The sequence below is a fragment of the Falco peregrinus genome, chromosome 3, assembly GCF_023634155.1.
Source record: "Falco peregrinus isolate bFalPer1 chromosome 3, bFalPer1.pri, whole genome shotgun sequence".
Classification (NCBI taxonomy): domain Eukaryota; kingdom Metazoa; phylum Chordata; class Aves; order Falconiformes; family Falconidae; genus Falco; species Falco peregrinus.
The window spans coordinates 1,126,788-1,195,863 of NC_073723.1; the positions used below are offsets into that span (position 1 = coordinate 1,126,788).

The 69,076-nt window shown below is 52.9% G+C and overlaps 2 protein-coding genes, 1 long non-coding RNA gene and 1 other non-coding gene across 13 annotated transcripts; 1 reads left to right on the plus strand and 3 right to left on the minus strand.

Moving 5' to 3' along the window:
• Positions 1-19,171: 19,171 nt before the first annotated feature.
• LOC129784215 (casein kinase I-like) lies at positions 19,172-30,821 on the plus strand. Of its 6 annotated transcripts, none has more exons than XR_008746674.1 (5): positions 24,176-24,614; positions 24,955-25,101; positions 29,032-29,095; positions 29,753-29,828; positions 29,995-30,344. XR_008746674.1 is itself a non-coding variant. In XM_055800733.1 (5 exons), exons 1-5 carry the CDS (start codon positions 24,583-24,585, stop codon positions 30,548-30,550), a joined length of 516 nt encoding a protein of 171 aa, XP_055656708.1. In that variant the 5' UTR covers positions 24,180-24,582; the 3' UTR covers positions 30,551-30,583. The 6 variants fall into 6 exon arrangements, 2 of the variants coding, with proteins under 2 accessions (XP_055656708.1, XP_055656709.1); XR_008746675.1 differs by having other exon boundaries at positions 24,179-24,614; positions 24,982-25,101; positions 30,015-30,344; XR_008746673.1 differs by having other exon boundaries at positions 24,180-24,614; positions 24,982-25,101.
• LOC129784216 (uncharacterized) lies at positions 28,365-29,984 on the minus strand. The gene is made up of 2 exons (XR_008746677.1): positions 29,733-29,984; positions 28,365-28,485 (listed from the first exon to the last, which is right to left on the minus strand). It is a non-coding gene; the product is annotated as an uncharacterized LOC129784216 (long non-coding RNA).
• A 6,159-nt stretch (positions 30,822-36,980) lies between the features above and the next one.
• Positions 36,981-37,065, minus strand: LOC129784253 (small nucleolar RNA SNORD45). The gene has a single exon (XR_008746725.1). It is a non-coding gene; the product is annotated as a small nucleolar RNA SNORD45 (small nucleolar RNA).
• Positions 37,066-38,207: 1,142 nt separating this feature from the next.
• On the minus strand, positions 38,208-43,822 carry LOC129784211 (N-alpha-acetyltransferase 20-like). Of its 5 annotated transcripts, none has more exons than XM_055800708.1 (4): positions 41,971-42,586; positions 40,263-40,398; positions 39,108-39,253; positions 38,208-38,618 (listed from the first exon to the last, which is right to left on the minus strand). In XM_055800708.1, the coding sequence occupies exons 1-4, from the start codon at positions 41,990-41,992 to the stop codon at positions 38,533-38,535; spliced, it is 390 nt and encodes a 129-aa protein (XP_055656683.1). In that variant the 5' UTR covers positions 41,993-42,586; the 3' UTR covers positions 38,208-38,532. The 5 variants fall into 5 exon arrangements, 2 of the variants coding, with proteins under 2 accessions (XP_055656683.1, XP_055656682.1); XR_008746666.1 differs by lacking the exon at positions 38,208-38,618 and adding an exon at positions 43,489-43,822 and having other exon boundaries at positions 38,991-39,249; positions 41,845-42,261; XR_008746665.1 differs by lacking the exon at positions 39,108-39,253 and having other exon boundaries at positions 38,503-38,618; positions 41,845-42,586.
• Positions 43,823-69,076: the final 25,254 nt, after the last annotated feature.

Below are 69,076 nucleotides of genomic sequence, written 5' to 3' on the forward strand. Positions count from 1 at the left end.
GAACTGTGGAGCATCATTTCCCCTCTGTTGGTCCAAACTGGGACCTGCATGTTAACGGACCCAGGCAGCTTTGGACTCGGTATCAGAAAGGGATTCTATTTGGCATTCAAAATGCTGTGGCTAAGGCAATAACCATGTCTGAATGGTACGAGGCTAGGCACGATAGCCAAGAGCCCCCCCCCCAGATCTGCAGAACAGAATGAAGGAGGTAGCCCGCAACTCTACAAGTGCTGACCCTGAATCTTAAGAGGGATGAGATCAATCGGCCCCTCTATTGGTGAGCCAATCCTGGGATGGTATTAGAAGAAAGTTACAGAAGTTACAAGGAAGTGATTGCTCAAGGTAGGGGAAAGCTGTTGGATGTTGCTTGGATTGCAGCTCGTCATAGAGAGAGTCGAAAGGGAAGAGTAAATTGTTGCTTGTTGGCGGTATCAGAGTAAAATGGTAGGGTGAGGGCAAGGGCCTGAGGATGGGGCAGAGCCCCGAGGGGGGACTCCGGCCCAGCCCTCGGTTGGCTGATAATCAGTGTGCACAGTGCAGAAGGGATGGGCGTTCAGAAGAAGACCGTCTGCTTAAGGATTGGAGCCCCTCTGCCCCCTTGCTCCCAGTAAGCGAGGAATGAGGGGGAGCGGAGGAGTCTCTCCCCAGAGGAGCCTCTGGTGAAAGCGGAGCTGGGAAGTGAAGAAGTTGAGCTTTGGGTAGATCCCGGGGCTACTTCCTCTGTTCAGAAGACTTTAGAGGGGAACTAAGCAGTAAGGATATAAGCATTGCTGGTATGGCAGGGACCCATGAAACTTGGCCATTTTTGAAACCCTTAGCAATGAAGCTGGGAAAACAGTGGGTTCCTCATCAGTTTTTATATTAGCCAAATCTTCCAAAAGCATTGTTTGGGGAGAGATCTACTCCAAAAAATTGGAAGCAGAAATCTGATTTTAAAATGAGGAAATAGAAATCTTAATTCCAGAAACTGTTTGTGTCGAGAGGCAGCAGCTTTGTTATTACAGGCTATGCTGCCTTGAAAGGAGAAAGATACGCCCGGAGGTCAGAGATGCTGTGATTCCTATTGTACGAGCCGGAGAGGTTCCTGGAAAATCCCACAGGTCAAAACCTGTAAGGATTGACTTAAAGCCTGGATCATCCCCGCTGAGAATGAAACAGTGTCGCCTGAAGCTGGAAGCTAGGAATGGGTCGGTAGCGATAATTCAGAAATTCTTGAAGTACAACCTGTTGGTGGGGTGTGCGTTGAAATCCAACACCCCTGTTTTGCCAGTGAAAAAGGCCAAGGGTCAAGATTGCCGATCGGTGCAGGATTTAAGAGCAACAAATCACATACCTCAAGGTATTTATCCTGCAGTAGCACATCCATACAGACATGAAACCACCCTTACAGGGGAACAGGGATGGTGTACAGGTTTTGATGTGAAGGATGCCTTTTTCTGTGTTCCCCGGGGCACTGACAGTCAGAAGCCTTTTGCTTTTGAATGCGCAAACCCAGAAACGGGAAGGAAACTGCAATACACTTAGGCGGTTGTACCACAAGGCTTTCAAAATATCCCGACAATCTTTGGGAATCAGTTGGCAAAGCAGTTTGACATTTGGAGAACAGAAAATGATCAGGGAAGAGTTCTGCGATCATAGGATGATATTCTGGTTGCGGCAGGGACTTGGGAGCTGTGTCTTTCCCTGACGATAAGCCTTCTAAATGTCTTGGGAATTAGTGGATACGGAATTATCGAGGAGTCACTTCCACGTTTGGGGTTTGAAGTGCTGGAAGGCCAGAGACAGTTGCGATCCCAACAGAAGGAGGCTATTTGCTGCCTCGCGGAGCCTCAGACTCTCAAGGAACTACGAGGATTTCTCGGGGTGGTCGGATGGTGTCGGCTTTGGGGAGGCAATTGTGTTTTATTTGTGAAAGCTCAGTACGAGCTACTGAAAACCTCCTGCCATGGGTCTATTGGCGGGACAGAGGAGGGTAAAGCCACTTTCAAGCCTCTGAAAAAAAGTGAGCTCTGGTGGAGGCCCCCACGTGGGGATTACCTGATGTGACAAAGACCTGTGCACTTCTTAAGCATGAGGGAAAAGGTATTGCCTTTGGAGTTCTGGCACATTGTTTAGGGCCTCAGGGGCGGGCTGTAGCTTACTCCTGCAAAGAGCTGGATGAGGTGAGCTCAGGATGGCCTGGATGCCTTAAAGCAGGAGCAGCACCTGTGCTACTGATGCAGGAGGCCCCTAAGTTCACCATGGGGCAGAAGGTGACCGTCCATGTACCACCCGTGGTCGTCACGGCACTAGAAGAAAAAGGAGGACATTGGTTGGCCCCTAGCATAATGTTAAACTATCAAGTGTCATGTGGGGAGGGGGTCCTCCCATTTTGGGGTGGGGGTTCTGTTTCTGGGGCTCCGTTTCCTTGACAGTGCAGATCTGAGGGCTGCCCTGCTGCTAAGGACTTCCATCGAGGGGGAGCTTCTGCGTGATAACTGAGAATGACCTGCTGGAGGGTCCCCTTGGGGGGATCCTGATGTCCCAGGAGTGCTCTGTGGAGGGTCCTTCTGCTTCCAAGATGTCCCTAATGTCACTAGGGTGTCCCTGGGAGGGTCCTAATGTCCCCGGGAGTGTCCCTGGTGTCCCAGGGATGTCTCCAGGGATGTCCTAGTGTTCTCAGGTGGCCCTACAGGCATTCGGGTGTCCCAGTGTGTCCTGTGGGGGTCCTGGTGTGCCAGGGGGAGTTCCTAATGCCCCTGCAGTTTCCCTGGATGCAGGTCGTGTGTTTCCAGGGGGGTCCTGAATGTCCCAGTGTTGTCGCTGGGGTGGTCCTGGTATCCCCAGGCCATTCTAGATGTCCCAGTGGTGTGTCAGTGGGTCCTTGTGTATCACAATGTGTCCCTGGTGGGGGTCATTAATGTCACAGCGGTGTCCCTGGAGGCGTCCTGATGTCCCCAGTCCATTCTAGATGTCCCAGTGGTGTCTGTCAGGGGGTGCAATATGTCCTTCTGGGGGTCCTTGACATTCTAGTGGTTAAGGTTCTAGGGGAGTCCCTGATGTCCTAATGGTGTCCCGGGGGGTGTGTGTGTGGTGTCCTGGTGTCCCAGTGTGTCCCTGGGGCGTTGTGGGGTGTCCCTGGGGGTGGTCCTGGTGTCCCCAGGGAGGTGAGTGGGTAGGCTGTTATGTCCCGGGGCGGGGTTCCTGGGGAATTCCTAATGTCACGGGGGTGTCCCCGGAGGGGTCCTGATGTCCTAAAGGCTATTCTAATGATGTCCCAGTGGTGTCTCCCAGTATGTCCTTGTGTTGCAAGGTGTCCCTGTGGGGGTCCTTAATGTCCTTGTGGTGTCACTGGGGCAGTCGTGGTGTCCCTGATGTCCCAGGGATGTCTCCAGGTTTGTCCTTGTGTTCCCAGTATGTCCCTTGTGCGTTTCTGGTCCTGTGGGGGTCCTGGTGTCCTGGGAGGAGTCCTTAATGCCCCTACATTGTCCCTGGGGTAGGGCTGTGTTAAAGGGGGGTCCTTAATGTCCCAGTGCTGTCCCTGGAGGGGTCCTGGTGTCCCCGGGGAAGGTGAGGGGGTGGTCCCTGATGTCGCATCCTAATGTCACAGTGGTGTCCCTGGAGGGGTCCAGATATTACCAGGCCATTCTATATATCGCCGTGGTGTCTCCCCGTGTGTTCTTGTGTCCCAGTGTGTCCCGGTGGGTGTCTTTAATGTCCCAGTGACATCCCTTTGGGAGTCCTGGTGTCCCCCCGGAAGTCCCTAACATCATAATATTGTCCCTGCCTGTGTCCTGGTGTCCCCAGTGTGTCCCTGGAGAGTTCCTGTTTCCCTGGGGATGTCCTCGGTGACCACAACCTCTCCTGCCTGATCTCTGCCTGCCCTCACCCTCGCTGCACTCTGCGACCGAGACCTGCAGCCGCTGAAAAGCTCACCCTCACCCAGCCCGATGGCCAAGGCCGAGAAAGGTGAAGCGCTGCTGCTCCTCCCGCGGAGGATTCACAGCGGGCCTCTCTCACGGAGTCCCTCAGCAGCTCTCCTGCTCTTGCTTCGTGGTCAACCAGGAGCGAAAGCGTGCCCAGATCTAGTCTGAGAAAGCATTTGGCACGTGATAGAGTTTCGCTCTTCCCTGTGGTCAGCTATTGTGCCGTTTTCCTGGGCAGGGGTCCTGGTCACAGGACTCGGGACCTTTGCTACGGTCCAAGAGCGATTCCAAGGTGAGGAAGAGGTGTACGCGGTTTGAAGACCTGTCTCCCAGCTGGACGTTGGTGAGTTATCTCTGTGGAAGCTCGCGTTCCTCACAGAGGTTGTTCCTGGTGAGAAGGCAACGGCCGCCCTCCACTTTCCCGCGCCCTGTTTGTGACTGGGGTGCATGCTCTCTGCCCTTCAGAAAGGGCGCAGAGAAATGAGGATTTCAGAATTTCTCTGGAGAGAATTCCCTCCAAAGTTAGGCGGACAGCTTGAGCTCCTCCCAAACTAACCACTCCCCAAGAGCCGTTTCCGTAAACGACCTTTTCTCTGGCATTTTGTTTCTAATTTTACATAGAAATTCAGCCCGCTCTGCCAGTGACGATGTTCCTCCTCCTTGCAGAGGATGTCAAGATCGGGCCGCTGAACTACAGGTGGCTGTCACGAGCCACTTCCTTCCCATGGCACGTGGTGCAGAGCTGTGTGCAAGAGGCCATACTCTTGCACTCCTTCCAACTGAGGAACAGGCAGCGCCTCGCCTTTGCCTTCAAGGACATTGGCGTTCTGTCCTTCACCGACAACGTCCTGTGCATGCGATTCTATTGCGACTGCGTCACAGGGCTGGAGAGCAAGGCCAGCTGGATTGCGCTGCTCAGCACTGCGAGTTGCTCAGGCTTTGAGGGTGATGCAGTGACTTTGGGAAGCCTCTTGAAGGGTGAGCAACCCGATGGTCGTTGGGCAGCCTGCACGTGGCAGGCCAGTCCGACACCTTTCCACGTGCTCGCCCACGCTGAGTTCTCCATTGGAAAAGAAGTTTTATTCTGAGCTTCTGAGTTCTTGCCCTACAGAAAGGCTGGCAGCGTTACTGCGCAGTCTCAGTGTTTGCTGTGCAGCTTCTCCAGAGCAGAGCAAGGGCTCATGTTCACGGCGGAAGATTTGGAGGAGGGGTTTGGAAAAGTGGCTTCCTTTTGGAGCAGGAGGCAGGTTTGCTTCCTTTGGGAGCCAAGAGCAAAGTGCCTTGGAAACCTTCTAGCAGCTCTGTGTCACTTTACAGAGGCTGAGGATGCCCGGTGCAGCCGTCTCCGCTGGAGCAACCAGCACTCGGGGGATGCAGGCTGCTCCTGCCCACGCCTTCCCCAGGTGAGTGCGTTTCCTCTGCAGCCCTCGACTGACCGAGCGGGCGGATTCCCAGCTCCTGATCAGGAGTGCGCCTTGCCGGGGCTCGGCGTTGCACGTTGAGTCTGGGAGGGGGCCTGACCTGAAGGGGCTGGTTTCTGGTTAACTTACGATGAGTTGGGGTTACACGTGTGTTCTCCTGGAGTGGCCGGGCAGCGTCACTGCGTTTCTCATGCCCAGCCTGCCCGTCACTCCCGTCAGAGAGAGCCAGCTGCACACAGGGAGGGCTTTAAGCTACGCCGCCCGGTGTTGGGGGGAGATTGCTAATAAAACCCATGCATGGCTGCATGGCCACAAGGAAGAGAGGTGCCGTGCCTCACACGAGAGTCGTGAGGATTAGTGCTGGGAAGCTGCAAGAGGGTAGGGGTCACCCTTCTTCAAGCCTGTGTCATCATTTACTGCCCAGGTTTCGCTTTACGGTGGTCAGCAGAGCAGTGGCCAAGGCTTTGTCCGCCTGGGCCAAGAAGGCTGCAGCAAAGTCCAGGCTCAGACAAGGTATGGGAACAGGTCTCTGCTGCCCAGCTGAGGCCCTGCCCCGCGCTGGGTGACCACAGCTTCGTCAAAAGGCACTCCCCAGGGGGCTGCTCTGCTGAGTTTCCTCCTTTGCCAGGTGCAGAGGCGCATCCTGGCAAGCTGCTGCAGAGACGGAGGAAGCTTTCCCTTCCTGCACTGCCAAGTCAGGGGCCAGGCACAAGACAGAAAGACTTGGGCAAGAAGACTTCTGAGAGGTGAGACCCTGGTGGGAAGGGATGAAAGGGATCCTGCACCCGTGGAGGAGAGACCTCCCCTCCGGACACTCCGGCTGCAGGGACGCGGCAAGGTCCCTGACATGTGCCGCATGGCTCTTATGTGCTTGTTTCCCCTGTTGTGGGCCCCTCCCTGGGGAAGGTGGTGGATGCTGAGTGCACCCCACGTCCCTGTGGTTCCCTCACGCAAGAGCTGAGGTGCAGTCCTCCCCCGTCCATCTGAGGGGGCTCAGGAAAGGCTCCCCGCTGCCAGCAGAGATGGCCCCACCTCGCGTGCTGCTTCTGCCAGCCTGGGGAGCTTTGGTGCCAGGCGAAAGTGGGAGAGCAAACTGCCCCGTGCTCATGCCGACTGCTCCCGGTGCCTCTTTGCAGTGCGCTCCCCCCACGTCCAGGCAGCTCCCCCAGGATGAAGGAGGCAGGCAGGCAGGAGCCGGCTTCTCCAGCCAAACCCACCTCTACACTCCCATCCTCAGACGACTGCCAGAAAGCGCTGCAGGTGTGTGCCTTGCTGTAGCTACCGTGCTGCTGGGGACTCGGCAGAAGCCTCTTTGTGCAGAGAGCCAGCCTGAAAGGACCCCTGGACGTGCGCTCCTTGTCAGCTGTCTGTCACCTCCTTCAGATCTTCCTTGCCCCCTGCATTGTCACAAAACACTTTCTCCTGGCCCAGGGGCTATGGGAGATGCCCAAGTCCTTTCTCGGCTGTTCACAGTGGAGGGCTTTGGTCGCAGCTGTGTTTGCCAGGAGCCTAGAATGACCCCAGAGCCCCCGATGTGTTAGGGGCAAAGCCCTGCCAACCGACCAGCTGAGGCAAGGGGCGGCAACACGGGTCAGACCCGAAGGACACCCGTTCCAGGCGCTGAGACTAATCCTGCCTTCTGCTGCCTTGCCATCCCCTCCAGGAGGTCTGGCAGCTGCCTGCAGAGTGGGAGCAAGTGAGGCCCAAGTGGCAAGAGCAGCTCGAGCAAGCAAAGGCAGAGTGGGCGGCGTGGGGAGCCTGGTCTGCGGGGAAGGACCGACAGCAACCCCAGGTACGGGCAGCGATTGACACCGCTGAGAGCAGCAGCGACCCTCTCCTTCGGGGCACCCAGGGCGGCAGGTCTCCAGAGCGGGGGAGCAGGACAGACATCCGGCTGCAGGGCAGGGGTTTGCCTGCTCAGGCTCGTGAGGGAGAGAGTGGCAGCAGGATGCAAGCGACAAAATCGGCCGCGATAAGAGGCACGCAGTGCTGGGTCTCCCGGCTGCCAGGTCCTGCTGCAGGCTCCTTTCAAGAGGTCCTCTGGGAAACAGCACCTGTGGTTGCCGTCTGCTTTGCTGAGAGCGTCTGCTCCTTGGCAGGCACTCGGCACTGGAGGCACTTGGACTCCCCACCCTCCAGCCCAGCCCAGGAGAAAGGCAGTCAAGGAGAGGTGGAGAAAGGCTCCAACCCCTCTCCCAGCCGAGCAGAAGACAGCAGCAACCTCTAGGCCTGGGGGAAACCTGCATTAGGGAGGAAATAGGCATTTCCTCCTCCCCTTAAGCTTTGAGTGTTGTTCTGTAGAAGGAAGAGAGTTGCCTTATTGCCCCAGGATGGGGTAGGGGAGCCCGGAGGCAGCGGTGCCTGAGCCTGGGACAGGGTTCTCCAGCCTGGAGGCCAAAGCTGTTGGTGGGACTCTTCCCTCCAGCCTCCCGCCTGGTCTCTGCAGGGGGCAGGGGACCCGTGCTGGGGCAGCAAACACTGCTGTAAAGCCTAAAGGTGTCCCCAGGGGCTGCTCCCAGCTCTGCCTGGGAGCTGCTGCTGTCAGATTCACCCACTAGCAAGCAATTCCTGGTCCAGGAGTGACAACTGCAGGGAGGAGAACAAGTCTGGGTGCCTAATATCAAGGTCTCCAACATCAGCTGAGCAGCGTTTATTTTAATGGGTTTTTTTGTTCTCCCCAGGAGTTTCCATTGTGCCCCAAAGCCATTTTCTGTCAGAGAAGGTGCAGGCATGTGCATGAGACACAGGTGTTTCTCTGTGTTGTAACTGGGAGCAAAGGCAGCTTTTCTTTTCATTCCAGCTGGAAAGGGAGCACAGAGCGTCAGCCCCAGGGAGGCAGCCCTGCTCCCTCGTCCTGGCTGTGGGTGTGAGCCCTTGCACGCTCCATCTCTGGAGGAAAGGCACTGAAGAAGAGCAGCCTGGGAGGGGCCTCCCAGAGCCGGCTGGGGAGAGGGCTGGTCACCCCGCGGCCCATGGCGACTGCCGGGAGCAGCTCGGCGTGGCCAGTGGCCTCTGGGCACGGGCCTGCAGGCCTCCCCTGCGTTCTGTAGGCGGGCACCGGAGCGTCCCCAGGCCTGGGCGCCCTGTGTGGGAGCCATGCCTGGGGACAAGGCCCCGGGCGGTGGCACCCAGAGCTGCTGCACGCACACAGGACTGAGCTCTGCAGAGGCTGCTGGCACCGGGGCGATGTGGGAGGTGCGGGCTCGGGCCTGCTGGGGCCTCTGTGAGGGGCAAGCAGGGGCTGCCCCACGCCGGGCACAGCCGGGCACAGCCAGTCCCCGCCAGGCTCCACAGCATCGCCAGGGCTTTGTGATGCAGGCGGCGCACCGTGCCCAGAGGTCATTGTGATGCGGGTCCCCACGGTGACCCCGCGGGTATTTAAGGAGCCAGAGCCCTGGGGTGCCCACTCCCAGGAGAGCCACTCCCTCAGGAGGCAGCATCTCCCCTGGGTGACCATGGCCGGTCGTCGGCAGGCGCTGCCGAAGATTCCCACGCATGAGGAGGCAAACGCCCACCCCCGGCCCAACAGCAGGCTGCAAGGCCTGCAGACCCGGCACCAGCTGAGGGACGGGGCAGGACGAGGAGGCCGGTGGTGGGACGGGGCCACGCGGAGCTGCCTTAGTGCCAGGGCCGGGCTTGCCGCCACTGTGGGGGCCGCTGTGCCAAGGCAGCCGCCTCCCTTCCTTGACTTCTCCTCCTCCTGCCCGCAGATGGGCCACAGGCGGCCGCTGGCAGCGCCGCAGGACAGCCAGGGACAGGCTTCGTCACCCCATAGGAACAAGCTGCCACCGCTCCCCTGCCCACAGAGCTCGCAGGCCGCTGGGAGCCGACGCGCACAGGTAGGGAGCCCGAGGGAGCCCGGGACAAACGTCTTCCCGAGTCCAGGAGCTGCCGACAGGCAGGCGGGAGCTGCAGGAGGGGACGGGAGGGCCCGGTCACATAGCAAGCTGAGCCCACCTAACCGTGCCTGCAGGCTGCCCGGGCATGCTGGGGATGCTCCCAGGAGTCACTGTGGGCCATGGCCGGAGCAGTGCGCTCCCCAGCCAGCTCTGGGAGCCGAGCGGCAACTCCCTGTGGGGCCGCGTGCTGCCCTGGGGGCTGGCAGGGGAGCCGGCACAGGGGCTTTTCCAGCTGGGACACGGGGGCACGGGCGAAGGGCCACAGTCACGCAGCCTCTCTCCTCGCCTTCTCTTGCAGACGGACAGCGCAGCATGCAGGGTGGCAATGCCCTCCATCAGGGTGAGGCGGGAGGAGACAGCCCGTCTGCCAGCAAGGCAGGCAGCAGCACCACAGAAGGTGCACGCAGCTCGGGCACCAGGAGCTGCCAGCACTTGCTGCAAGCTCCCGCCTCTGCCAGCAGCAGCCTCTGCAGCTTTTGCCCAGGGCAGGGGAAAGGCCAGCAGCACTGCAACCAGCAGACACCGACAGCTTGTCCCATCTACTCGGGGCATCCCTGGTGAGCAGGGGAAAGCCACCAGTGTGCAGAGCAGGAGGCATGCCCCACACAGCCCTGCAGCCAATGCCACAGCTGGGAAGGAGACAAAGAGGTACCTTTTGAGTACGGACCCGGACAAGGTTTTCACTGGGAGCCACCGACCCAGCCAGCAGACAGAGGCACAGTGGCACTGGGAACACAGGCTGGGTGCGGCGAAGATGGCAAGATCAGAGGAGGTCCGGGTGGCCCACAGTGGCAAGGCCCCTGCAGGTCAGCACGTGCCTGATCCTCATGCACGTAAAAGCACTGGTGCTGCTGGCAGGGTTTCTGTGCCAGCTTCCCTGGGCAGGAGGGATGTGGCTTCAGGGCAGCAGGGACAAGTGGAAGAGCACGATCTCAAAACACAGGTGACGCTCACCAAAAACAAGTGCAAAGGCAAGTCGCTGCGGGAGCACCACAAGGCTCTTCAGGAGCATGTGGCCATGCCGTCAGTGAAGACGGAGGATCAGAAAGCCCAGCACAGCAGGACAGGCAGTCATGCAAGCGCAGCGGCTCGTGTCCCCAAGAAGAACTGGGCAAGGGCAGCAAGGCCACGGAACAGCCCAGGGTCCCTGCCAAAGGAAAAAGACTGGGGAGAAGACAGAGACAATGAGCTGCCCCAAGAAGAGGCTGGTCCCCAGGATGGGCCCTGCTGGCTGAGCAGTGTAGGCAGAGGGGCAGCAGCAGACGCAGCTGGCAACCTACAGAGCATTTCAGCTATGCAAGGGGAACCCGTGGAAGTTGAGCCAGCAGCTGCTGCCCTGGCCACACCTTCTGAGGAAGAGGGGCACTGCGCGCATCTAACTCGCATAGGAAAAGAGGTGGCAAAGGCACAGGAATCTCCTCTCCTCAGTGAGCAGCCCACAGCAGCCCAGGCAGAGAGCCAGGCGGCTGCCCCACACAGCCCCGCAGCCTACAACATGGCTCTGCAGGACACAGACCAGTGTAAAATGAGTGGGGTCCTGAACGAGGCTGTGGCAGCGATCCAGGGACTCGGTCAGCAACTGGCAGAACACTGGGACCCAGCACAAAACGTGCATGTGGTGATGGCACCAAGACCACCTTCAGCAACTCAGGACAGCGAGTCTTCCTTGCCTGGAAAGCCTCCAGGAGAGCCCAGCACAGCCTCTCTCGTGCAAGAGGAATGTGAGGATGGGGAACACATGGCTTCTGCCATGTCTGGAGACCATCAAGGAGAGGCCAGCACAGCCTCTCTCGTGCAAGGGGAATGTGAGGATGGAGAACACATGGCTTCTGCCATGTCTGGAGAGCATCAAGGAGAGGCCAGCACAGCCATTTTCTCCCCAGCAGCGCACGAGGAAGATCTGGCTTCATTGCTGCCTCAGATCTCTCTGGATGATGCTGCCGCACCCCACCTTGACCGCGCAGTAGAAGATGAAACAGATGCCACGGGGTCTCCCTTGTCCTGGGACTCTTGGCACCAGGTGAGCCAGGGGCACGTGACCAGCACTGAGCACCACGAGCTACTGCCGGCAGGTGCAGTGTCCAGGCCATGTGCAGCAGGGAGATGGCTGGTGCTGTCCGTGTCAGCCCGCTGACATCCCCTCCATCCCCTGCCTGTGCTCTTGCTCTCCCCATGCAAGTGGCCTCCCAGCACAGAGGTGACGCACAGCCCTCCTCTGGCTGCAGGGACCATAAACCTAACCAACCTGACACACGGCATGTATAGTCTACCACTAAAGCATGTCCCTAAGCCCCTGTCTTTCCCCGGTACCCAATAACAGATACTTAGATCTCCTTTGGCTGTTAATGTTTTTATAGGATGCGCCAGGGTTCATGTCTGAGGAGGACAATTGGGAAGATGACGATGATAAAGAGCTGTCCCAAGATAAGAACATCATCTACCACACCATCTGGGTCAACCCCTCATTCCTGGAGTTCTTCCAGGACCCTCGTGGTGGCTGTTCCCCAGGATGGACCCTGCTGGCTGAGCAGTGTAGGCAGAGGGGCAGCAGGAGACACAGCTAGAGACCTGCAGAGCATGTCCCCTGTCCCAGAGGAACCCATGGATGCTGAGCCAGCAGCTGTTTCCCTGGCAACCGCTCCTGAGGAAGAGGAGCACTGTGCACCTCTAACTCTCATAGGAAAAGAGGTGGCAAAGGCACAGGAATCTCCTCTCCTCAGTGAGCAGCCCACAGCAGCCCAGGCAGAGAGCCAGGCGGCTGCTCCACACAGCCCCGCAGCCTGCGCCGCACCTCTGCAGGACACAGACCAGTGGGACGTGAGTGAGATCCTGCACAAGGCTGTGACTGCGATTCAGGGACCCAACAGGCAGCTGGTAGAACAGCGGGACCCAGCACAAACCATGCATGTGGTGACTGCAGCAACAACACCTGCAGCATCTCAGGACAGTGAGTCTTCCTTGCCTGGAGAGCATCAGAGAGAGCCCAACTCAGCCACTCTAGTGCAAGAGGAATGTGAGGATGGGGAACACATGGCTTCTGCCATGTCTGGAGAGCATCAAGGAGAGCCCAGCACAGCCTCTCTCGTGCAAGGGGAATGTGAGGATGGGGAACACATGGCTTCTGCCATGTCTGGAGAGCATCTAGGAGAGGCCAGCACAGCCATTTTCTCCCCGGCAGCGCACGAGGAAGATCTGGCTTCATTGCTGTTTCTGATCTCTCTGGATGATGCTGCCATACCCCACCTTGACCGAGCAGGGGAAGATACAAGAGGTTACATGGATTCTACCTTGTCTGCAGAGTCTTGGCACCAGGTGAGCCTGGAGTGCGTGTCCGGCACGGACCATCACAAGGTCCTGTAGGCACGTATAGTGTCCAGGGTGTGTGCGGCAGGGAGATGGCTGGTGCTGTCCGTGTCAGCCCGCTGACATCCCCTCCATCTCCTGCCTGTGCTCTTCTTCTCCCCATGCAAGTGGCCTCCCAGCACAGAGGTGACGCACAGCCCTCCTCTGGCTGCAGGGACCATAAACCTAACCAACCTGACACACGGCACTGCGTAGTCTACCACTAAAGCATGTCCCTAAGCCCCTGTGTTTCCCCCGATAGCCAATAACGGATGCTTAGATCTCCTTTGGCTGTTAATGTTTTCATAGGAGCAGCCAGGGCACTCAGCCATAGAGGAGGACAAGCGGGAAGACGACGACGGTGGCAAAGAGCTGTGCCAAGGGGAAGGCATCGCCATCCACAGCCTTATGGCCCACCCCTCATGCCTGGAGCTGTTCCAGGACCCTCGTGGTGGTTTCCAGGAGGGGCAGCCAGCCCCTGAGCAGAGCGATAACACGTGGCCCTGCTCCAAGCCCAGGGATGAGCCCGAGGATGAGCCAGGTACATCCCCGAGTGTAGCGCTGGCCCGGCAAGGGAAGGCTTAGCCCAGCCGTCCCGGCAATGTGCACCCAGGCCAAAGCAGAAGGACTGCGTGCATGGGGGCTGGCCGTTCCCTGGCCACCACTCCCTGGGGAAAGCTCTCGGTGGCGGGGAGCAGGCAGGATCTTGCCCGGTACCTGCCCAGCCCCCTGCCTACACTTGTCTTCCTTCCACAGGCATGGCTGCCCTCCCGCATGCCCCAGCTCGACAGCGACGGCCCTCCCTCCTCCGCAGGGCACTCAGGGCTCTGCGCAAGGCTTTCTGCCCTACTTGCATCAGGCCACAGCAAGAGCAGCAGCGCCGTGCTGGCAAAGGGGTCCCCAGAGATGGCAGCTGGCCCTGATCCTGTGCGGTACCCAGAGGGTGTGGCACAGGGAGGCACGCGAGGCATGGGTGCATGGACGGCGCCCAACACGTTCAGCTGCCATGAGGACATTGTGGTGCCAGACTCTGCTCCACCCTGGGCACATTCTGAGAGCAATAAAAGCTGAGCACGTTCCGCCAGTGGTTGCCTGTGCGTGGTCCATCCTGGGAGAAAGACGTGTGCGGGCAAGGCCCATGCCGGCAGGCAGAGCTGGAGAGCCCCTGTACTCCTTCTTCTCCATGCCAAGCAGAGCCCACGCCTTGGGCCTCTGCCCGTGCCTCTGGCGCTCCAGCTGCTGACCAGCTGGGGCCTCTGCTGCCCTTGCTCCCAGGGCCGGTTATTTGAGTCAGCCTCTGTCCTCAGGGTGTCCTGGCACTTGCTCGGGAGAGCCCTGGGCTGGTGCTGGCAGCAAGCCGGCACTCTGGCCTGAACTTGCCTCTAGCTGACTTCCAGGTGCCTCTCTGCCATTCAAACCGAGGACTTTGACCATTTCCTTTGCATCGTAAACTTGGTCTGGTTTAACTAATGCTTGCACCGCACCACCGCGCAGCACCTTGGTCTCACGAGGAACCTGCCCATGGCAGGGGGGCGTAGGAGCACCTACATGAGCCACTTGTTTTTAAAGCCCTCCGTTTTTAAGACCTGGTCCTGAGAGTAGCTGTTTTGGTGAGAAAAGCCAGACCTTCGGTGGTTTAGCTGTTGGCCAGACGTTTGGGGGCTCCGTCTGAGTTGGTTCTTGACATTTTGCCATATTAGCAGGGCAGCAGGACCATGCTACGAACGAAATGAGGTGCACAACAAACCTCTCAGAATAAACTGAAGTAGGTTTTTACAGACGATTGAAACAGAAATAGGGAAGATTGGATAAAGATGGGGAGGAAGACTGATGAGGATACTTGAACATTGCTGCCTGAGGAAGCAAACCTCATAGTAAACTGTTACGTGTATGTGCATTTATGTCTCTGTCTCAGGCGTCTTTCCACTTGTGCATTTCCCTGACCTTTGGTTGTTCTTAGAAGAGAATCAGTTCTGGAGGAGAGTGCTTCAAACTTCTTTCTGTAACACTGGGACCCAGGAAGCGCCTCGGTGGCACCCCTAGCTGTGACGAGAAAAGGATTTTCCTTCCGTGGAGCCTTTCCTTCACTGTGGCTGTTTGGAACAGGAGGAGGCATGGGAGACCTTCCAGGGTGCCTGCTAGCTGAAATGATTCTAGCGTTCTGTGGGCAATATAGCCACACCTTTCTCTGTCCTCCTTTATGGAGAACATCTGGCATGAACCTTGGGTGGTAATGGGTGTCATTTTGATTCTCTTTTGAAACGTAATTTTTCACAGTTTAAACTCCAAAACGCTCTAGTGATTACACGCATGCATGCAGTTGGGCATCCTTTTCCTTCCCGGAGAGAAGCCTAGAAAAACCTCAAGCATGTGGTGTAGCTGAGAGTTGCAACGGGTAAGAAACTAGGCAAGGAAGCTCTTTCTGACATCAAGGACCAAGCGGGTTGACAGTTTCCCCCCTTCTGGCTTGGCACTGGAGTTTCAAACCGTGGCACCGCATGCCTTGCGGCACCATTTTCTGTGTTGGCTGCCTGAGGCAATGGAACAGCTGAATTCAGAGGGATCCTGTGCCCAGGGCTATGAGGCCTCCTGCCGGGCCTCGCCCCCCTCTCACAGTGCAGCCAGGAGCTGCTCTCAGGTGAGCGTCCCCTGTGCCTGACGGTCGGCATGAGGAACAGAGTTGGCTGCTTTGGGAAGAGCCCTGTCAGAGCGGCCATGGCCCAGAGGAGGTGACTTTTCGACGGAGGGGACCTGCAGGCTGTGCTGGGCCGTGGCGGGAGGCCCACCCGATGCCACACAAGCTGGGGCTCCCAGCAGCTGAGCCCTGGTGGCACTGGCTGTCCTGTCCTCCTCTCCCTCTGAGGGTGACCTCCAACAGCAGCAGCTGCAGAGATGCTTGGCAGAACCTGAGCGCCTTTCCCACCGCGATGGTAAAGAGCCAGCCCTGCTGGGGCCGGGGGGGCTGTTGGGGACAGACCGTGGGGCCGGGGGAGAGATTTCAGGGACGGACCGGGGGGGTGGGGGGAAGGAGTCTCTAGCAGGCCTGGGGGGGCGGGGGGGGGGATGGATTTAGTGACGGACCGAGGGGTCGGGGGAGGCCTGTAGGTAGTGAGAGGGGGGTTCCAGGGAGGGGTTTAGGGGCTGCCGGGGGGCAGGGGAACGATTTTAGGGACAGAGTGGAGGGGGGGGCTGTGGGAAGGAGTGTAGGGCATGACCGGCAGGGGCTGGGGAGAAAGAGTGACGGGAGAAAGTGTGGGGTCGGGGGAAAGGAGTCTAGGAATGGCCGTGAGGGTCTGGGGGGAAGGGCTTTAGGGACAGGACGGGAGTGAGGGGAAGGATGCTAGGGCCAGGCTGGGGGCAAGTGGAATCACTGCAGGGCCCGACGGAGGGGGGTGGTTGGGGTGTTGAGGAAGGTTCTCAGGGTGGGATGGGGGTACAGGGGGAAGGTTGTGGGGGCAAAGGAGGGGGGTGGGGGAAGGATTGTAGAGATGGACTGCTGGGGTTGGGGGCACAGGGGAAATAGTTGGGGGACAGTCCGAGAGGCACGGGGGAGGATTTTAGAAATGAGCTGGGGTGCGGGGTGGGGGGTGGCTTGAGGGAAGAAATTGGGAATGGGATGGGGGCAATGGGGAGGCCCTTAGGCATGACTGGGGTGCTCGATGGAAGGATTTTAGGGACAGCCATGGTATGCAGGGGAAGGTTTTGATGGCACTGTATAGATAGCACTGTATATACCTTTCTGTCCAAGGAATCTGTTCAGGGAAGGTTGCTGGCTCAGCAACGGGACCAGATGTCTAAACTCCCCAGTTTCCAAGCTCTAATATCGTGTTTGGCTCTATGTGAGAGAAATCTAGGCACAAAGTTTAGCTAAGCTACCTCTCTAAAGTTGCTGGAAGTGATGAACAAAGGGATGACTGATCTGGGGAGTCAGCCTTGGGAAGGGCACAGAACAAAGAGCAGATGGGGAAAAGAACTTCATTTTCTGGAGTGATGCACAAAAAAGCCTCTGAGCGGGGAAGTTCTGGCCACAAGAGGAGACAAGTCGGTAGAGTGTGCGTGTGTGATGCCCTATGAGCGTGCAAGTACTCTGCTGTATGTAATGTGTACCCTCGAGTAACTTGGTGAGCGTGCTCAGAGGTGACACTCCCCCGTGCTCCCAGCGCTGTCATAAAGAATGCCTGCCTTCTGAAACTTCACATCAGGTCTGAGAGGGTTTTTCACCGTGACCGCCTTTACGGGATCATTTTCTGGTGACCCAGGTGAGACTCTGCTATTGAGCGTCGGTGGAGCTGTGAATCGCAGCAATTCCAGCTTCTTGGTCAACCAGGAGCGAAAGCGTGCCCAGATCTAGTCTGAGAAAGCATTTGGCACGTGATAGAGTTTCGCTCTTCCCTGTGGTCAGCCTTTGTGCCGTTTTCCTGGGCAGGGGTCCTGGTCACAGGACTCGGGACCTTTGCTACGGTCCAAGAGCGATTCCAAGGTGAGGAAGAGGTGTACGCGGTTTGAAGACCTGTCTTCCAGCTGGATGTTGGTGAGTTATCTCTGCGGAAGCTCGCGCTCCTCACAGAGGTTATTCCTGGTGAGAAGGCAACTTCACATGGCTACCAGGGCACAGCGAGAACCACAAACAGAAATCCTTCCTGGCACCTTCTCTGGTGGAGCTGTGCATGGGTGGTGCCGTGGAGCATTTTGGCTGCGGCCGAGTGCAAATGTCAGCTTCTCCCCATTTCACCCCAGAAAGTAGGTAGCACAACTGTTGTGGTGTGCTTCACATGGCTACCAGGGCAAAGTGAGAACCACAAACAGAAGTGTCCTGGGGCCTGGTTGTGGGCCACAAGTTCCTCTGGGGGGGCCCGTGGTGCTCGTTGGTGCCGGAGGGGGGGGCACAGGGGCCTCTGGGGAGGCTTGGAGGGGCCATAGAGTCTTCCCTGCCCCTAGGAAGGCATAGGGGCCTCGGGGGGCGGCACAGGTGCCTGGGGGGGCTTGGGAGGGATAGGGGGCTCTGGGGGGGGGGCACAGGAGCCTCTGGGGGTTTTGGGGAGCCCATGGGGGTCTGGGGAGGCATAGGGGCCTTAGTGAGGGGGCCTAGGGGCTTCTGGGGCCTCTGGGGGGGCCATAAGGCTATTTGAGGGCCTGGGGGGGCATAAGGGCCTCTGGAGGGACTTGGCGGGCAGGTGGGGGGTACAGGGGCCTCTGGGGGGGCAGTAGTGTTGCTGGGAAGGGACTTAGGTCCTTTAGGTGAGCTGGGGGGTGCAGTGACTATGCAGGGGCCTTGGCAGCGGCTGGGGGGCTGGTTGGAGGGCACAAGGTCCTCTGGGGGGCTTGGGGGGCATCTGGGGTGGATGGGAGGCACAGGGGCCTCGTGGGGGAGCCCATGGGGGGGCCATGGGGCTGGGGGGGCCATAGGGCAGCTGTGCCCCCAGCCCGTTCCTCTATACTCCCAGTTCCTGCTGGTGGGTCCACAGAGGGCCCAGGTCGAGCCCCCTCCCCAGGTAAGGGGGGGCCCAGGACGGCGGACACGGTAAGGGGGCCGGGGGCGGCACTGACACACACACCCTGTTATAAATTGAGACCACAACGGATCATAATCCAATTAAAATTTTATTAATTATAGCAAGTAGAATATGAGCAAAACCAGCGCTGGACGACAGGGGAGTCTACGCTCCGCCAACTGCCGTCCTGAGCAGTTCAAACAGTCCCTTTTTATACATCTTTACTCCCGTGTTCATGAGGTAGTGGAGGTACTCTGCGCATGCTTCAGTTGTTGTTAGGGGGTCGTTTTCTGCCTTCTGGTGGTCGTTGAGGCCGAAGTAAGAAGTCTTCCTCCTTTGTCCCATACTTGACCCCTCACTCATATGTCCTTATATGGGGTAGTTTGTCCTGTTTCTGTCGGTTCCTGGACATCTGGTGGTTATCTTATCTTGCACAAGCGGTATCTTGTGGCTGTTTATATCTTTTGCTGTCTGACCTTTACATTGGGCCTAACATAAATCTTTATAAACAATACCCTAGTGCATAGTTTCTCACACTGTCTGACCTTTACATTGGGCTTAACATAAATCTTAATAAACAATACCCTAGTCCATAGTTTCTCACACACCCCAAGCCCCCCCCCGGCACCGCTGTCCCGGGCGGGGGGGGCGGGGGGGGGCGTGCGAGCGATCCCCCCCCCCGGTGCCTCCCCAGCAGCAAACAGCCCGGGGGGGCTGCCCCACCCCCCTGGAGCAGGCAAGTGGTGAGGGGGCGGGGGGGACAGGATGGGGGCTATAGGGGTTAGGAGGGGCTATAGGGGCTATGAGGGAGCAAACCGGGGCTGTAAAGGCTGAGGGGGCAGGGGGGCGGGGGTGCACGGGGGCGCGGGGGGGGCAGGTGGTCGGAGGAGGCAGGGGGGCGGGGGACACGGGGGGGGGGCGCACGGAGTGAGCGGGGGGGGCTCTCCGGGCAGGCACAGTTTTGGGGAGGGATGGGGGTGCGGGTGTGGGCAGAGGGGGGCCGGGAGGGGCAGGGGGCTGGAGGGGCAAGACAGGGGCTATAGCGGGGGGGGGAGGGCGGCAGGGCCCACAGGGGCAACCCCCCCCGGGACCGTGGGCATGCCCGTGGCCGGCGGCGGGCCCGGCCCGGCCCCGGCAGGCGGGTTTAATTTCCGGCCACGCGGCGCCCCGGTGCGGCTGCGGCGGTGCGGGGCTTCCCCGGGAGCCTGGAAGGCTTTCGGGCCGGGCCGTGCGGCGGCGCGCTGGGTGAGCGGGCGGGCCCGGGCCTCCCCGTCGGGCAGCGGCCGGCCGGGGGGGACGTGGCGGGCCGGCGCTCGGCCGCGGCAGGGAGCGCCTGGTGCCGGCGGCGGGCGGGCTGAGGCGGGAGGACGGCCCGGGCGCGGCGGGGCTGCCGGCGGTTCTCGTCTCCCCGGCAGTGGCGGTGCTCCGCGGGCTGCTCACGGTGCTGCCTTTTTTTTACTCGGAGCTGCGCCGCTGCCTCAGCGAGGAGGCGAGGAGCGGCGGCGGGGCCCGGGAGGGGGGTCGGCCCGCGGCGCCCTGCCGCCCCCCCGCCGCCTCCGGGTGCCCGGGCAGCCGCCGCAGCTCTGCGCGGGGCTTTGTCTTTCCCCCAGCCGCCGGCCGGGGCCGTGGCAGCGGGCTGGGGCCGCAGGGGCTGCCTTGGGGCCTGCGGTAACGCTGGCGCAGGGGCGCGGCTCAGGAGCCTCTTCAGCCCCTGCGAGCGGGCACGACGAAAAAGAAAGCCGGCGGCGGAAATTCCCCCCCGCCCCCGCGGCTGCTGTCTTTCTGTACAAAGTATTACAAAGGGCAAGCGGGGCTGCTGTCTTTCTGTACAAAGTATTACAAAGGGCAAGCGCGAGGAATTGCTGGTGCCTCGTGGTTACGCAGCCGGGCCTGCTGGGCGCTTGAACCAGCGCGTCCAGTCAGGTAGCGTTATTTTTCTAGTTTGTAAATGAACCTGAGGTTTCAACCCCCTTACATTTCTGTACGGCAGTGTACTTGGTCAGAGAGCTCAGTCGCACTGCCAGAGCTGGCACAGAGTTCCCTTGGGACTCCAGACTTGACTGTCTTGTTGACAGGCTCGAGAGCCTGCTTTGGAAGTCACTTGGCAAGGCACAGCTTTGCCGTGGTTGTGGTACTTGAATTCTGACTGTAGTGCCACTGCCACATGTTAGCCTTTCTCCAGAAGTTACAAAAGCCTTCACGTTTTCACTCTTTAAAAAAACTGAACAGGCAGTATAAATAAAGGAAGCAAGCTGAACTGTAAAAAAAAGAAAATAAAATAAAAATCAGTGAAGCTATCAAGGAACTATGTGTACCCTCTAGAACAGGGGTCCTGAAACTTTTTTAAACAGGGGGTTGGCGTGCAGATGAAGTGGCAGGCAGATTCTGCGGCTGCTTGGTTCCCCCCCAACCCCTGGCGGGGGCGGGGGGGGATGTTTCTGCAAATACCGGGGGCCGGACTGAGGACCCTGGGGGGCTGTATCTGGCCTGCGGGCCGTAGTTTGAGGACTCCTGCTCTAGAAATTCCGCTAGCTAACATACCAATGGGTGAGATTTGTGCATTTTTCTTGGTGGAAAAATATTTCTGCCCTGTGAGCCCTGAGGATGGCTCTGATAGCAGGGAGAGGCAGTTTCTATCACTGTGCAGAAGGGTGAAGCTTCTGCTTTCCTGGCTGGGTTTGGTAGTGCTGTCAATGGTGATTGTGTGGTTCTACCAAGATCAGTCATTTGAAATGTTGCCACTTGTTATGTATAGTTGGTGGCTCTGGTCTGGTGGGAAGCTAGATCTGCCCTTCATGCTGTGTGAGGCCATCAAGACCATGTGTCAGACTGGTTATGCCTTTACTGGTGGCTATAGACAAATAGAAGATCAGAGGGCAAGCGCTGCTCCTCACATTCACTCTTTCCACCTTTTTGCAGGCTCCATGAGAGAGCACCTAGATGTGTTTGAAGCGTCTGGGAATGAAGGAGACATGGCTTTGCCACCTCCGTCAGGATCTCGGAAGGGGAAAATAGCAAGAGAAGCTACCAAAGCCCCAGCAGAATTGGGACAGGGGAGATGGGAGCCCTCAGTAGGGTTGGACATCTGGGAATTGTGTGCCAGACAAGTACAGAATAAATGCTACATGTGAAGCAAAGACACCGTAAGGTGAGGAGTGTGTGAAGGGCGTGTTTGTATGAGAAAGAGCAGTCTGAAGGCACAAAAGGAAAATTGGTGGAACACAGGGATAAAATAAATGAAAACATAAAGCAAAAGCAAGAAAACAAAAGTAGTAGGTAATGTTTATTTGGAGGGGAGCGTGTGTGTGTGTAAATCCCAAGCCTTAGGAAGAGCCTGAAACGTCTCTAAAAAAACACCCCCAAAAAGGGCAGGCCGGGGGGAGAAAAAAAAGAGACTGATCTAGGAGAAACATGTACGAACAGGGAAAGAACCTGGAAAGGGCATGAGGTTTAACGAAACTTTGAGTTGCCACTAGCAGCAGGGATGTCCACTGTTAGCCTGTACAAATGTGTGATCTAGTAGTGACACGGCCTCTCCTCTTTCTCCTCTCGGTCCCTGTGCTCCCCTAATACATCTGCCTAGTCTGGGCTCTGGTCCTGCCCCATCGCCAGGGTGTTTGTGCTGTGGCCAGGCTGAAGGGTCCTTGGGTTCTATTGTGCTTGTGGCGGTTCGCTGCAGTACAAATAATGGATATAAGCTAATTATTAATGTAAGCTATGTTGTCGTAGGGAGGCTGAGTGGAAGAGGAAATTCACTTATAAAGGTTTTCAAAGGAAGGATTTACCAAAGAGCTTTCTCTGTTGATGTGTTCTGTACCTTGGAAATGGAGACTGACTGTTAAAGAAAACCTCGAGTAAAACAAGAATAAAAGAAAAACAACTGAGAGGTTACTGTGCCATGTGCACACTACTGCCAAACAAAGAACTTCAGACTTGATGACAGAGCTGTATATAAGCTTGCATGATGAAATCTGAAGCTGGATAAACACAGCTTGGTTTTCACTTATAGTTTAGTGCCCGTAATCTGTCCAGCATCATAAAGATCTTAAAGGTGAGCCAAGTTTTACGAGACCTTGGGTGAGTTATAGTTTCTGATGGAAACCATGCAAAAAAAGATGCCAAAGCAGACAAAAGTTAGGGTTCTGACTGTGTTATGCTTCAAGTTTCAGAATTAAAGTCTAAGCTCAAAGTAAAATAAAACTGGGGCACTTCTGGCCAACTAACTGGAGCTGCTGCCTGCTTGCTGCTTTGTTTTGGTTTTTTTTTTTCTTTTTTTGTTTGTTGTTGTTGTTGTGACAATCTGTAGCCTGCCTTTGTGGGTTTTTTTGTACTTCCCACGTTGTCAGAAATGAAAATGGAATACAGATTCTGTTCTGCCTTTTATTTTCTTGTTGACAAACATCTGGAGACTCAGCTTCTATAATAACTGAGCCTTAGCAAGTAGGTCTTGCTCTGCAGTGTCTCTTGGGAGTGGTTATGTTACTGCTGGCTCTGCTCTAGAGGAGGAAGACGGCTCAACTTGTGTTTTCCCGTTGCAGGTGTTGTCCTGGAGAAGGCCATGCATAAGTGCATTCTGAAGCCGTTGAAGAGCCATATTGAAGCGATGTTGAAAGAGTTTCATACTGCAGATGGTTCTTGGAAACAACCGAAGGAAAACCTTCAGGTGGTGCGGCAGAGGAGTCCTCAGGAACTGGGCGTGTTTGTTCCAACACCAGACTACGTGGATGTTGAAAGTTTGTGACCCCGCAGAAAATGTATTCGCCTGAAAAGAAAGTCATACTGCTGCTGAGAGTTTGCAAATTGATTTATACTGTTATGGAGAATAACTCAGGTGTGGTGCTTCTTGTGGTTCAAGGTCATTGTTTTTCTAAACCTGGGGTTGTGTTTTGGTGAAGGAAATGAGACCACCTGATTCTGCAGCTTTGTCTCCTTCGCCTGGAGCTCTTGTAGCATCTCCTTGCCCTTTTGAGAGGGATTCTTCCTCTCTGCTTCCTTCCTGATCTCTCTGCATCTGGCAGCACATCTTACACATTCAGTGTGAAGCAGATTAAACACACCCCACCCCACCCCACCCCCCCCCAGCCACCAGCTTTGCTTGAGTGTAGGCATTTGAATTTGGCTGTCAGAAAGGCTGTCCTGTAAGCCTAGAATTTGACACTGGTTCTAAATTAGTATTTTCCTGGAAATCGTAATAAAGGATACACCCAGTATCTAGCTGCAGTAATTCAGCAGTGTGTGTGCAATATGACAATTACAAGGGCTCTGTGTCAATGGCTGGGGGAAAGCAGCCCCTGATCCAGTGTTTTGGGTTTGCTGTGCCTCTGAATGTTCTCGTTGGACAATTTCTTTGTGTTTTTGCAAGAGAAATAACATCTATTTCTACACTGTAGCAGGAGTCCCAAAGTGACCTTGAAACCTAGATGGTGAAATGGAACCACAGACCAGTTAAGACCCGCTTGATTAGTCAGCGGCACAGTTAAAACGCTGTGCTGGACAGTATGAATTCATAGGTGCAGCTCTGTTGCCTGATGTCTTATCATACACTGCTGTGGTAGGTCACGAGCTAAGGTGAAGCAATGCTGGTGGTAGTGGAAGATTTTTTTTCTCTAAGAAAGTATAAGCTGCTGCAGGTGGTTGGCAGTTTTCTTTCGAGCGCTGAATCTGCAGCTGGGCTCTGTGCCGATCAGGATGCTTGCTTTCTTTTGAGATTTGAGGTGAATGGTGAAAGCTTGAGGCTGTAAAAGACCCCCAAGCACTTTGGCAAGATTTGGGCAGGAGCTTAGACCTGGTTTATTTCTGTGCAAAATCCTGCATTTTAAAATGGATATAGGAATCTTTGCCCAAAGTGATGTAAACTTTGTTTTTTTCTCCATACTGTATTATCACATTGAGTAAGGTATTCCCAACATGCAAAAGAAAAGTACTGAGAGGCTTCTGGTGAACCATTGTACTGAGGGGCTTGGGCTAAGATGCAGCAAATTGGGTTGTCTTGCTTTGTCGTGTAAAGTTTTAAAACGTGGCGTCGAGCCAGCACCTGTTTCCAGTACCTGCTTTGTCCTGTAATGCCACTGCCACATGTTAGCCTTTCTCCAGAAGTTACAAAAGCAGAATGAGCGTTAAGAATCTGATTACCCTTTAACTAAATTAAAAAAGAAATTGCGGGATGAAGTGACTGGAAGTCCTTCAGGTATGTTACTGCCGTGCATGTTATCCGCCTGTCTAGCGATCTTTCCTGCCTCTTGTTCAGTTGTGGTAATTCCTTTGGGTAATGCGTTGGGCTCTAAATGTAGTGCATCTTGACTTCCTCCTGACCCCCCCGAGATGTTATCGGTCTTTGCCTTCCTCACATTTCACAGGGCGTGGGAAGGCCAGAGAGGCTGGAATCCTCGGCTGTTGTGTGTGGAGAAGCTGTCAGCCTTCTAAGAGAGCATGTAGCCAGCAAGCGCATCGTGGTGCTTCGGTACCGAGCTGATACCACAGGCCTCAATCTTTTTGTGAAAAGGGATCACAAGGAAATGTGCTGATGTTGAAGGGGGAGAGGTGGCGGGGGAAGAGGTAGGAGGCAGCTTTCAACCAATTTTAGGCTTAACTCCTGTGTTCCTGAACATGGTTCTGGGCTTTGAGGGGTTTGCTTTTGGCTTTTTGCCTTAAGCGCGTCTACCTTTCAGGGTAACGCTTTCTTGGAAGTTGGAAACGGTCCTTCTGGGACACCAAACCAAACCCTGTACCTGGGAGGGCCATTTAGCGTGCGGCACCTTGCGTTTTACTCCGTCGGTCACTTGACCCTAGCCGTACACGCTCTCCCAGTTTGGCACGTTCTTACCCTGCTGGCTGAAAGATTCTGTCTTTTCATTTCCTCGGCTTGTCACAGGCCATAACACTTGTGTGTTCATAGACCGCTTTCCTTGCTCGCTGCTTTCAGATTTGAGCGTCGATGCCACGGATGTAACAGGAAAACAGCAGCAGGACGTAGAGCACAAGCCGTTTAAACAATGCTTGGATAAAGCTGCCAATCGTGTGACTCCAGAAGCCGACGGACACGGTAAGATGCTATTCTGCCATTCTTGGACAGATGCTCTCACAGCCTTTCCATCACCGTATGCCTGCTACGATATTCATGGGAACAAGGGACGGCTGAATTCACAGCGTTTTAAACACCACAAACTCTTGAAGAGTTTATAGGACACAAATGTATTACACTGGCAGATCAGACAAGCTCCTCTGTGTGTGTGTGCATATATATTATACTCGGTACTTTTGCGAGGCAAGTCTTTGCCCGGTCCCTCTGAAATTGGGACAAGGACTCATCGATGCATTTCAGGAGCAAAGCTGCTGAGTGAACGGGCTTTTCCTACTAGAAATCAAGCAGCTGGTCTGGCAAAACTTGACTTTGGTTGCATCTTTAAATCCTAGGAGGCCGACAGTGGGACGAGCTGGTTAGAGGAAAGAGCCTCTCTCCAGGGAAGGCTCCGCTGACTTGACCTTTAAGCCTAAACTTGCGTCTTCCTACGTTTGCTTTGTGTGTGTTAATGGATACCTGATTCATAGATTTCAGTTGATGGATCAGTTACAAGTTGGAGTAAGTGGTCCTTGGCTACATAAACCTCTCCTCTGCATTTTTTTACATGTTGCGACTTACTGTTGTACTTCAGTACAAACTGGGAACGATTCTGGTAGTGTTGCAGTCAAACAGTAATGCTGTCCTGACTTTGCAGTCTGCGTGTCTTCAGAACCTTTGGTCACTGTAGAGTATGAGCAAATGCCTCTTGCTTGCTTGCAGCTGGTACGTGGGATAACACTGCCAGTCCTGATGTGAGAGGAGAGTTCTGGGAACAGTGCGTGCGTTGGGATGTGAAGTCAGTACCATCAGATCTGGATTTTCCAACACCTGTACAAGATGCGTGAGAGGTCCCAGACCACTGAATTTGCCAGAGGGGCTAGCAGGTCCATTGAGCCTTGCGTCTTAATTCTGATTTCCTGAGCTGTGGCTTGGTTGGAGTGGCAAGATGGTGAGTGGGAAACACTTCAGATCTCTTTCATCAAGATGAGCTAAGTGTTGTCTTCTAGCTCCTACAGTACTGGCTTGAGTAGTGTTCCCAGTTGTCAGTACTGCATGTTGTACCTGCGTGAGCACCTGATCTTCTGTGTCTGCCCACCAGTGCTGAAATACCTCTTCCTAGGCATCCGCCTTAACGCAGCCTCTCCCTCCACTCTCACCCACATATACATTTTTGGTCAGGCATCCCAGGGTGGAGGAACTGTCTTCTGTTAACTAGACTCGTAACTCCTTTGCTGAAGTGCCCTCGTGTGTTCCATCCTTTGATGCTCCACTACTCTACCGAGGAAAGTGCAGGCTTCTTTCAGACCTCGTTCCCTGCTTCTCCCAAGGTGTGTGCCACGTTGTCACGTGAAGGGGGGGGGGGGGGGGGGGGAGCAGCAGTATGCAATCCTCTCAACCCAAGGTGTTTGATCTGTCTGTTAGTGCCCCAGGAAAGCTGAGACCCTTGTTCCCGACCAGTCTGTCAGACCCTTCACTGAAAAGTCCCACTGGATCGAAGGGCAAATCGACTGACTTGTTCGGGGTGGCACACTAGCAGCATTAGGGGGACCCCTCAGCGGGTCTTCCCGCTTTGTTTGAATGTGTTACCCGCTGCCGGCAACTGCCAGCGCCCACAAAGGACTCGCACCAACAGTTCACGGAATAACACTCCTTATTAATAGGAAATCGTGACAATTTAAGGTTTGTGATTGCCAGTGATAGGGCCTGTCTGCAAAACCAAGCTTTGAATTACATACAACTACATACAACTGAATTCTAATCGCTAATAACAGCTAGCATGAGTTAGTTATTTAGCATGCATAAAACAGAGCTCTTACCCGATAGGTGTCCCTACGGGGGAGAAGACAGGTTCAGCCCATCGACGGATCCCAGAAGTTCTGATGGAGTCTTCCCTAATTTCTCCCTTCATCTGTCCACTTCTTATACTTCATAGTACATTGCATATTCATTTTCATACACAGGATTAGTTACAAGTTTCTGGCTTCTAATACAAATTAGTACGTATCCCCAGATAGCACTGCTGAAGTTCTCTGCTAACTACGCATGCTCCTCAGGCAGGGTTTTGCCCTCCTTTGGTGGGGCTGTTTGAGTTGGAGGTTGTGATCTCCCGCTAAGAATAAGGCAATTATCTTTGTCTTATTTTCAACTAATTTTCTGTTGATGTCAGTGGATTGCAACACTTTATCATCCCGTTTCCTCTCGTAGCCAGAACTTTCCTCACTTGAAGGTTTCTTTCTGCATAACTTAGGTAATGGCATTGTTTTCACTGCCTGTTCTTTGTTTCTCATCCTCCCCAAGGCTGACTACCTTGGTGAGAAGTCCCTGCATAACAACTGTAGAGAGTGAGTCAGCTTGACCTAGCTTTGTGAACACTGAATCAGAGTTGGGTAACCGAGGAGTTTAGACAATCCCCCCGCCCCCCCCCCCTTTGGACTCGTTTCAGTTCAGGACCGGTCCATTTCCATCACATCTAGGCGGAGCTTGAGTGACTTTGGTCATGCATATTGTTGTTACTAACTGGTGGTGTGTGCCCAGCGAGGTGTAGTAGTACCTTGGAGGCAGGCAGCTTTGAGGTGGAGGTGTGCGTTAGTATTACAATGGGATTATTTCAGCTGAGGAAAGTAATTTCACCATAACGGTTGGCTCAGCCACAGACATCTCCTGGATTCTTCGTGTGCCAGCTGGTGTGCAGCTTATCGGCTGTGTGGTGCCACCTGGTTCCCTTTCCTGCAGGGAGCACGACGGCCTGGCCGTGGTGTCTCCACTCCGCACCGTCCTCCGTCACCACTATCCGCGTGCGCTGAGCTGCCAGGAGGTGTTGCTTAGGGCACTGTGGTGATACGGATTCTGTGCATGCCAACCATCCTGAAGGCCATAGCTGTATTTTACCCTAAAAAAGCTTTCCGTAATACTACGCTTCTGTTAGGACGCAATTTTGTCGAATTCCCGCCCCTCAGGGTGATTTTCCCACACACCTGCAGGCAGCAGGACTAATGTCATCTCCTTTTGCCTGCTTGGGCTCGGACTAAAATCCCTTCCCTGACTATTCTTTAGCTTTTACAGCCCTTGAGCCTTCCCTTGGGCCTGGTTGGTAGCCCTTTGCCATTTCACCCTGTTCACAGCCAGCGTGAGTCTAGGTACCGACTATCTCAAAGAACTTCAGTTACACGATAAACCTGCTTTTTTGTAAATTAAGTCTAGCATTTTAATTTCAAAGGGAACTATGGGAACTCCTGTCCGCATGGTGACCTAGCATAAGCAATGATGGAAAGGTGCATCAGATGTGACCTCCGTGTCAGCTCAGTGTGCCTCAGACAGACTGCATTTGGCACTCCGTGGCATGCTGCGCAGCTCCAGAAATTCATGCTAGGGAAAAAATGGGCAAAAATAATAGTCATGTAGAAACATGAGTTAGGAAGAAATGCTATAAATTAGGTATTTCTGTTGACTGAGGCAGTTGATCTTGCTTGTGGATCTTTGGGGTGTGAACTTGATGCTGAACAACTCGTTTTTCATTTGACATGCCAGAATTATTTTAAAAGAGATAGAAGAGAAGCTTATGAAATAGAATAGGTTATTGAGTCTTCCTAAAATGCCCACAAGGATTATGTATAAAGCCAAAGTGAAGGATGATGGAATAAAATTCTGTGCTTTACAAGTAAATGCAGTACACTTAACTAGGACCCTGCACGGAGATCAGGTTTATTTCTGTTTTTAAAATCCAAAAGAAGTTTAGGAAGTCTTAGAGGTTAGTATTGTGGGAAATAAATGGCTCTTCCACAAAAAATTCCACGTCAGCAAGGCTCTTTGAACAATTATTTTTGAAATCAGTTCTAACTACAGCCAGTTAGCAGTTTAATGTTGAAATGTATATTTGCTCTCCTATAAAGCAGTATTTCGTTTGCATTTCAGTGCTGTGAGTCTTGACAAATTTGGGAAGAGCCCGAGGGAAATTTTTCATCCTGAGATACAGAAGGTAGGAGGCGACTTCTTTTTTTTGGTTTGGTTGTGGCTTTTTATTCTTTTCTGGAAAAATAAGTCGTTAGGTGTAAATGCTAGTGGTTTGTTCCTTTCGGTAGCAGGATAGTAATGAGGAGTAGGGTTACAGTTACAAAATAAGCTGTCTTTATGGGTTGAACTGGCTACTTTGAAATTAAACAAATATACGAGTATGTTCCAGGGGTTTTTGTGCTGTCTTCAGTACCAGTGTGCTAAAGATATTGATTTGTTTACAGGATTTATTTGCTCTTGAAGAGCAAGAGGTAAATGTAAACTTTTCACTCCTAGCACTTACTTAGTGACTTATAACAACTTCAGTATCGATTGCTTATTGCAGTAAAAAAATGTGGTATTTCTGTGCAAATATGAGATGGAAAATCATTTAAAGCACCGGCATAATATATCCTATTAATAGATGAGCAACTTAGTGCTATCGTAAAATTCATAATCTGTGATCAAAAGTAAATTATTAGGTATCTGCTACTTGAGCATGCAATAGAGCTGGTATGAAGTGTATATTCCCGTGTGTAGGGCGTATACAAAAGATGTATAAAAAAGTCCTTAAAGGAAACATTGTTTTAGGTCTTTTGTTTGATTGTCTGTTTATCCTGTACCATTTGGTTTTATTTCTCAGGGACCTGTGAATTTTAAATTTGGAGTCCTTTATGCTAAGGGTGGGCAGCTTACAGATGATGAAATGTTCAGCGATGGTGAGTTTTTCACCTTTTTCTTGGCTGACGGTTGCATCAAATATTGAGCTTCACTGTGAGTACAAACAGTCACAGTCGTGACCCTCTTAGAATTCATCTTAGGAGCCTTGAAGATTTGTATATAAATCAAATTGTTATACTGGATAAACTGTTTCTTTTTCTCTAGTGTGCGTTCCCACAATTAAGTGGTGTGGAGCTGAAGGGGACTACAATGGAATGGTGATGGAGCCGTTTGGACCGAGTCTTGAAGATCTCTTCGGTTTTTGTTCAAGGAAATTTAGTCTCGAGACAGTCCTATTACTCGCTGACCAAATGGTAGGAACCTGCTTTGTTGATCTTGACGGTGCAGTATGTTGGAATATTCAGATTCCTTGAGAGATCAGAACCAAATATGTTGTTTCTGTAATTTAGAGGTGAATAGGCCTGTTATCATGAAAGAAAAGACTCAACATTGGTTTTGTTTCTCTTAAATACAAAGTGCCCCATCTAAAGTGATTACAAAGTTTTAATTGATTTCTAAAAAGCAGACTTGCGCTGTTTGCAAACCGTCTGTTGCACTGCTCAAAGACAAAAGAAATTCGCCCGAGAAAGTTTTTGGAAACAAATGTAAAATAGACACGGGGAAAGAGCTGGAGAGGTTTATGTGTTGTCTGTCGAATTATGTTCTCTTTAATGCCCTTACATTTTGCAATAAAAAGTTTCATTACCTCTTTTATCGTTAAGACAATGTTGCTCGTGTTTTTATACGGAAAAAAGTGTATGCCTAGTCTCTCTCGAATGATTTATGGTTGTTGTTTTTTTTTTCCTCTTTATCTAGATTAGTTGAATTGAATACGTTCACTCTGAGAACTTCATCCACTGAGATGTGAAGCCAGACAACTTCTTAATGGGCCTTGGGAAGAAAGGCAATCTTGTCTACATAATAGACTCTGGGTTAGCAAAGAAGTAGCGAGACTCTCAAACTCACCAACATATCCCATATCGTGAAAATAAAAACTTAACAGGAGCCGCCTGTTATGCATCCATCAACACGCATCTTGGAATCAGCGAGCTGGAGAAAGCAATAAATAAAAACTTTAATTAAAAGTGTCGATGCACTTAATTTTAGCACAAGTAGATGTTGCTTTAATGAGGCATAGAGTATGATCCTTATTTATGGCACTTAACAGCGCAGTGTGCTTGGCCTCTTATCTCTTGATTGGGTGGGAATTGGTCCGACTGTAATTCTCAGGAATTAGCACCTTTTTTTTTAATAATTGCAAGGGTGATAGGCTTTTTCTTGTACTGTTTATCGTGGGCATAGTAACTCAGCTATCCCTTGTTTTTCAAAGGTTTTTTATGACAGTCTTGTTGCACAGTCTTTTGTTTTTCCAGTACTCCTAATGAGTCCACTTTTTTATACTGTTGTAGAGCAATCTCACGGAGATGACTTGGAGTCCTTGGGCTATGTACTGATGTATTTTAACCTGGGCTCCCTCCCCTGGCAGGGACTGAAAGCAGCAACAAAGAGGCAGAAATAGGAACGTTATCGGTGAAAAGAAAATGTCTACACCCGTTGAGGTTTTGTGTAAAAGGATATTCTTGTAAGTTACTTTTCTGCGGCACTAGGCTTACGTGTTCATGGTTTAGTGGGATTTCTTTTTGCTTTACGCTGAATCCTACCAGTCTTTTTACTTGTGTGTGTGTCTCTCTCTCTTTTTTTTTTTTTTTTTTTCCCCTTTTTCTTTTTTTCTAAATTCCCCCAACCCTGCCCATGGTTGGGCGTGTCTGTGATAGAGATACTGTGCCTTCAAGACTGGGATCTTTCTGTTCATAGAGCGTTTCTAATTATCCTTTGTCTTAACTATTAGTAAACAATCCCTGAGGTGCCCTCAATTCAAAGGGTAGCTTAGTACATCTGATTTGCACTGTGTTGTGTGTGCATGCATCGGTGTTGGCTGGATAACTCTTGACAGCAAACAGCATTTTGAGAAACTACCCATTTCTTCATATGGGTGGGTACTGTTTCTTGAATTAATTGGATTGCAGTCAGATGCACCTATTGCAGTTGTTTCACTTGAGAATTGTCATTCCAGGTTCATGTAGTTTGGCCTGTTGATGGTCAGCATCTGTGAGAGGTGTAAGAAACCCTCCTATATCCTAGCGTCGTGCTTCAAAGCTTTTCTGTTTCTCAGCTTGGTATTCATGCCACAGTAATAATGAGGTGGTTTTGAGCCCTGCAAAATGGTACTTAAATCGATTTTAAAACTTGTTAACGTTCGCTGCCGTCAGGGAATATTGATGATCTTTCACCAAGAGTGCTGCCCCTATTCTGTCCACGCTCTTGGCTTCAGCAGCTAGGTATGACAATGGGAACTATGCTTTCTGTCATGGTTGTGTGAAAACTTACTGGCTTCCATCTGTTTCAACTGTCCCTTCATAGGTGTTCCTTTACATTCATTAACGGTGTTTTTTCTCTGGGGTTAACAGGCAGGAAAGACTCATCAACTTTTCTTGTGCTCTTTGTTAGAATTTCTTTCTTAACGTAAATTACTAATATATAATTTCAGCCAGAAAGACTTGAGCTTGTTAGAGAAAATTTGCTTTTCATTTTCCCAGTTCTTGCTTACTCCGTAGCGGGCAAGATGGCTCAAATTGTTGCAAGTTTTCATAGCTTGTGCTCTTACTATCTTCATAACGTTAAAGTAATTATTCCATAATCAAAACGCATCCTTAGATGTTAACCGGGTTACCAATTAAAGTCATGGTTTTCCCGTTATCTTTATACCTTGTTCTTGGTCAGGAAAACCTCAAGTATCTGGGTCATGGGGCAAGGTTATTAAGGAGAATTTTGATTGGCTAAGTGTAAGACTATAGAAAATCATTCATACCGCTTCTTACCAGGAGAACAGTAAAGAAGAGCAGCTGTTTGTCCATACCCGTTCCAAGTGTGTCAGTTTCCTTGGTAAGTCCTAAGTAAATACGCTGCTGCTGTTCCTGTTTCAGGAAGTGCTTAGACCATACTCCTGGTAGAAAGCCAAGTTTGCTATGCAGATCTACTGATGTCTTATGTTAAGGACTACGTTTTTTATTTATAACTTGATAAACCAGTTTTGTTATTTTATGTGGATGCCTCCATTTGCTAAGGCAGTGCTGCATCTGCGATCCCCACCTTTCATAGTCTAGAGGAAGGGCTGCTGCCTGTTGAACTCTAGGCAATGGAGATTTGCAGAAGTTACTCAAAGAAATAATGAAAGCTGCTTACTTCTAGGTAGAGTTCTTAAAGATGGCTCTGCATTTTTATCTTTTTTTTTTAAATGAGTTCAGATTAGTTCGGTCTGAAACTGAAAACTAAGGCTGGGAATGTAGCTAATAGGAATGAAAATTCCCTTATGGAAAATACATTCCTCCCAGAGAAATTTAGTACTCTCAGAAGAATGGTAATTGGTAAGGATAGCAAAGTGTCACGTCTATTCCCCACCTCCAAGGTACTGTCCACACAGTACCTAAACTTTTCTCATGAGAAAGGCTAGCGCTTTGTAACACTAAGTAGTAATGAGGGTTTATTGGAGTAACAGCTAGCAGGTCTACAAAATGGTTCATGAAACTTCAGCGTTTATAAGGAAATTACGTAAATTCGATGTCACGCGTTATTCAGTAGTTCTGATTATATGAAAGCGAATGCAACAGCTACAAACCTGCAAGTTGTGAGATGTTTGAGAGTGATGAACGTTCAAGTTGAGCAGTCGGGTAAAGCCTATTCAAATAAAAAGTGCGTTACTGCAGCACTCCAAAACCCCATTAGGATGATGAAGTGGAGCCCATGTCTCGTATGTGGGAACTGTATCTGTGGTAAGCGCTGGCTGAGGAGGCTTTAGGTGTAATGGTGGAGAGGTTGGTGTGATGTCATAACGAACGGGAGTGACTTCATCCTTGAATCTAGGTATGGTATAGTAATGAACAGCAATGGAGACATGATTTCATGTCGTTAATGAGACAGATGCTGGAATATTATGCTTAGTTCAGTTCTCAGAATCTTAAGTTCTTGGAAAACGGTATGTAACACAGAGAAGAGGCAGAAAAGTTGAGCTTGGGCAAACAGGTTGTACAATGTAAGAGTTTCAAATCAGCGTCTTTGTAGTTTGTCTGAAAGTTAGTTGGTGTCGTATTTTATAAATTGATTTTAACAGGAACTGACATTTATGCAAAAGACATGTGAAGAACCTATTGCTTAACACTAAAACCATTCACATTTTAAAAAAAGTGAAACTGAGGTCTCAGTGAAGGCAGTTAGCCACTGGAACAACTTCTAAAAGAAGTAGAATGTCTGTCCCCTTTGCTTTTGCATCAAAACTGGATTCATTTCTAGGTGGTGTATTCAGGTCTAAATTAAGCCTAAGTTACAGGTCTCTGAACTACAGCGCAGAGAAACCCTCCACAGACCGCATTCTCAAGCGAGAAATAAATGCACGTATGATTTTGTTACATATACAAACACATAACATTAGGCATTATATGTTGGTGATGTGGTAATGTGATGGCTATTTAACAATGATCCTTCCTCATCAGGAGAAACAGGATTTCTCTTGTTTGGAGATAGACACAGCTTTGAGGTCGACCCATTTCCTCAGCCAGCTTACATTTTTCTGGACTCTTCCACTTCAGCCATGGCAATTAATCTAAAAAGTAAGCATCATGTCTTTCCCTTTTCACATACACAAGTACAGTTTTTAAAAAACACGGAAACAACCAAAGCAAAGCCAGATACCGTTAATGATATTCACAGAGGAGGAATGTCTCACTTAGTCCTCAGAGCAGACTTTAGGCGACAGAAACAGCCAACAATCGCTACCAGTATTTATCCTAGCTAGTGCTAGCCAAGGGGGAACGCCACATTCTGTAAGAGTATCTGGTGATACCAAGGGCCTGCTAAATGGCTTTTTTGCTTCCTCCTTTCTGGATGAAATTCAGTCACCATAATTCAGGAAAACCTGCTCAGCTGTTTTTCTTTCTCAGCATTTGTTGTTATTGACTCCATTGCTACAATAAACTTTGCAGCTTCTGTTAGATAGCTTGGCTGCAGTACCCCCTTCTTGGTCGCCAGGTGGCAGCAGGTCCCCACCAGCCCCGTGCTGAGCACTGGCCGGGCGAGCACTGGGCGGGATCTCGGCCCAGTTGGCGCCACCGGCCGCCGGGAACGCTCGCTGCGGCGGCGGGGTGCCCTGCGCTCTGCCCTCTGCCCACTCGCAGCCCGGCCACTATTACCCGTTGCCTCCGGACTCAAAAGCACCCGCGTGGCTCGAGCGGCTAAATCCTTTGCATCTGGCAGCTTTACAGTTGGGTGGCTCTTTCTGTCCGCGCCCCCGGCCCACCAGGAGGGAGCAGCAGCAGCGTGGGGAACCCACGGCACAAGGTGCAGGGGGGGGCAGTGGGCGGTGAGGTCCTACGGATAAGCCCCAGCGATTGCTGTTGTTCCAGGAGACATTTAAATAGATGCGGGTACCGCTGGGTTTGCTTTAGTCACAACTCAGAGCCGGGCTGCCCCCCCAGCGAGTGGCAGAGAGCAAAGGGATACAGCACGGCTTAGATATGCTTCTCAAACCGTTAGTCAACGTCTGAAGTTTTTAGGAGTTTCCTTTGGTCCTGTCAGTTCTGCAAATCCATCACCTGACTGTCCCAGGTGATTCATCTCCTCAGTTCCAGGCTGCTCCTCAGATCTTGATCTTCTTTCTGCCTGCTTTAACTCACACACTCCTTCAAGCACACTTGGTCCTTGAACAAGCAATTACTATTCTCGTAGACAAATTTTTCCAAAAACAGGTACCTGAGTTTGAGAGCACCTGTGTACACAACTCGATCATCTGTTGTTTCTCTGTTCTCCCACTGACGTAACTGGGCTGGGCTTTAAACCAGCCTTGGATTATGGCTACACTAGGAACGAGGCCTGGTTCTGCCACTTAGCTGCTTCAGCACTTTACATTTCTGAATTCAAAATACTTTTTCTTTAACCGACAACACAGAACAAAATGCTAAACCTCCAGGTTTTACAACAAACAAAAAAACCCCAAACCCTAAACAGTGCCTCTGAACCCTTTCCCTTTCCATGCAACGGGTGGAAACTTCCTCAGTAAATGACAAGTGTCCATGACCACCCAAGTGATCTGTGCTTACTGAGCAGGAAAGCAAACAACAGCTTTTCAGCTCGCACATGTATCCAAATATATACCCAAAGAAACTCCGTCAGTGTCACTTGCAGAGAGCTCTGCCATCTTACAGCCTTACCTGTAGTGAGTGCCCCTCTAGGGAACTGCAGAGCTGTGGACTCTCAGATGTACTGGAGCACATCTCTTGCCTGCCTGAAACGTTCAGGAGGCTCTCGGATATCCAGGCAGCAGCAGAAAGCATTCTGATTTTACGGCAAGGCTGACCACACTTGCGAGTTTTCTTTTGCATGCTCACACCAGGAAGCCAAACCAGAACAGCTGCACACACAGCAGAGCAGTTGCTCAGCACACCTACACCAACAGAGCTCTCCTAAAGCACACCTGGAGCCACTCATACCCCAAGTCAACATCTACAGCGGAACCTGGCCACAAGCTTTGACACAATGTCATTTTGGGGTCAAACTGATGCACACCAAAAAATTAGTAAAACGCACCTCCTTCTCTGCCACGTCAGGTATCGTGCTCCTTCAGTTGAGCTGTAGCTGTTACATTATTTCCCAAATGCAAAGCCAAACAGAGAAAATAGAACCACAGCCTGCTCCTTAAAAAGCAACTCTGCACAGGCAACCGTTCATTGTGTGTGACCCAGGGAAGACGTGACCGCGGCCCTTCAAACTTTCGGGATGCCTAGGCGGGACTAAACGGTGCTTGCGAACACAGAACATGCCTGCTCGTTAAGACAGGCTGGTCAAGTTTACCACCAAAACTCTACATCAGCATTTGCCAACCCTGTCCAGCTTTGGGTCGCCAGAGCTGCACTCAGATCACTTGAAAGCGTCTCCCAGTAGCGGCCAGTACTAAGCTCAGAACTGTACCTCCCTGGCGCCTACATGGGGGAAAACTCAGACTGTGCCCCCTTCTCCTTAAGGTGCCTTAGAGCCTGTGACAGGAATTTCATCCACTGCTTGGAAAAGCTCCAAGGTTGCAGCTTAAGGGAACCAGAGTTCCCTGGGTCTCAGAGTCATTCCACAGCTAAAGTGGTGACAGACATCAGCTCTAGGTCAGATGATACATGCCAGCACTCACCACTGACCCAGGGTGGCAACCTGCTCCCATCCGCTACCTCCTGACCTAGGAAGCCCCTTAGGGAATTACAGCAGCAGTTCGCCAATGGAAAAGCCCCAACGGCACGACGCGGTGACTCAAAGATCTGAAATGGACCCCTTGCGCCCACAGAAACCGGTGCTAAAAACACAACAGGTGAGCGAGAGAACATTAACTGCCATGGCTGATACTAGAGCAAACCTCACTGGGCACTTAAGGAGAACAGCAAAACCAGAATAGCAGCAAAAGCCTGCATGCCCGGGACTGTAATAAAAGAAAACACCCTGCCTGGAGATTGTTACGAGCACAAGTAATACACGTCCTCTTCAGTTGCGATCCGAGTTAAGACAGACAACAAATATCGCAACACACCCGTATCGATTAGCTGCAACGGCTCGCCTCTCACCATGTCTGTTAAGGGTCGCAGGTTCTCCCGCTTGTCCCAGCTACGCTGGGCGCCAGTTGCGGTAGCTGGAGCCCAACTCAGGCAGCCTCACACGGGGCAGCCGCTGCTGCAGCACAAGCAAGCTATCAGGCTGCAACAAGGCTTTTACCCTCAGTCAGATTCTGCTGTCTGTGCTGTTTCTCCTTACTCCAGAGGCCAGACCACACCCCTCCCCCTCCATCCAACCCCCTCTCCCACACTCCTCAGGGCTATTTAACTACTTCATGGGAACGAGCTACAGCTGCTCATCATCCACGTCCCTCAACCCACTGCCTTGGAGGCAAGGTCACAGCTGCATGTTATCAATGCTCATCAACCTTCTGCCTTCACTCCTCTGCACTCTTCTCCAAGAAATTCCAGGGAAGACAGTGACAGAAACCTGTGTTGGAACTAAGTGCCTGGTCAATGCCTCTACGTAACAGCATCCATGACATCCAGACAGACTGTGAAGGGACAGATGGATCCAAGAATTAAATTAGGGAATGAGGGAAGTAAAAGGCACAGAGAAACAGAGACCTCTGAGTTCTGGAGAGTGTATTGTGATGTACCCAATTTCTGGTTTTGTGGCTCAGAAAGAACGGAGCCCAGGTTTTGTCGCAGCACTTATATGGCTGCGAAGCGAAGGCGAGAGCCAGCAACAGAACTCCTTCCTGGCACCTTCTGTGTGGGAGCAGCGGCCAGGCGTTTTCAGTTTCGGAGCAGGGCTCCGTGAGAGTGACAAAGTGAGGGGACTGTTTTGTGGCCGAGAAGGAAAACCATGACACCACCATACAGGAAGCAATTCCATTTTAATAGTCTCCAGAGTGCCACGGTTCGAAAGGAAGAACAATAGGGTAAGAGCACGAATATGCAGCCAATACCGACAGAAGCAGCGTTGGGAAGCTTCTCAACGTTGCTTTTTGGTATTTCACGGGGAAAAACATTGAGCCTAATATTTCTCCTCTGTAGAGCTCTTGGGGGCTTTGGGGAGAAGGAAACTGACACTAGGTTGTCTGAGAATCACAGTTTACAGTTACTCATTGTCTTCTGGTCTCACAGGATGAGGCAGAGGTATAATTGATTTCTTCTCTGTATCTCTGCAAAGAGCTTTCCTCGTATCTATGGCAAAAGAAAACAATGCTATTATAAAAGACAGTCATTGCACAAAGCCACATTAAGTGACTTCTCTATTACATTAAGATCCTTTTTCAAGAAGATTTCCTAGAATCCTAGAATATCTTGAGTTGCAAGTGACCCATAAGGATCATCAAGTCCAACTCCATGCTCCTTGTGGGACTACCTGAAACTAAACCGTATGACTGAAAGCACCATCCAGATGCTCCCTAAGCTCCTGACAGGTTTAGTGCCCTGACTGAACGCCCTTTCAGTGGGTAAGATCTTCCTAACGTCCAACCTGAACTTCCCCTGACGCAGCTTCATTCCGCTTCCTGCAATCAAGTCTCATAACTGATGTCCTCTTCAGTAGGAAAAGCTATCTAAAGCAGTATACAGAATCCTGTTCATCAACGACTATCTGAACTTGTACAGGCCCAGGAACCCTCAACACAAGAACCTTTCCATTCAACTTAAGGCACAACAACCACTTACCGTAAGCATCTTCATCTGGCTCTCCGCTGCTAGCAGAGTAGCGCTCCGATACTGTCCGGTACACACGGGAGCCGAGCTGCTTATACATATTTACTGCAACCCGATTTGATACGCTCACAAAGAGATCGACGAAAAATCCACCCTTTCTTTGGAAACATAAAACCAAAGAAAAACCACAGTAAGGAATAGCAGGTGAATGTATTGCTAAATAGCCCGTAACTTGTAATCCGACCAAGAGCAGGTCTGACGATGTCATATGCTAATCAAACACCTTTCACACGGCAGTAACAGGTGCACTCCTTTCCCAAGGGACAAATCCGGTCTAAATTCAGATTTTATTCTATTTTTGTCACATCACCATTCTTTTATACCAGCCCGTGGGTTCAAAATTATGAACAGAAAGAACAGGTCAAGCTAAGCACTCACACAGGTCTCATATACACATAAGAAATCTTTCATAAAAAAAAAAAAAATACCTAAAAATCCACATTTTCAATTGCATTGGCTTAGGGACTGCCTCCTTCAATGTGTGTGGCAGGGGGCAGTGGCAGAACAGGTCACAAAGTTCAGTCACCTAACACAAGGCAGCCCTTCTCCTCACAAGGCAGATTCCTCAAAATGTGCAATTTTCCCATTTTACCGATTACAATGGGGTTGCCCTACCACCATGAGTTCAGGACATTTCCCTGTGGGTTCATTTGATGCTCAATTAAATTTTCAGCAAGTACAAGCAGCCAAGCATGACAAAAAGCAAGCTAAGGTACTGTCTGCCATACAGAATTGGTTCCAAGGCTGCCTGCAGGAACTGCAAAAAGCTCACGATCACTGAACAAGCACGCTGGAGACCCTACGGGAAAGTGTTGACCCTCCATGAAACTCTCTCGCTGTCAAGACAAGGACCTTTTTTTATACAGTATCTCTATTGGAATTCAGGCTACACCCTACTCATTCCGGAAAGTTAGCTTTCATAGAAACCCTGAGATCTTACGCCGCCACACGGTATTTTTAGTCTTGTTCTCTAATTACAGGGAATCCTCAGCGAATCAGAACACTACTTAAAGCAAGATTCTGGGTCTCTTCCATGCAAGTCAAATACCTAAGCCATGTCAGTTGAGAGGTTACTTTCAGAAGATTAAAGATAAGCATGGTACTCACACTTCTGAAATTTCTCCCAGTAGTTCCATCAATTTAGCAGCCAAACCCAGCCGTTGAAATTCTGGTGCAACAGAGAGCGCAGTAACACGTCCAAGCCACTCTTCCCCAGCCACAGAGCCTTCCGCCTTACCCGGTACTGCGAACATACAGAGAGAGTATCAGAGCAGTAAGGAGCACCTTGGGAAGAATGCACCACACGCAGCCACACGACTTTACAAAAACCCAAGCAGTCTACAAACAAACATTGCAATGACTGTGGTAAAGGCTTAAGCAGCGACTCTACGCTATTACTCAGTGATTCAGCAGCCACTAAGTTTCACTTTGATGCAGTATTACAGTTTTTTCTTCGTTAGTGTAAATAAATAAATGGATCTCCACAAATTCACTGTTTGAGGCGTGACTGCCAAATGCAAGTTTTAAGCAATTCTCTTGAGTCTTTAACTGAGTGGAATTCACGACCGAAGGAATGGAGGGCTAGAAGCCCAAAACTCACTCACCATCCCAGCAATTACTGAAGACCTTTCGTGACTATGGGGCAATAGAGCTTGGGAAGCTTTGCCAATGTGGCAAGAGAAAGCAAAGGCCCTGGAAACACTGGACGTTGAAGGAAAAATAAAAAATAAAAGCCGGGATGGGTATATGTGCTTCATAGTTCCTCTCCTTTCTACACAGAGCCAAGCTACTGTTAGCTCATTCATGAACATGCAGACTTCCACAGGGCACTCTTATAAACATCAGGCACGGCTAAATAAGCAGCTGATGCGGTGGGTACAGAGAAACCTTCCGTACAGCAAATGCTTTAAGCTTTACCGTTAAACACTTCATTTCCTGGGTCCCCACAAAGACTTCCGTTCTGTGCCCACCTTCCCAAACCCCCCCAAAAGAAGGGGAATAAAAAGAACTGGAAGGAACAAATACATATATACACACACACACACACACACACGTGTAAAAACATGGCGAATCTCTGTAATTAAAAAAGTTAGGAAAGGATGCAATCATCCAAGTAATGAGGAGTTAACTGATCCGCTGCATCGGACAGTCTTGTCAAACTCATGCTGGTGAAACCGAGCTCATACCAGCCGGTTTACTGAAACACTTGTCTTAGCATACATATACTTGAATCAAAATGACATTCGGCTATAGGGTGAGTGCAAGAAAATACACTTTTGCATGCTACAGCAAGAGACCTGCAAAGGGCCACGGTATAATACGCTTCAAAAGAGTCTGTGGTACAAGAAATTCAGCCCCATGGGCTGTTGGCTCAAACACGCTGGTGGAACGCTCTGTATAACTGGCCATACGCACGGTTTACACAGGGTTTTGTACGCAATGCGCATGTTTAACTAGGTATTTATGGTTTAAGACTTGTTTTAGCTCCTAAGGCAGGCAGCCAACAAAGATGTTTTCAAGAGTTAACAAGGAACAGAAATTAAAGGAGTTGCTGGTTTTCAGAAGCTGACTCATCATTGTTTTGAAAAATGGCACCATATGGATCACTGTTAATGCGCTTGTAGACAAAGCGAAAGACCTTGGGTTGCGGGCGGCTGTGCAACTGTCTTAATCTTCTGAGGGTAGGTACCTTCTGTCAGTTGCTGCCGGGTGTCATCAACAAAAAGAAACAGGCTGTATTCTTCTGGATCGTCCACTCCATAAACTTTTCAGCACAAAGCTGACATACATCTGCGGTAGTGATATAGGGTCTTACTAGTAAGGTCTTCCCTGTACATGCACCGTTAACTTCCTGGAATGCAACACGAAGGCAGTTCTGTAGAATGAGAAAACAGACATCAGAAACAAAACCTCCAAACCTCATCCTCTGAAAACAGGAAGCTCAGCAACAAACAGCAAGCCTCTCTATGTTCTAGTTGTGAAACACGCACCAGTGATTACTGTACATTACAGCCACCTTGCGAATTGATGTTGGTGGTAAGACTGTGGCAGGCATAACAGAAATTCATAAGCTGACATCCTCCTTTCCTTGGCTCACATTCTAACCCTGCAATTACGAACAAACAGATAGCAGTCTTAAAGCCCCATTGAAAACGCCAGTGGTTTTAACGGGACTTGGTGTTTGGCCTTACTAGGAAACTAAATGCTGTGAAGCAAAATAAACATCAGAGGCAGCACACCCAAGAGATGATGCTGCAACTGCTGGGTCAATACTATTGAAGAGAAGCTTCAGACAATATGTTCATCAGAAGGAAAAAGAAAAAAACCCAACCCTCTGCCAGCAACACACAAGGGTGTTGATCCACAGGTTGCTGCACGATAAACCATTCACACTCTTTATGCTGCAGCATGCAAAAGGCAATCCATTTTCATGCAGGACATGATGGCAACTTGGTGTCTGAGCCTGATGTAACCAAATTTCATCTAACAGGGAGGCAGAAAGAAAATTTACTGTGCAACATTGAAGTAAATCCGTATGATCATGAGGCAAAAGCTGGATCTTTTTTCTCTGCTGAAATTCACACATGTGCACAACTGATAACATAGATGAATTCTAAACAAGCCCTACAAGGAAACGCAGTTCTACCTTTCAAAAAGTATTTAAAAAGTAAAATAGCAAGCAACTGGAAAAAAAACCACCCAACCACAAAACACTTTTGGACCCATGAGCAAAGCAGCCTGCCATCACGTGCTTTTTTGCAAAGAAACTAACTGCAATTAGAAACTAAAAGCAGTAAAATGAAAGGAGATGGAAAAAATGACAGTAAGAAAGACCTGTTTATTTACTGAGCTGGTACTTATGTTTGTACGCTGAATAAATTAAGCATGCTAAATCACAATGGCAAAAATGTACATTTCCTAAGAACAAGCTGTTAAAAGCTAAGACTGAGAAGAATGCTCATATGACTTCGGTTCCAAAGAGCACTCTGGGTTTTTAATAAACTTTTGATAGCTTGCAGACTGAAACACTGGAACTTTGCAACAGCTTTTAAACCATTAGGACTGAGCAGAACTAATCCATTTTTGTTAGCCGGTGTGAAGACAACTAAAATAAATACATAAAATCAAATCAGCTCTAAATAAGGCAAAGCACACTACAGTTTCAATTTCTAACGTAGTTAACACACAGAAGACTTGTTTTTCGATGCTTCTAGATGGACAGGATTGCTTCAAGGAGAGGCTGAAGTTTGTGCAAATGCCTGTAACTCATATAGTAAGTATCAAGATTCTTTATGCAGTATCAGCAAGTTGTATTTCATCATCATCAAAATACCGGATTTTTTGCTTTTCCATCCTTTTGAGGGAGGGAGGATGAAGGCCTTTCCAGGACCCAAGAGCTGGTGGTAAGGCTGTGAGACAGCACCACAGACATGTAGCAACCACATCCTGGTTCAATGTGGGAAAGATGAGCTGAGCTGAAGCTGTGTTACACATTCCTTGTAGGGAAGGTGCTTCGTTTCAGGACTGCAGATGTGGAGAAAGGAGATGGAAAACTGGCATTCTGGGCAGGCAGCAAAGTGCTTGAATTTGTGCCAAGCCTAGCCTGGAAGTGGAGCGACCTTACTGATTTGAGGCTCTCTTTCAAAGAGTCAACAAAGGAGCAGCCCTGGACACACCTGGTGCCAGCTCTTCCCGTGCTCCCCTGCATCTTCCAGCATCCAGCACAGCGTCCAGCTGTACAGGTAGCTTGGCTGAAGTTCAGTTGCTGAGGAAGAGAAGGTGAAACTGAATACAAGATCCTGCTGAAAAAAATCTTCTGTCATTTAGTCATCCAGCAGAAATACAAAGGTGATTAATTTTCCTATTAAGTGTAATATTTTGCTAGAAAGAACAAAGACTCAAGCTACTTGAATGTGACACCTAACTACAGGTAAGCAGAATATAAAATGGATCCCAGTAAGATGGACTAGCTTTGTGCACTGGCCACAGTTTCGAATTTCTGTTCGTCAGCTCTCCTCTTCCTAAGAGAGGCAAATTGTGGGAGACTGCTGCTTTTCCCAGCTCCTTCCTGTTCAGTGATGTGCCGTGGCTGTTTGCACGGACACTGATAAAGCAGAAGGAGCCGCAAGTGAAAGGTTTAATTACCTCCTGATGACCCCGTACCTTCATTTATCAAGCTCTTAGCTACATCATAACTTATTGACGGTTGTCGTTAGCCTCTCCAGCAACGTTACACTGTGGTATGAACTGTAAACAACAGGACACAAAGGAGTAAATCCTTTCTTCTCGATTCCAACATCCTCCTTGCTTCAGTTCGCAAACTGATGCATCTGGACAGACAACAGCATGCCTATCTATGTAACAATCTTTTCCTACATGAAAGGCATGCAGGCTTGGTTTTAAAAGATAAAGTAATCCCGACTGTTTTGTTATTCTTCAGTTGGAGTTACTGCCCTACTCTGAAAGAGCAGTAAGAAATGGGAGGGGGGAGAAAAAAACCCACAAAACAAACCACAAACATGAAGACATCCACAGTATAGAACTCTACTCCTTGCTTAAACTTTCGAATTGTAGGCAAGCTTTTCTGCCAGGTCTCCCCTCTATTACCCACGGTAAGCCACCAATCGCTACTGGGGAGTTGGGCTGATTTATACCACTGGAAATCTGGGTTTGTTCTTTTTAACAGCAAAGCGTACAAAGCAGCTGAATCTAAAATACAATTTGGTCTGTCCTCGCTCCGCACGACTTAAATACAAAGGACAGTGGGAAAGCTCCATTATTTAGTGTTTCCTTTATACCATCATAACCACACTCTGTTATGAAGTGGAAAGACTTTGAAACAGAGGCAAATTTACCAGCCATCTTCTCAGCACTGCTTCACACCACTCGTGGCCCCAAGGAAATCATTATGAATCATACTTCTCAAATGGAGATTTCCAACAAAACAACCATCCCCTGGGGGGGGTTTCTCTTCAGCCTGAAGCTCTACCTGAAAATCATCAACTGAAGGCATTGTTCTGTTAGTTATCCTCCTCTTGTGACATTGCCGGAGAGTATCTCTAGCTTCTGAACTCAGCAGCTGGGCAGCCTGGTCTTCCTGGAAGTTCTTGATCAGCAAAAGTGCTCCATAAGCCCCTATAGCCTCCTGGGAAGGACAGCAGGGGAAGAACAATTCAGAGTGGTCACAAACACCATGCCAGTTCCAACTGGTCACAGTCAAAAGTACAAATGATTTCTGGGTTTTTTTTAATAAACAGACGCACACGTACACGGAAGTCACTGCATTCTATGGCCAAAATATTTATACGTAAAGAAAAACAGCTTACTGGCCTGCAAAATACTGGACGGTGTGTTCTCAGCTGCTAAGAGGCATGCAGTGGTTGCCTGGGCTCCATATTACCAAGGGGTGCAATAGTATCTACCTCTGGGTCCGCTAGCGCTGGGGGTGGCCGGTTATTTAAAGGACCAGTGTCACTCCTTTACTCCTGAGTGTTTTTACAAAGGTGGAACGTGAGTTTTCTTCCAAACAGTTTCCAAGCAGCAATTTGTTTTCTTCCTGAGCTTCAAGCGGGTATCAAACAAACACAGCTGTTTAAACGACATAAAAGACCATCTACCACTGTTCAGGAACTTAAAAGTGACTCCCTTAGCGGCAACAAAGCAATGACCGAGAGTGTGATTTGTACCTGGAAGCATCCCAAAGGTTTTGCTTTTGTTTTTAAAAGGCAGGCTGTGTTTGTTCACCTAGGTCCAACACTACGTCCAACTAGTTCGGGAGGCAGCGTGTACGGCTCTCCAGACTTCACCTTTATTACATGAGTGGAGAACAAAGTACAGCCACAACAGAGTTGCCGATGTACAAAAGGAGCTGCAGGTCACAAAGGAAAAGGACTCTCAACAGGGGGCAACAGTCCTCAGCAACCAGGAGAAACAAAAGACAGGGTATCATTTATTTCTCTTGCTCTTTAAGTAAACTATTTGAGTGGGAGCGTTCAATCAAGAGGCAGCACGGTCTATTTGTGGAGTCATTCAGAGATGCAGTCTATGCTCACAGTAGTGCTTTCTGTATTACCGACAGCATCCTCTCGCTTTCAGCTCTGTGACGAGGTCAATACGTGGAAGACACGCAAGACCCACCAGACAAACTGGACAATACATTTACCTTTGAACCACACAACCCCAAAGCACTAAACAATTTTTCCTGCACCGTACAGTTTAACTAGTGCCACAGACAGGGCCAGCCAATAGATGAACGACTTTTGCTACATTAAAAACGACACGACTTAACAGCCCAGTAAATATTTCTGCCTTTCAAGCGTGTTAATGATCTCCAGCTTCACATCTCAAGTACTTTCTGTCCTAGGATTCCCGAACGATGCACTCTGCACACAAAGCAGGGAACAGACTAGTACTGAACCGGAGGAAACCCAACACAATTCTGTCATGCATATCGGCATGTAAAAGGATACAGCAATTTCAGCAACCCAAGAGATGGCAGAAATGGGACATATACACCTATACTTAAAACTCACAGCTGAGCTTGGTCACAAGAACCTTTGAAACTTCCTCATAAACTGATAGATTCTGGGGCCTACCAAGGGCTGGCAGAATACCTCTTTGTTAAAACCACCACCGTGAAAACAAAGGAGGGAGATTTCCTTGCCTCGAGCGGACTTCAGCCATCGTTCAAGAGCGCCTTAAGAAACATATTCCTAGGCCTCATAAAAATACTCTGTGAGAAGCAAGTATCGGGCATAAACCAGCATCATTAAGGGGGGCAACATTCTCAAAAGCACTTTCCCCAGAGGGGCAGAGAATTCCCCCAGAAGTTTTTACCAAGCACCTAACCCGGGTCCCACTCCAGGTCTCACCACTCAATTGAACGCTGCAGACCCATACATACTCTCGGGACATTTTCAGGCACAGGAGGATAACCACAGCTGGCACCTGCACAGCCTATGTTTGCTTGCTAAGTCAGGACGCCTCCTCCTTCTTGGCGGAAAACAACATACTCCCTCCTAAGGCAGTATATACGTCGGTAGATTCCCAGGTCACTTGGGGCTGTAACTCTGCAAGCTAACCAGCCTTCCCTTATTCTAAGGTGGAAATAATTAAGAGGTTCTCTTGTTACACTACCGACATCACCGACTACATGACTCCGTCAAAAGGGTTTCTACTCAAACGAGGTGAGGAAGAATCCCCCTTCCCCAGCCCTTCACACAGTTCTAATAGAAATAAGTTGATTACCTTCTCCATGCAGCAAAGATGGATCCAGCAATTCCACCACGTATTCAGTTTCAGTATCCAGCTCCAGCGTATCACCCTGGGCCAGCACATATGTCAACACAGGCAAGAAGTCATCAGCTCCATACAGCCTCCCTGGGTCAAAGAGAACACAGGCAGCGATAGACAAATCACACCCTTTAACCAGTTTCGGTGTTTGAAAGGAAAGCGTTATTTTGCTGCCTTTACTGACCAGTACGTTTGTATTACTCTAGAGCCTCTTGTTACAGATGTGCAGCAAGGAGAACAGCATCTGCCACTTGGTGGGCAGCGTCCAGCTTCATCCTGTACTTCTAACGAGCACAAATTGGATGATGCAGACCTTGAAGCACGCAAGGGAATTTAAAGACTGGGCTCACCTTGGTGTCAGCTCAACTGGTGAACTCACAAGAGGCAGCCATGCCAGTCTGGCCTGACCTCCACCCGCACTTCTGTCAGTGGCTAAGAGAAAATCAATGGGCATTTTCTTTATACATGCACGGATGACGTCCCCTTTCTGGAAGGATCCAGCCACAAGGACCAGTTCCTGAGTCCGAAACCCAGCAGAGAAGCCTGCATATAAAAGCCTATTAGATTTTACATGAAAACTCTGCACATTTCCTTCACGGAGCATCGTTAAAAACACCAGTGAGCAAAGCCTCACGTAACTCCCAACTAGCTGGTGAAGCATCATCGGTAACGACAGCACGCAACACACAGAGGCTCTGCTGTACCTAGGTCTGTATGTGTTCCTCTTACTTTTATCGCATTTAAACTTTCTCTTTAGAAAACGCTATGTGGCTAGATCTCTGGGGCTGGCCAAACTGTCCTCATTGCAGAAGCGGTGTGATGGTCACTTGAAACATCAAGATCGGGAGCCAATTTAAACTGTGGCGAAACTCCAGAGGACTGAAGGGCTGATACTGAAAGTCAGACCAGCTAAGACGTACCCTCCAGGTATTACACTGTTACCTGGCTGAGATTACAGGACAATGCAGGTACTGGAAACAGGTGCTGGCTCGACGCCACGTTTTAAAACTTTACACGACAAAGCAAGACAACCCAATTTGCTGCATCTTAGCCCAAGCCCCTCAGTACAATGGTTCACCAGAAGCCTCTCAGTACTTTTCTTTTGCATGTTGGGAATACCTTACTCAATGTGATAATACAGTATGGAGAAAAAAACAAAGTTTACATCACTTTGGGCAAAGATTCCTATATCCATTTTAAAATGCAGGATTTTGCACAGAAATAAACCAGGTCTAAGCTCCTGCCCAAATCTTGCCAAAGTGCTTGGGGGTCTTTTACAGCCTCAAGCTTTCACCATTCACCTCAAATCTCAAAAGAAAGCAAGCATCCTGATCGGCACAGAGCCCAGCTGCAGATTCAGCGCTCGAAAGAAAACTGCCAACCACCTGCAGCAGCTTATACTTTCTTAGAGAAAAAAAATCTTCCACTACCACCAGCATTGCTTCACCTTAGCTCGTGACCTACCACAGCAGTGTATGATAAGACATCAGGCAACAGAGCTGCACCTATGAATTCATACTGTCCAGCACAGCGTTTTAACTGTGCCGCTGACTAATCAAGCGGGTCTTAACTGGTCTGTGGTTCCATTTCACCATCTAGGTTTCAAGGTCACTTTGGGACTCCTGCTACAGTGTAGAAATAGATGTTATTTCTCTTGCAAAAACACAAAGAAATTGTCCAACGAGAACATTCAGAGGCACAGCAAACCCAAAACACTGGATCAGGGGCTGCTTTCCCCCAGCCATTGACACAGAGCCCTTGTAATTGTCATATTGCACACACACTGCTGAATTACTGCAGCTAGATACTGGGTGTATCCTTTATTACGATTTCCAGGAAAATACTAATTTAGAACCAGTGTCAAATTCTAGGCTTACAGGACAGCCTTTCTGACAGCCAAATTCAAATGCCTACACTCAAGCAAAGCTGGTGGCTGGGGGGGGGGGGTGGGGGGGGGGTGGGGGGTGTTTAATCTGCTTCACAACTCTGCTTCACACTGAATGTGTAAGATGTGCTGCCAGATGCAGAGAGATCAGGAAGGAAGCAGAGAGGAAGAATCCCTCTCAAAAGGGCAAGGAGATGCTACAAGAGCTCCAGGCGAAGGAGACAAAGCTGCAGAATCAGGTGGTCTCATTTCCTTCACCAAAACACAACCCCAGGTTTAGAAAAACAATGACCTTGAACCACAAGAAGCACCACACCTGAGTTATTCTCCATAACAGTATAAATCAATTTGCAAACTCTCAGCAGCAGTATGACTTTCTTTTCAGGCGAATACATTTTCTGCGGGGTCACAAACTTTCAACATCCACGTAGTCTGGTGTTGGAACAAACACGCCCAGTTCCTGAGGACTCCTCTGCCGCACCACCTGAAGGTTTTCCTTCGGTTGTTTCCAAGAACCATCTGCAGTATGAAACTCTTTCAACATCGCTTCAATATGGCTCTTCAACGGCTTCAGAATGCACTTATGCATGGCCTTCTCCAGGACAACACCTGCAACGGGAAAACACAAGTTGAGCCGTCTTCCTCCTCTAGAGCAGAGCCAGCAGTAACATAACCACTCCCAAGAGACACTGCAGAGCAAGACCTACTTGCTAAGGCTCAGTTATTATAGAAGCTGAGTCTCCAGATGTTTGTCAACAAGAAAATAAAAGGCAGAACAGAATCTGTATTCCATTTTCATTTCTGACAACGTGGGAAGTACAAAAAAACCCACAAAGGCAGGCTACAGATTGTCACAACAACAACAACAAACAAAAAAAGAAAAAAAAAAACCAAAACAAAGCAGCAAGCAGGCAGCAGCTCCAGTTAGTTGGCCAGAAGTGCCCCAGTTTTATTTTACTTTGAGCTTAGACTTTAATTCTGAAACTTGAAGCATAACACAGTCAGAACCCTAACTTTTGTCTGCTTTGGCATCTTTTTTTGCATGGTTTCCATCAGAAACTATAACTCACCCAAGGTCTCGTAAAACTTGGCTCACCTTTAAGATCTTTATGATGCTGGACAGATTACGGGCACTAAACTATAAGTGAAAACCAAGCTGTGTTTATCCAGCTTCAGATTTCATCATGCAAGCTTATATACAGCTCTGTCATCAAGTCTGAAGTTCTTTGTTTGGCAGTAGTGTGCACATGGCACAGTAACCTCTCAGTTGTTTTTCTTTTATTCTTGTTTTACTCGAGGTTTTCTTTAACAGTCAGTCTCCATTTCCAAGGTACAGAACACATCAACAGAGAAAGCTCTTTGGTAAATCCTTCCTTTGAAAACCTTTATAAGTGAATTTCCTCTTCCACTCAGCCTCCCTACGACAACATAGCTTACATTAATAATTAGCTTATATCCATTATTTGTACTGCAGCGAACCGCCACAAGCACAATAGAACCCAAGGACCCTTCAGCCTGGCCACAGCACAAACACCCTGGCGATGGGGCAGGACCAGAGCCCAGACTAGGCAGATGTATTAGGGGAGCACAGGGACCGAGAGGAGAAAGAGGAGAGGCCGTGTCACTACTAGATCACACATTTGTACAGGCTAACAGTGGACATCCCTGCTGCTAGTGGCAACTCAAAGTTTCGTTAAACCTCATGCCCTTTCCAGGTTCTTTCCCTGTTCGTACATGTTTCTCCTAGATCAGTCTCTTTTTTTTCTCCCCCCGGCCTGCCCTTTTTGGGGGTGTTTTTTTAGAGACGTTTCAGGCTCTTCCTAAGGCTTGGGATTTACACACACACACGCTCCCCTCCAAATAAACATTACCTACTACTTTTGTTTTCTTGCTTTTGCTTTATGTTTTCATTTATTTTATCCCTGTGTTCCACCAATTTTCCTTTTGTGCCTTCAGACTGCTCTTTCTCATACAAACACGCCCTTCACACACTCCTCACCTTACGGTGTCTTTGCTTCACATGTAGCATTTATTCTGTACTTGTCTGGCACACAATTCCCAGATGTCCAACCCTACTGAGGGCTCCCATCTCCCCTGTCCCAATTCTGCTGGGGCTTTGGTAGCTTCTCTTGCTATTTTCCCCTTCCGAGATCCTGACGGAGGTGGCAAAGCCATGTCTCCTTCATTCCCAGACGCTTCAAACACATCTAGGTGCTCTCTCATGGAGCCTGCAAAAAGGTGGAAAGAGTGAATGTGAGGAGCAGCGCTTGCCCTCTGATCTTCTATTTGTCTATAGCCACCAGTAAAGGCATAACCAGTCTGACACATGGTCTTGATGGCCTCACACAGCATGAAGGGCAGATCTAGCTTCCCACCAGACCAGAGCCACCAACTATACATAACAAGTGGCAACATTTCAAATGACTGATCTTGGTAGAACCACACAATCACCATTGACAGCACTACCAAACCCAGCCAGGAAAGCAGAAGCTTCACCCTTCTGCACAGTGATAGAAACTGCCTCTCCCTGCTATCAGAGCCATCCTCAGGGCTCACAGGGCAGAAATATTTTTCCACCAAGAAAAATGCACAAATCTCACCCATTGGTATGTTAGCTAGCGGAATTTCTAGAGCAGGAGTCCTCAAACTACGGCCCGCAGGCCAGATACAGCCCCCCAGGGTCCTCAGTCCGGCCCCCGGTATTTGCAGAAACATCCCCCCCCCGCCCCCGCCAGGGGTTGGGGGGGAACCAAGCAGCCGCAGAATCTGCCTGCCACTTCATCTGCACGCCAGCCCCCTGTTTAAAAAAGTTTCAGGACCCCTGTTCTAGAGGGTACACATAGTTCCTTGATAGCTTCACTGATTTTTATTTTATTTTCTTTTTTTTACAGTTCAGCTTGCTTCCTTTATTTATACTGCCTGTTCAGTTTTTTTAAAGAGTGAAAACGTGAAGGCTTTTGTAACTTCTGGAGAAAGGCTAACATGTGGCAGTGGCACTACAGTCAGAATTCAAGTACCACAACCACGGCAAAGCTGTGCCTTGCCAAGTGACTTCCAAAGCAGGCTCTCGAGCCTGTCAACAAGACAGTCAAGTCTGGAGTCCCAAGGGAACTCTGTGCCAGCTCTGGCAGTGCGACTGAGCTCTCTGACCAAGTACACTGCCGTACAGAAATGTAAGGGGGTTGAAACCTCAGGTTCATTTACAAACTAGAAAAATAACGCTACCTGACTGGACGCGCTGGTTCAAGCGCCCAGCAGGCCCGGCTGCGTAACCACGAGGCACCAGCAATTCCTCGCGCTTGCCCTTTGTAATACTTTGTACAGAAAGACAGCAGCCCCGCTTGCCCTTTGTAATACTTTGTACAGAAAGACAGCAGCCGCGGGGGCGGGGGGGAATTTCCGCCGCCGGCTTTCTTTTTCGTCGTGCCCGCTCGCAGGGGCTGAAGAGGCTCCTGAGCCGCGCCCCTGCGCCAGCGTTACCGCAGGCCCCAAGGCAGCCCCTGCGGCCCCAGCCCGCTGCCACGGCCCCGGCCGGCGGCTGGGGGAAAGACAAAGCCCCGCGCAGAGCTGCGGCGGCTGCCCGGGCACCCGGAGGCGGCGGGGGGGCGGCAGGGCGCCGCGGGCCGACCCCCCTCCCGGGCCCCGCCGCCGCTCCTCGCCTCCTCGCTGAGGCAGCGGCGCAGCTCCGAGTAAAAAAAAGGCAGCACCGTGAGCAGCCCGCGGAGCACCGCCACTGCCGGGGAGACGAGAACCGCCGGCAGCCCCGCCGCGCCCGGGCCGTCCTCCCGCCTCAGCCCGCCCGCCGCCGGCACCAGGCGCTCCCTGCCGCGGCCGAGCGCCGGCCCGCCACGTCCCCCCCGGCCGGCCGCTGCCCGACGGGGAGGCCCGGGCCCGCCCGCTCACCCAGCGCGCCGCCGCACGGCCCGGCCCGAAAGCCTTCCAGGCTCCCGGGGAAGCCCCGCACCGCCGCAGCCGCGCCGGGGCGCCGCGTGGCCGGAAATTAAACCCGCCTGCCGGGGCCGGGCCGGGCCCGCCGCCGGCCACGGGCATGCCCACGGTCCCGGGGGGGGTTGCCCCTGTGGGCCCTGCCGCCCTCCCCCCCCCGCTATAGCCCCTGTCTTGCCCCTCCAGCCCCCTGCCCCTCCCGGCCCCCCTCTGCCCACACCCGCACCCCCATCCCTCCCCAAAACTGTGCCTGCCCGGAGAGCCCCCCCCGCTCACTCCGTGCGCCCCCCCCCCGTGTCCCCCGCCCCCCTGCCTCCTCCGACCACCTGCCCCCCCGCGCCCCCGTGCACCCCCGCCCCCCTGCCCCCTCAGCCTTTACAGCCCCGGTTTGCTCCCTCATAGCCCCTATAGCCCCTCCTAACCCCTATAGCCCCCATCCTGTCCCCCCCGCCCCCTCACCACTTGCCTGCTCCAGGGGGGTGGGGCAGCCCCCCCGGGCTGTTTGCTGCTGGGGAGGCACCGGGGGGGGGATCGCTCGCACGCCCCCCCCCCCGCCCCCCCGCCCGGGACAGCGGTGCCGGGGGGGGGGCTTGGGGTGTGTGAGAAACTATGGACTAGGGTATTGTTTATTAAGATTTATGTTAAGCCCAATGTAAAGGTCAGACAGTGTGAGAAACTATGCACTAGGGTATTGTTTATAAAGATTTATGTTAGGCCCAATGTAAAGGTCAGACAGCAAAAGATATAAACAGCCACAAGATACCGCTTGTGCAAGATAAGATAACCACCAGATGTCCAGGAACCGACAGAAACAGGACAAACTACCCCATATAAGGACATATGAGTGAGGGGTCAAGTATGGGACAAAGGAGGAAGACTTCTTACTTCGGCCTCAACGACCACCAGAAGGCAGAAAACGACCCCCTAACAACAACTGAAGCATGCGCAGAGTACCTCCACTACCTCATGAACACGGGAGTAAAGATGTATAAAAAGGGACTGTTTGAACTGCTCAGGACGGCAGTTGGCGGAGCGTAGACTCCCCTGTCGTCCAGCGCTGGTTTTGCTCATATTCTACTTGCTATAATTAATAAAATTTTAATTGGATTATGATCCGTTGTGGTCTCAATTTATAACAGGGTGTGTGTGTCAGTGCCGCCCCCGGCCCCCTTACCGTGTCCGCCGTCCTGGGCCCCCCCTTACCTGGGGAGGGGGCTCGACCTGGGCCCTCTGTGGACCCACCAGCAGGAACTGGGAGTATAGAGGAACGGGCTGGGGGCACAGCTGCCCTATGGCCCCCCCAGCCCCATGGCCCCCCCATGGGCTCCCCCACGAGGCCCCTGTGCCTCCCATCCACCCCAGATGCCCCCCAAGCCCCCCAGAGGACCTTGTGCCCTCCAACCAGCCCCCCAGCCGCTGCCAAGGCCCCTGCATAGTCACTGCACCCCCCAGCTCACCTAAAGGACCTAAGTCCCTTCCCAGCAACACTACTGCCCCCCCAGAGGCCCCTGTACCCCCCACCTGCCCGCCAAGTCCCTCCAGAGGCCCTTATGCCCCCCCAGGCCCTCAAATAGCCTTATGGCCCCCCCAGAGGCCCCAGAAGCCCCTAGGCCCCCTCACTAAGGCCCCTATGCCTCCCCAGACCCCCATGGGCTCCCCAAAACCCCCAGAGGCTCCTGTGCCCCCCCCCCAGAGCCCCCTATCCCTCCCAAGCCCCCCCAGGCACCTGTGCCGCCCCCCGAGGCCCCTATGCCTTCCTAGGGGCAGGGAAGACTCTATGGCCCCTCCAAGCCTCCCCAGAGGCCCCTGTGCCCCCCCCTCCGGCACCAACGAGCACCACGGGCCCCCCCAGAGGAACTTGTGGCCCACAACCAGGCCCCAGGACACTTCTGTTTGTGGTTCTCACTTTGCCCTGGTAGCCATGTGAAGCACACCACAACAGTTGTGCTACCTACTTTCTGGGGTGAAATGGGGAGAAGCTGACATTTGCACTCGGCCGCAGCCAAAATGCTCCACGGCACCACCCATGCACAGCTCCACCAGAGAAGGTGCCAGGAAGGATTTCTGTTTGTGGTTCTCGCTGTGCCCTGGTAGCCATGTGAAGTTGCCTTCTCACCAGGAATAACCTCTGTGAGGAGCGCGAGCTTCCGCAGAGATAACTCACCAACATCCAGCTGGAAGACAGGTCTTCAAACCGCGTACACCTCTTCCTCACCTTGGAATCGCTCTTGGACCGTAGCAAAGGTCCTGAGTCCTGTGACCAGGACCCCTGCCGAGGAAAACGGCACAAAGGCTGACCACAGGGAAGAGCGAAACTCTATCACGTGCCAAATGCTTTCTCAGACTAGATCTGGGCACGCTTTCGCTCCTGGTTGACCAAGAAGCTGGAATTGCTGCGATTCACAGCTCCACCGACGCTCAATAGCAGAGTCTCACCTGGGTCACCAGAAAATGATCCCGTAAAGGCGGTCACGGTGAAAAACCCTCTCAGACCTGATGTGAAGTTTCAGAAGGCAGGCATTCTTTATGACAGCGCTGGGAGCACGGGGGAGTGTCACCTCTGAGCACGCTCACCAAGTTACTCGAGGGTACACATTACATACAGCAGAGTACTTGCACGCTCATAGTGCATCACACACGCACACTCTACCGACTTGTCTCCTCTTGTGGCCAGAACTTCCCCGCTCAGAGGCTTTTTTGTGCATCACTCCAGAGAATGAAGTTCTTTTCCCCATCCGCTCTTTGTTCCGTGCCCTTCCCAAGGCTGACTCCCCAGATCAGTCATCCCTTTGTTCATCACTTCCAGCAACTTTAGAGAGGTAGCTTAGCTAAACTTTGTGCCTAGATTTCTTTCACATAGAGCCAAACACGATATTAGAGCTTGGAAACTGGGGAGTTTAGACATCTGGTCCCGTTGCTGAGCCAGCAACCTTCCCTGAACAGATTCCTTGGACAGAAAGGTATATACAGTGCTATCTATACAGTGCCATCAAAACCTTCCCCTGCATACCATGGCTGTCCCTAAAATCCTTCCATCGAGCACCCCAGTCATGCCTAAGGGCCTCCCCATTGCCCCCATCCCATTCCCAATTTCTTCCCTCAAGCCACCCCCCACCCCGCACCCCAGCTCGTTTCTAAAATCCTCCCCCGTGCCTCTCGGACTGTCCCCCAACTATTTCCCCTGTGCCCCCAACCCCAGCAGTCCATCTCTACAATCCTTCCCCCACCCCCCTCCTTTGCCCCCACAACCTTCCCCCTGTACCCCCATCCCACCCTGAGAACCTTCCTCAACACCCCAACCACCCCCCTCCGTCGGGCCCTGCAGTGATTCCACTTGCCCCCAGCCTGGCCCTAGCATCCTTCCCCTCACTCCCCTCCTGTCCCTAAAGCCCTTCCCCCCAGACCCTCACGGCCATTCCTAGACTCCTTTCCCCCGACCCCACACTTTCTCCCGTCACTCTTTATCCCCAGCCCCTGCCGGTCATGCCCTACACTCCTTCCCACAGCCCCCCCTCCACTCTGTCCCTAAAATCGTTCCCCTGCCCCCCGGCAGCCCCTAAAACCCTCCCTGGAACCCCCCTCTCACTACCTACAGGCCTCCCCCGACCCCTCGGTCCGTCACTAAATCCATCCCCCCCCCGCCCCCCCAGGCCTGCTAGAGACTCCTTCCCCCCACCCCCCGGTCCGTCCCTGAAATCTCTCCCCCGGCCCCACGGTCTGTCCCCAACAGCCCCCCCGGCCCCAGCAGGGCTGGCTCTTTACCATCGCGGTGGGAAAGGCGCTCAGGTTCTGCCAAGCATCTCTGCAGCTGCTGCTGTTGGAGGTCACCCTCAGAGGGAGAGGAGGACAGGACAGCCAGTGCCACCAGGGCTCAGCTGCTGGGAGCCCCAGCTTGTGTGGCATCGGGTGGGCCTCCCGCCACGGCCCAGCACAGCCTGCAGGTCCCCTCCGTCGAAAAGTCACCTCCTCTGGGCCATGGCCGCTCTGACAGGGCTCTTCCCAAAGCAGCCAACTCTGTTCCTCATGCCGACCGTCAGGCACAGGGGACGCTCACCTGAGAGCAGCTCCTGGCTGCACTGTGAGAGGGGGGCGAGGCCCGGCAGGAGGCCTCATAGCCCTGCGCACAGGATCCCTCTGAATTCAGCTGTTCCATTGCCTCAGGCAGCCAACACAGAAAATGGTGCCGCAAGGCATGCGGTGCCACGGTTTGAAACTCCAGTGCCAAGCCAGAAGGGGGGAAACTGTCAACCCGCTTGGTCCTTGATGTCAGAAAGAGCTTCCTTGCCTAGTTTCTTACCCGTTGCAACTCTCAGCTACACCACATGCTTGAGGTTTTTCTAGGCTTCTCTCCGGGAAGGAAAAGGATGCCCAACTGCATGCATGCGTGTAATCACTAGAGCGTTTTGGAGCTTAAACTGTGAAAAATTATGTTTCAAAAGAGAATCAAAATGACACCCATTACCACCCAAGGTTCATGCCAGATGTTCTCCATAAAGGAGGACAGAGAAAGGTGTGGCTATATTGCCCACAGAACGCTAGAATCATTTCAGCTAGCAGGCACCCTGGAAGGTCTCCCATGCCTCCTCCTGTTCCAAACAGCCACAGTGAAGGAAAGGCTCCACGGAAGGAAAATCCTTTTCTCGTCACAGCTAGGGGTGCCACCGAGGTGCTTCCTGGGTCCCAGTGTTACAGAAAGAAATTTGAAGCACTCTCCTCCAGAACTGATTCTCTTCTAAGAACAACCAAAGGTCAGGGAAATGCACAAGTGGAAAGACGCCTGAGACAGAGACATAAATGCACATACACGTAACAGTTTACTATGAGGTTTGCTTCCTCAGGCAGCAATGTTCAAGTATCCTCATCAGTCTTCCTCCCCATCTTTATCCAGTCTTCCCTACTTTTGTTTCAAACGTCTGTAAAAACCTATTTCAGTTTATTCTGAGAGGTTTGTTGTGCACCTCATTTCGTTCGTAGCATGGTCCTGCTGCCCTGCTAATATGGCAAAATGTCAAGAACCAACTCAGACGGAGCCCCCAAACGTCTGGCCAACAGCTAAACCACCGAAGGTCTGGCTTTTCTCACCAAAACAGCTACTCTCAGGACCAGGTCTTAAAAACGGAGGGCTTTAAAAACAAGTGGCTCATGTAGGTGCTCCTACGCCCCCCTGCCATGGGCAGGTTCCTCGTGAGACCAAGGTGCTGCGGGGTGGTGCGGTGCAAGCATTAGTTAAACCAGACCAAGTTTACGATGCAAAGGAAATGGTCAAAGTCCTCGGTTTGAATGGCAGAGAGGCACCTGGAAGTCAGCTAGAGGCAAGTTCAGGCCAGAGTGCCGGCTTGCTGCCAGCACCAGCCCAGGGCTCTCCCGAGCAAGTGCCAGGACACCCTGAGGACAGAGGCTGACTCAAATAACCGGCCCTGGGAGCAAGGGCAGCAGAGGCCCCAGCTGGTCAGCAGCTGGAGCGCCAGAGGCACGGGCAGAGGCCCAAGGCGTGGGCTCTGCTTGGCATGGAGAAGAAGGAGCACAGGGGCTCTCCAGCTCTGCCTGCCGGCATGGGCCTTGCCCGCACACGTCTTTCTCCCAGGATGGACCACGCACAGGCAACCACTGGCGGAACGTGCTCAGCTTTTATTGCTCTCAGAATGTGCCCAGGGTGGAGCAGAGTCTGGCACCACAATGTCCTCATGGCAGCTGAACGTGTTGGGCGCCGTCCATGCACCCATGCCTCGCGTGCCTCCCTGTGCCACACCCTCTGGGTACCGCACAGGATCAGGGCCAGCTGCCATCTCTGGGGACCCCTCTGCCAGCACGGCGCTGCTGCTCTTGCTGTGGCCTGATGCAAGTAGGGCAGAAAGCCTTGCGCAGAGCCCTGAGTGCCCTGCGGAGGAGGGAGGGCCGTCGCCGTCGAGCTGGGGCATGCGGGAGGGCAGCCATGCCTGTGGAAGGAAGACAAGTGCAGGCAGGGGGCTGGGCAGGTACCGGGCAAGATCCTGCCTGCTCCCCGCCACCGAGAGCTTTCCCCAGGGAGTGGTGGCCAGGGAACGGCCAGCCCCCATGCACGCAGTCCTTCTGCTTTGGCCTGGGTGCACATTGCCGGGACGGCTGGGCTAAGCCTTCCCTTGCCGGGCCAGCGCTACACTCGGGGATGTACCTGGCTCATCCTCGGGCTCATCCCTGGGCTTGGAGCAGGGCCACGTGTTATCGCTCTGCTCAGGGGCTGGCTGCCCCTCCTGGAAACCACCACGGGGGTCCTGGAACAGCTCCAGGCATGAGGGGTGGGCCATAAGGCTGTGGATGGCGATGCCTTCCCCTTGGCACAGCTCTTTGCCACCGTCGTCGTCTTCCCGCTTGTCCTCCTCTATGGCTGAGTGCCCTGGCTGCTCCTATAAAAACATTAACAGCCAAAGGAGATCCAAGCATCCGTTATTGGCTACCGGGGGAAACACAGGGGCTTAGGGACATGCTTTAGTGGTAGACTACGCAGTGCCGTGTGTCAGGTTGGTTAGGTTTATGGTCCCTGCAGCCAGAGGAGGGCTGTGCATCACCTCTGTGCTGGGAGGCCACTTGCATGGGGAGAAGAAGAGCACAGGCAGGAGATGGAGGGGATGTCAGCGGGCTGACACGGACAGCACCAGCCATCTCCCTGCCGCACACACCCTGGACACTATACGTGCCTACAGGACCTTGTGATGGTCCGTGCCGGACACGCACTCCAGGCTCACCTGGTGCCAAGACTCTGCAGACAAGGTAGAATCCATGTAACCTCTTGTATCTTCTCCTGCTCGGTCAAGGTGGGGTATGGCAGCATCATCCAGAGAGATCAGAAACAGCAATGAAGCCAGATCTTCCTCGTGCGCTGCCGGGGAGAAAATGGCTGTGCTGGCCTCTCCTTGATGCTCTCCAGACATGGCAGAAGCCATGTGTTCCCCATCCTCACATTCCTCTTGCACGAGAGTGGCTGAGTTGGGCTCTCTCTGATGCTCTCCAGGCAAGGAAGACTCACTGTCCTGAGATGCTGCAGGTGTTGTTGCTGCAGTCACCACATGCATGGTTTGTGCTGGGTCCCGCTGTTCTACCAGCGGCCTGTTGGGTCCCTGAATCGCAGTCACAGCCTTGTGCAGGATCTCACTCACGTCCCACTGGTCTGTGTCCTGCAGAGGTGCGGCGCAGGCTGCGGGGCTGTGTGGAGCAGCCGCCTGGCTCTCTGCCTGGGCTGCTGTGGGCTGCTCACTGAGGAGAGGAGATTCCTGTGCCTTTGCCACCTCTTTTCCTATGAGAGTTAGAGGTGCACAGTGCCCCTCTTCCTCAGGAGCGGTTGCCAGGGAAACAGCTGCTGGCTCAGCATCCATGGGTTCCTCTGGGACAGGGGACATGCTCTGCAGGTCTCTAGCTGTGTCTCCTGCTGCCCCTCTGCCTACACTGCTCAGCCAGCAGGGTCCATCCTGGGGAACAGCGTGGGGGTCCTGGAAGAACTCCAGGAATGAGGGGTTGACCCAGATGGTGTGGTAGATGATGTTCTTATCTTGGGACAGCTCTTTATCATCGTCATCTTCCCAATTGTCCTCCTCAGACATGAACCCTGGCGCATCCTATAAAAACATTAACAGCCAAAGGAGATCTAAGTATCTGTTATTGGGTACCGGGGAAAGACAGGGGCTTAGGGACATGCTTTAGTGGTAGACTATACATGCCGTGTGTCAGGTTGGTTAGGTTTATGGTCCCTGCAGCCAGAGGAGGGCTGTGCGTCACCTCTGTGCTGGGAGGCCACTTGCATGGGGAGAGCAAGAGCACAGGCAGGGGATGGAGGGGATGTCAGCGGGCTGACACGGACAGCACCAGCCATCTCCCTGCTGCACATGGCCTGGACACTGCACCTGCCGGCAGTAGCTCGTGGTGCTCAGTGCTGGTCACGTGCCCCTGGCTCACCTGGTGCCAAGAGTCCCAGGACAAGGGAGACCCCGTGGCATCTGTTTCATCTTCTACTGCGCGGTCAAGGTGGGGTGCGGCAGCATCATCCAGAGAGATCTGAGGCAGCAATGAAGCCAGATCTTCCTCGTGCGCTGCTGGGGAGAAAATGGCTGTGCTGGCCTCTCCTTGATGCTCTCCAGACATGGCAGAAGCCATGTGTTCCCCATCCTCACATTCCTCTTGCACGAGAGAGGCTGTGCTGGCCTCTCCTTGATGCTCTCCAGACATGGCAGAAGCCATGTGTTCCCCATCCTCACATTCCTCTTGCACGAGAGAGGCTGTGCTGGGCTCTCCTGGAGGCTTTCCAGGCAAGGAAGACTCGCTGTCCTGAGTTGCTGAAGGTGGTCTTGGTGCCATCACCACATGCACGTTTTGTGCTGGGTCCCAGTGTTCTGCCAGTTGCTGACCGAGTCCCTGGATCGCTGCCACAGCCTCGTTCCGGACCCCACTCATTTTACACTGGTCTGTGTCCTGCAGAGCCATGTTGTAGGCTGCGGGGCTGTGTGGGGCAGCCGCCTGGCTCTCTGCCTGGGCTGCTGTGGGCTGCTCACTGAGGAGAGGAGATTCCTGTGCCTTTGCCACCTCTTTTCCTATGCGAGTTAGATGCGCGCAGTGCCCCTCTTCCTCAGAAGGTGTGGCCAGGGCAGCAGCTGCTGGCTCAACTTCCACGGGTTCCCCTTGCATAGCTGAAATGCTCTGTAGGTTGCCAGCTGCGTCTGCTGCTGCCCCTCTGCCTACACTGCTCAGCCAGCAGGGCCCATCCTGGGGACCAGCCTCTTCTTGGGGCAGCTCATTGTCTCTGTCTTCTCCCCAGTCTTTTTCCTTTGGCAGGGACCCTGGGCTGTTCCGTGGCCTTGCTGCCCTTGCCCAGTTCTTCTTGGGGACACGAGCCGCTGCGCTTGCATGACTGCCTGTCCTGCTGTGCTGGGCTTTCTGATCCTCCGTCTTCACTGACGGCATGGCCACGTGCTCCTGAAGAGCCTTGTGGTGCTCCGGCAGCGATTTGCCTTTGCACTTGTTTTTGGTGAGCGTCACCTGTGTTTTGAGATCGCGCTCTTCCACTTGCCCCTGCTGCCCTGAAGCCACATCCCTCCTGCCCAGGGAAGCTGGCACAGAAACCCTGCCAGCAGCACCAGTGCTTTTACGTGCATGAGGATCAGGCACGTGCTGACCTGCAGGGGCCTTGCCACTGTGGGCCACCCGGGCCTCCTCTGATTTTGCCATCTTCGCCGCACCCAGCCTGTGTTCCCAGTGCCACTGTGCCGCTGTCTGCTGGCTGGGTCGGTGGCTCCCAGTGAAAACCTTGTCCGGGTCCGTACTCAAAAGGTACCTCTTTGTCTCCTTCCCAGCTGTGGCATTGGCTGCAGGGCTGTGTGGGGCATGCCTCCTGCTCTGCACACTGGTGGCTTTCCCCTGCTCACCAGGGATGCCCCGAGTAGATGGGACAAGCTGTCGGTGTCTGCTGGTTGCAGTGCTGCTGGCCTTTCCCCTGCCCTGGGCAGAAGCTGCAGAGGCTGCTGCTGGCAGAGGCGGGAGCTTGCAGCAAGTGCTGGCAGCTCCTGGTGCCCGAGCTGCGTGCACCTTCTGTGGTGCTGCTGCCTGCCTTGCTGGCAGACGGGCTGTCTCCTCCCGCCTCACCCTGATGGAGGGCATTGCCACCCTGCACGCTGGGCTGTCCGTCTGCAAGAGAAGGCGAGGAGAGAGGCTGCGTGACTGTGGCCCTTCGCCCGTGCCCCCGTGTCCCAGCTGGAAAAGCCCCTGTGCCGGCTCCCCTGCCAGCCCCCAGGGCAGCACGCGGCCCCACAGGGAGTTGCCGCTCGGCTCCCAGAGCTGGCTGGGGAGCGCACTGCTCCGGCCATGGCCCACAGTGACTCCTGGGAGCATCCCCAGCATGCCTGAGCAGCCTGCAGGCACGGTTAGGTGGGCTCAGCTTGCTATGTGACCGGGCCCTCCCGTCCCCTCCTGCAGCTCCCGCCTGCCTGTCGGCAGCTCCTGGACTCGGGAAGACGTTTGTCCCGGGCTCCCTCGAGCTCCCTACCTGTGCGCGTTGGCTCCCAGCGGCCTGCGAGCTCTGTGGGCAGGGGAGCGGTGGCAGCCTGTTCCCATGGGGTGACGAAGCCTGTCCCTGGCTGTCCTGCGGCGCTGCCAGCGGCCGCCTGTGGCCCATCTGCGGGCAGGAGGAGTCAAGGACTGGAGGCGGCTGCCTTGGCACAGCGGCCCCCACAGTGGCGGCAAGCCCGGCCCTGGCACCAAGGCAGCTCCGCGTGGCCCCGTCCCACCAGCGGCCTCCTCTTCCTGCCCCGTCCCTCAGCTGGTGCTGGGTCTGCAGGCCTTGCAGCCTGCTGTTGGGCTGGGGGGGGGCGTTTGCCTCCTCATCCGTGGGAATCTTCGGCAGCGCCTGCCGACGACCGGCCATGGTCACCCAGGGGAGATGCTGCCTCCTGAGGGAGTGGCTCTCCTGGGAGTGGGCACCCCAGGGCTCTGGCTCCTTAAATACCCGCGGGGTCACCGTGGGGACCCGCATCACAATGACCTCTGGGCACGGTGCGCCACCTGCATCACAAAGCCCTGGCGATGCTGTGGAGCCTGGCGGGGACTGGCTGTGCCCGGCTGTGCCCGGCGTGGGGCAGCCCCTGCTTGCCCCTCACAGAGGCCCCAGCAGGCCCGAGCCCGCACCTCCCACATCCCCCCGGTGCCAGCAGCCTCTGCAGAGCTCAGTCCTGTGTGCGTGCAGCAGCTCTGGGTGCCACCGCCCGGGGCCTTGTCCCCAGGCATGGCTCCCACACAGGGCGCCCAGGCCTGGGGACGCTCCGGTGCCCACCTACAGAACGCAGGGGAGGCCTGCAGGCCCGTGCCCAGAGGCCACTGGCCACGCCGAGCTGCTCCCGGCAGTCGCCATGGGCCGCGGGGTGACCAGCCCTCTCCCCAGCCGGCTCTGGGAGGCCCCTCCCAGGCTGCTCTTCTTCAGTGCCTTTCCTCCAGAGATGGAGCGTGCACGGGCTCACACCCACAGCCAGGACGAGGGAGCAGGGCTGCCTCCCTGGGGCTGACGCTCTGTGCTCCCTTTCCAGCTGGAATGAAAAGAAAAGCTGCCTTTGTTCCCAGTTACAACACAGAGAAACACCTGTGTCTCATGCACATGCCTGCACCTTCTCTGACAGAAAATGGCTTTGGGGCACAATGGAAACTCCCGGGGAGAACAAAAAAACCCATTAAAATAAACGCTGCTCAGCTGATGTTGGAGACCTTGATATTAGGCACCCAGACTTGTTCTCCTCCCTGCAGTTGTCACTCCTGGACCAGGAATTGCTTGCTAGTGGGTGAATCTGACAGCAGCAGCTCCCAGGCAGAGCTGGGAGCAGCCCCTGGGGACACCTTTAGGCTTTACAGCAGTGTTTGCTGCCCCAGCACGGGTCCCCTGCCCCCTGCAGAGACCAGGCGGGAGGCTGGAGGGAAGAGTCCCACCAACAGCTTTGGCCTCCAGGCTGGAGAACCCTGTCCCAGGCTCAGGCACCGCTGCCTCCGGGCTCCCCTACCCCATCCTGGGGCAATAAGGCAACTCTCTTCCTTCTACAGAACAACACTCAAAGCTTAAGGGGAGGAGGAAATGCCTATTTCCTCCCTAATGCAGGTTTCCCCCAGGCCTAGAGGTTGCTGCTGTCTTCTGCTCGGCTGGGAGAGGGGTTGGAGCCTTTCTCCACCTCTCCTTGACTGCCTTTCTCCTGGGCTGGGCTGGAGGGTGGGGAGTCCAAGTGCCTCCAGTGCCGAGTGCCTGCCAAGGAGCAGACGCTCTCAGCAAAGCAGACGGCAACCACAGGTGCTGTTTCCCAGAGGACCTCTTGAAAGGAGCCTGCAGCAGGACCTGGCAGCCGGGAGACCCAGCACTGCGTGCCTCTTATCGCGGCCGATTTTGTCGCTTGCATCCTGCTGCCACTCTCTCCCTCACGAGCATGAGCAGGCAAACCCCTGCCCTGCAGCCGGATGTCTGTCCTGCTCCCCCGCTCTGGAGACCTGCCGCCCTGGGTGCCCCGAAGGAGAGGGTCGCTGCTGCTCTCAGCGGTGTCAATCGCTGCCCGTACCTGGGGTTGCTGTCGGTCCTTCCCCGCAGACCAGGCTCCCCACGCCGCCCACTCTGCCTTTGCTTGCTCGAGCTGCTCTTGCCACTTGGGCCTCACTTGCTCCCACTCTGCAGGCAGCTGCCAGACCTCCTGGAGGGGATGGCAAGGCAGCAGAAGGCAGGATTAGTCTCAGCGCCTGGAACGGGTGTCCTTCGGGTCTGACCCGTGTTGCCGCCCCTTGCCTCAGCTGGTCGGTTGGCAGGGCTTTGCCCCTAACACATCGGGGGCTCTGGGGTCATTCTAGGCTCCTGGCAAACACAGCTGCGACCAAAGCCCTCCGCTGTGAACAGCCGAGAAAGGACTTGGGCATCTCCCATAGCCCCTGGGCCAGGAGAAAGTGTTTTGTGACAATGCAGGGGGCAAGGAAGATCTGAAGGAGGTGACAGACAGCTGACAAGGAGCGCACGTCCAGGGGTCCTTTCAGGCTGGCTCTCTGCACAAAGAGGCTTCTGCCGAGTCCCCAGCAGCACGGTAGCTACAGCAAGGCACGCACCTGCAGCGCTTTCTGGCAGTCGTCTGAGGATGGGAGTGTACAGGTGGGTTTGGCTGGAGAAGCCGGCTCCTGCCTGCCTGCCTCCTTCATCCTGGGGGAGCTGCCTGGACGTGGGGGGAGCGCACTGCAAAGAGGCACCGGGAGCAGTCGGCATGAGCACGGGGCAGTTTGCTCTCCCACTTTCGCCTGGCACCAAAGCTCCCCAGGCTGGCAGAAGCAGCACGCGAGGTGGGGCCATCTCTGCTGGCAGCGGGGAGCCTTTCCTGAGCCCCCTCAGATGGACGGGGGAGGACTGCACCTCAGCTCTTGCGTGAGGGAACCACAGGGACGTGGGGTGCACTCAGCATCCACCACCTTCCCCAGGGAGGGGCCCACAACAGGGGAAACAAGCACATAAGAGCCATGCGGCACGTGTCAGGGACCTTGCCGCGTCCCTGCAGCCGGAGTGTCCGGAGGGGATGTCTCTCCTCCACGGGTGCAGGATCCCTTTCATCCCTTCCCACCAGGGTCTCACCTCTCAGAAGTCTTCTTGCCCAAGTCTTTCTGCCTTGTGCCTGGCCCCTGACTTGGCAGTGCAGCAAGGGAAAGCTTCCTCCGTCTCTGCAGCAGCTTGCCAGGATGGCGCCTCTGCACCTGGCAAAGGAGGAAACTCAGCAGAGCAGCCCCCTGGGGAGTGCCTTTTGACGGAGCTGTGGTCACCCAGCGCGGGGCAGGGCCTCAGCTGGGCAGCAGAGACCTGTTCCCATACCTTGTCTGAGCCTGGACTTTGCTGCAGCCTTCTTGGCCCAGGCGGACAAAGCCTTGGCCACTGCTCTGCTGACCACCGTAAAGCGAAACCTGGGCAGTAAATGATGACACAGGCTTGAAGAAGGGTGACCCCTACCCTCTTGCAGCTTCCCAGCACTAATCCTCACGACTCTCGTGTGAGGCACGGCACCTCTCTTCCTTGTGGCCATGCAGCCATGCATGGGTTTTATTAGCAATCTCCCCCCAACACCGGGCGGCGTAGCTTAAAGCCCTCCCTGTGTGCAGCTGGCTCTCTCTGACGGGAGTGACGGGCAGGCTGGGCATGAGAAACGCAGTGACGCTGCCCGGCCACTCCAGGAGAACACACGTGTAACCCCAACTCATCGTAAGTTAACCAGAAACCAGCCCCTTCAGGTCAGGCCCCCTCCCAGACTCAACGTGCAACGCCGAGCCCCGGCAAGGCGCACTCCTGATCAGGAGCTGGGAATCCGCCCGCTCGGTCAGTCGAGGGCTGCAGAGGAAACGCACTCACCTGGGGAAGGCGTGGGCAGGAGCAGCCTGCATCCCCCGAGTGCTGGTTGCTCCAGCGGAGACGGCTGCACCGGGCATCCTCAGCCTCTGTAAAGTGACACAGAGCTGCTAGAAGGTTTCCAAGGCACTTTGCTCTTGGCTCCCAAAGGAAGCAGACCTGTCTCCTGCTCCAAAAGGAAGCCACTTTTCCAAACCCCTCCTCCAAATCTTCCGCCGTGAACATGAGCCCTTGCTCTGCTCTGGAGAAGCTGCACAGCAAACACTGAGACTGCGCAGTAACGCTGCCAGCCTTTCTGTAGGGCAAGAACTCAGAAGCTCAGAATAAAACTTCTTTTCCAATGGAGAACTCAGCGTGGGCGAGCACGTGGAAAGGTGTCGGACTGGCCTGCCACGTGCAGGCTGCCCAACGACCATCGGGTTGCTCACCCTTCAAGAGGCTTCCCAAAGTCACTGCATCACCCTCAAAGCCTGAGCAACTCGCAGTGCTGAGCAGCGCAATCCAGCTGGCCTTGCTCTCCAGCCCTGTGACGCAGTCGCAATAGAATCGCATGCACAGGACGTTGTCGGTGAAGGACAGAACGCCAATGTCCTTGAAGGCAAAGGCGAGGCGCTGCCTGTTCCTCAGTTGGAAGGAGTGCAAGAGTATGGCCTCTTGCACACAGCTCTGCACCACGTGCCATGGGAAGGAAGTGGCTCGTGACAGCCACCTGTAGTTCAGCGGCTCGATCTTGACATCCTCTGCAAGGAGGAGGAACATCGTCACTGGCAGAGCGGGCTGAATTTCTATGTAAAATTAGAAACAAAATGCCAGAGAAAAGGTCGTTTACGGAAACGGCTCTTGGGGAGTGGTTAGTTTGGGAGGAGCTCAAGCTGTCCGCCTAACTTTGGAGGGAATTCTCTCCAGAGAAATTCTGAAATCCTCATTTCTCTGCGCCCTTTCTGAAGGGCAGAGAGCATGCACCCCAGTCCCAAACAGGGCGCGGGAAAGTGGAGGGCGGCCGTTGCCTTCTCACCAGGAACAACCTCTGTGAGGAACGCGAGCTTCCACAGAGATAACTCACCAACGTCCAGCTGGGAGACAGGTCTTCAAACCGCGTACACCTCTTCCTCACCTTGGAATCGCTCTTGGACCGTAGCAAAGGTCCCGAGTCCTGTGACCAGGACCCCTGCCCAGGAAAACGGCACAATAGCTGACCACAGGGAAGAGCGAAACTCTATCACATGCCAAATGCTTTCTCAGACTAGATCTGGGCACGCTTTCGCTCCTGGTTGACCACGAAGCAAGAGCAGGAGAGCTGCTGAGGGACTCCGTGAGAGAGGCCCGCTGTGAATCCTCCGCGGGAGGAGCAGCAGCGCTTCACCTTTCTCGGCCTTGGCCATCGGGCTGGGTGAGGGTGAGCTTTTCAGCGGCTGCAGGTCTCGGTCGCAGAGTGCAGCGAGGGTGAGGGCAGGCAGAGATCAGGCAGGAGAGGTTGTGGTCACCGAGGACATCCCCAGGGAAACAGGAACTCTCCAGGGACACACTGGGGACACCAGGACACAGGCAGGGACAATATTATGATGTTAGGGACTTCCGGGGGGACACCAGGACTCCCAAAGGGATGTCACTGGGACATTAAAGACACCCACCGGGACACACTGGGACACAAGAACACACGGGGAGACACCACGGCGATATATAGAATGGCCTGGTAATATCTGGACCCCTCCAGGGACACCACTGTGACATTAGGATGCGACATCAGGGACCACCCCCTCACCTTCCCCGGGGACACCAGGACCCCTCCAGGGACAGCACTGGGACATTAAGGACCCCCCTTTAACACAGCCCTACCCCAGGGACAATGTAGGGGCATTAAGGACTCCTCCCAGGACACCAGGACCCCCACAGGACCAGAAACGCACAAGGGACATACTGGGAACACAAGGACAAACCTGGAGA

Coding starts and splice junctions, on each gene's coding strand:
- LOC129784215 (XM_055800733.1), top strand. CDS start 24,583: ATGTTGAAGGGGGAGAGGTGGCGGGGGAAGAG. Junction 24,615..29,031: donor GAGAGGTGGCGGGGGAAGAG/GTAGGAGGCAGC, acceptor TTTGCATTTCAG/TGCTGTGAGTCTTGACAAAT. Junction 29,829..29,994: donor TGATGAAATGTTCAGCGATG/GTGAGTTTTTCA, acceptor CTTTTTCTCTAG/TGTGCGTTCCCACAATTAAG.
- LOC129784211 (XM_055800707.1), bottom strand. CDS start 41,992: ATGTACAGGGAAGACCTTACTA. Junction 40,399..41,970: donor GTACAGGGAAGACCTTACTA/GTAAGACCCTAT, acceptor GTATGTTCGCAG/TACCGGGTAAGGCGGAAGGC. Junction 39,254..40,262: donor CTGGGAGAAATTTCAGAAGT/GTGAGTACCATG, acceptor ATGTTTCCAAAG/AAAGGGTGGATTTTTCGTCG.